General features: G+C 54.6%; 21 protein-coding genes across 21 annotated transcripts in view; 11 read left to right on the top strand and 10 right to left on the bottom strand.

Moving 5' to 3' along the window:
* B0H18DRAFT_1126582 (uncharacterized protein) overlaps positions 1 to 578 on the bottom strand; it is a gene marked incomplete at both ends in the record, with an annotated part of 672 nt that extends 94 nt beyond the window's left edge. Inside the window, 3 exons of the mRNA XM_048035183.1 lie at positions 1 to 335; positions 397 to 482; positions 542 to 578. The exon at positions 1 to 335 is cut by the window's left edge and continues 94 nt beyond it. Of these exons, the coding sequence (XP_047885805.1) occupies positions 1 to 335; positions 397 to 482; positions 542 to 578 (458 nt within the window). The remainder of the gene's footprint in view (positions 336 to 396; positions 483 to 541) is intronic.
* Positions 579 to 3,944: 3,366 nt separating this feature from the next.
* On the top strand, positions 3,945 to 5,006 carry B0H18DRAFT_888831 (uncharacterized protein; the record flags this gene model as incomplete). Its single annotated transcript, XM_048041245.1, has 1 exon — positions 3,945 to 5,006. A coding segment is annotated over one exon (1,062 nt), but the record flags the coding sequence as incomplete, so codon positions are not given.
* A 639-nt stretch (positions 5,007 to 5,645) lies between these two features.
* On the top strand, positions 5,646 to 6,095 carry B0H18DRAFT_888860 (uncharacterized protein; the record flags this gene model as incomplete). The annotated part of the gene is made up of 1 exon (XM_048041247.1): positions 5,646 to 6,095. One exon carries the CDS (start codon positions 5,646 to 5,648, stop codon positions 6,093 to 6,095), a length of 450 nt encoding a protein of 149 aa, XP_047885803.1.
* Positions 6,096 to 6,634: 539 nt separating this feature from the next.
* B0H18DRAFT_1050762 (serine carboxypeptidase S28-domain-containing protein) lies at positions 6,635 to 9,060 on the top strand. The gene is made up of 12 exons (XM_048030945.1): positions 6,635 to 7,200; positions 7,251 to 7,295; positions 7,348 to 7,642; positions 7,701 to 7,757; positions 7,809 to 7,990; positions 8,050 to 8,235; positions 8,292 to 8,313; positions 8,370 to 8,459; positions 8,525 to 8,612; positions 8,699 to 8,771; positions 8,825 to 8,946; positions 8,981 to 9,060. The coding sequence occupies exons 1-12, from the start codon at positions 6,933 to 6,935 to the stop codon at positions 9,041 to 9,043; spliced, it is 1,491 nt and encodes a 496-aa protein (XP_047885802.1). The 5' UTR covers positions 6,635 to 6,932; the 3' UTR covers positions 9,044 to 9,060.
* A 357-nt stretch (positions 9,061 to 9,417) lies between these two features.
* B0H18DRAFT_1126580 (uncharacterized protein) lies at positions 9,418 to 9,916 on the bottom strand (the record flags this gene model as incomplete). Its single annotated transcript, XM_048035182.1, has 5 exons — positions 9,418 to 9,437; positions 9,488 to 9,526; positions 9,579 to 9,620; positions 9,680 to 9,733; positions 9,790 to 9,916. The coding sequence occupies 5 exons, from the start codon at positions 9,914 to 9,916 to the stop codon at positions 9,418 to 9,420; spliced, it is 282 nt and encodes a 93-aa protein (XP_047885801.1).
* A 774-nt stretch (positions 9,917 to 10,690) lies between these two features.
* Positions 10,691 to 12,428, bottom strand: B0H18DRAFT_1126579 (uncharacterized protein; the record flags this gene model as incomplete). The annotated part of the gene is made up of 5 exons (XM_048035181.1): positions 10,691 to 10,706; positions 10,770 to 10,932; positions 10,981 to 11,077; positions 11,122 to 12,126; positions 12,180 to 12,428. 5 exons carry the CDS (start codon positions 12,426 to 12,428, stop codon positions 10,691 to 10,693), a joined length of 1,530 nt encoding a protein of 509 aa, XP_047885800.1.
* Positions 12,429 to 13,821: 1,393 nt separating this feature from the next.
* B0H18DRAFT_1050752 (uncharacterized protein) lies at positions 13,822 to 14,898 on the bottom strand. Its single transcript, XM_048030944.1, has 5 exons — positions 14,371 to 14,898; positions 14,298 to 14,312; positions 14,199 to 14,237; positions 14,076 to 14,141; positions 13,822 to 14,017 (listed from the first exon to the last, which is right to left on the bottom strand). Exons 1-5 carry the CDS (start codon positions 14,474 to 14,476, stop codon positions 14,004 to 14,006), a joined length of 240 nt encoding a protein of 79 aa, XP_047885799.1. The 5' UTR covers positions 14,477 to 14,898; the 3' UTR covers positions 13,822 to 14,003.
* A 3,665-nt stretch (positions 14,899 to 18,563) lies between these two features.
* B0H18DRAFT_1050735 (uncharacterized protein) lies at positions 18,564 to 19,422 on the bottom strand. The gene is made up of 4 exons (XM_048030943.1): positions 19,187 to 19,422; positions 19,090 to 19,118; positions 18,927 to 18,969; positions 18,564 to 18,867 (listed from the first exon to the last, which is right to left on the bottom strand). Exons 1-4 carry the CDS (start codon positions 19,290 to 19,292, stop codon positions 18,830 to 18,832), a joined length of 216 nt encoding a protein of 71 aa, XP_047885798.1. The 5' UTR covers positions 19,293 to 19,422; the 3' UTR covers positions 18,564 to 18,829.
* Positions 19,423 to 20,716: 1,294 nt separating this feature from the next.
* Positions 20,717 to 21,462, bottom strand: B0H18DRAFT_216956 (uncharacterized protein). The gene is made up of 4 exons (XM_048037159.1): positions 21,203 to 21,462; positions 20,949 to 21,039; positions 20,830 to 20,889; positions 20,717 to 20,771 (listed from the first exon to the last, which is right to left on the bottom strand). The coding sequence occupies exons 1-3, from the start codon at positions 21,309 to 21,311 to the stop codon at positions 20,838 to 20,840; spliced, it is 252 nt and encodes an 83-aa protein (XP_047885797.1). The 5' UTR covers positions 21,312 to 21,462; the 3' UTR covers positions 20,717 to 20,771; positions 20,830 to 20,837.
* Positions 21,463 to 23,313: 1,851 nt separating this feature from the next.
* B0H18DRAFT_1126576 (D-isomer specific 2-hydroxyacid dehydrogenase) lies at positions 23,314 to 24,687 on the top strand (the record flags this gene model as incomplete). Its single annotated transcript, XM_048035180.1, has 8 exons — positions 23,314 to 23,343; positions 23,408 to 23,506; positions 23,559 to 23,583; positions 23,634 to 23,678; positions 23,751 to 23,807; positions 23,855 to 23,934; positions 23,986 to 24,500; positions 24,555 to 24,687. The coding sequence occupies 8 exons, from the start codon at positions 23,314 to 23,316 to the stop codon at positions 24,685 to 24,687; spliced, it is 984 nt and encodes a 327-aa protein (XP_047885796.1).
* A 298-nt stretch (positions 24,688 to 24,985) lies between these two features.
* Positions 24,986 to 27,240, bottom strand: B0H18DRAFT_1126575 (uncharacterized protein; the record flags this gene model as incomplete). The annotated part of the gene is made up of 10 exons (XM_048035179.1): positions 24,986 to 25,132; positions 25,211 to 25,687; positions 25,753 to 25,802; positions 25,858 to 26,010; positions 26,063 to 26,268; positions 26,323 to 26,471; positions 26,528 to 26,662; positions 26,850 to 26,911; positions 26,970 to 27,159; positions 27,214 to 27,240. 10 exons carry the CDS (start codon positions 27,238 to 27,240, stop codon positions 24,986 to 24,988), a joined length of 1,596 nt encoding a protein of 531 aa, XP_047885795.1.
* Positions 27,241 to 29,859: 2,619 nt separating this feature from the next.
* On the bottom strand, positions 29,860 to 31,574 carry B0H18DRAFT_216778 (uncharacterized protein). The gene is made up of 7 exons (XM_048037158.1): positions 31,543 to 31,574; positions 31,382 to 31,499; positions 31,233 to 31,324; positions 30,710 to 30,871; positions 30,620 to 30,656; positions 30,003 to 30,569; positions 29,860 to 29,951 (listed from the first exon to the last, which is right to left on the bottom strand). The coding sequence occupies exons 2-6, from the start codon at positions 31,436 to 31,438 to the stop codon at positions 30,144 to 30,146; spliced, it is 774 nt and encodes a 257-aa protein (XP_047885794.1). The 5' UTR covers positions 31,439 to 31,499; positions 31,543 to 31,574; the 3' UTR covers positions 29,860 to 29,951; positions 30,003 to 30,143.
* A 603-nt stretch (positions 31,575 to 32,177) lies between these two features.
* B0H18DRAFT_1088202 (uncharacterized protein) lies at positions 32,178 to 36,363 on the top strand (the record flags this gene model as incomplete). Its single annotated transcript, XM_048032228.1, has 10 exons — positions 32,178 to 32,900; positions 32,949 to 33,479; positions 33,688 to 33,933; positions 33,994 to 34,608; positions 34,677 to 34,968; positions 35,022 to 35,089; positions 35,110 to 35,346; positions 35,379 to 35,451; positions 35,550 to 35,862; positions 35,931 to 36,363. 10 exons carry the CDS (start codon positions 32,178 to 32,180, stop codon positions 36,361 to 36,363), a joined length of 3,531 nt encoding a protein of 1,176 aa, XP_047885793.1.
* Positions 36,364 to 36,602: 239 nt separating this feature from the next.
* On the bottom strand, positions 36,603 to 38,226 carry B0H18DRAFT_1088201 (uncharacterized protein; the record flags this gene model as incomplete). Its single annotated transcript, XM_048032227.1, has 11 exons — positions 36,603 to 36,669; positions 36,705 to 36,805; positions 36,862 to 37,040; positions 37,099 to 37,164; positions 37,226 to 37,252; positions 37,309 to 37,347; positions 37,371 to 37,421; positions 37,481 to 37,509; positions 37,574 to 37,710; positions 37,737 to 37,853; positions 38,182 to 38,226. The coding sequence occupies 11 exons, from the start codon at positions 38,224 to 38,226 to the stop codon at positions 36,603 to 36,605; spliced, it is 858 nt and encodes a 285-aa protein (XP_047885792.1).
* Positions 38,227 to 38,688: 462 nt separating this feature from the next.
* B0H18DRAFT_216502 (uncharacterized protein) lies at positions 38,689 to 39,439 on the top strand. The gene is made up of 2 exons (XM_048037157.1): positions 38,689 to 38,719; positions 38,781 to 39,439. Exon 2 carries the CDS (start codon positions 38,852 to 38,854, stop codon positions 39,299 to 39,301), a length of 450 nt encoding a protein of 149 aa, XP_047885791.1. The 5' UTR covers positions 38,689 to 38,719; positions 38,781 to 38,851; the 3' UTR covers positions 39,302 to 39,439.
* Positions 39,440 to 41,804: 2,365 nt separating this feature from the next.
* B0H18DRAFT_1126572 (uncharacterized protein) lies at positions 41,805 to 42,258 on the top strand (the record flags this gene model as incomplete). Its single annotated transcript, XM_048035178.1, has 5 exons — positions 41,805 to 41,910; positions 41,971 to 41,985; positions 42,053 to 42,079; positions 42,136 to 42,171; positions 42,224 to 42,258. The coding sequence occupies 5 exons, from the start codon at positions 41,805 to 41,807 to the stop codon at positions 42,256 to 42,258; spliced, it is 219 nt and encodes a 72-aa protein (XP_047885790.1).
* A 228-nt stretch (positions 42,259 to 42,486) lies between these two features.
* Positions 42,487 to 43,971, top strand: B0H18DRAFT_1050656 (uncharacterized protein). The gene is made up of 3 exons (XM_048030942.1): positions 42,487 to 43,117; positions 43,172 to 43,836; positions 43,884 to 43,971. The coding sequence occupies exons 1-3, from the start codon at positions 42,806 to 42,808 to the stop codon at positions 43,903 to 43,905; spliced, it is 999 nt and encodes a 332-aa protein (XP_047885789.1). The 5' UTR covers positions 42,487 to 42,805; the 3' UTR covers positions 43,906 to 43,971.
* Positions 43,972 to 50,340: 6,369 nt separating this feature from the next.
* Positions 50,341 to 51,132, top strand: B0H18DRAFT_960611 (uncharacterized protein; the record flags this gene model as incomplete). The annotated part of the gene is made up of 2 exons (XM_048042976.1): positions 50,341 to 50,914; positions 50,972 to 51,132. The coding sequence occupies 2 exons, from the start codon at positions 50,341 to 50,343 to the stop codon at positions 51,130 to 51,132; spliced, it is 735 nt and encodes a 244-aa protein (XP_047885788.1).
* A 5,986-nt stretch (positions 51,133 to 57,118) lies between these two features.
* B0H18DRAFT_857816 (uncharacterized protein) lies at positions 57,119 to 57,730 on the top strand (the record flags this gene model as incomplete). Its single annotated transcript, XM_048039673.1, has 1 exon — positions 57,119 to 57,730. A coding segment is annotated over one exon (612 nt), but the record flags the coding sequence as incomplete, so codon positions are not given.
* Positions 57,731 to 57,751: 21 nt separating this feature from the next.
* Positions 57,752 to 58,204, top strand: B0H18DRAFT_852976 (uncharacterized protein; the record flags this gene model as incomplete). The annotated part of the gene is made up of 2 exons (XM_048039619.1): positions 57,752 to 57,949; positions 58,028 to 58,204. Coding segments are annotated over 2 exons (375 nt in total), but the record flags the coding sequence as incomplete, so codon positions are not given.
* Positions 58,205 to 64,246: 6,042 nt separating this feature from the next.
* B0H18DRAFT_888858 (glycosyl transferase) lies at positions 64,247 to 64,651 on the bottom strand (the record flags this gene model as incomplete). Its single annotated transcript, XM_048041246.1, has 2 exons — positions 64,247 to 64,455; positions 64,504 to 64,651. 2 exons carry the CDS (start codon positions 64,649 to 64,651, stop codon positions 64,247 to 64,249), a joined length of 357 nt encoding a protein of 118 aa, XP_047885785.1.
* Positions 64,652 to 64,766: the final 115 nt, after the last annotated feature.

Below are 64,766 nucleotides of genomic sequence, written 5' to 3'. Positions count from 1 at the left end.
GCGCGCAGCTCGGTGTTGGCACCGCGTAGGACGTCGATCTCCAGTATTGCTCGCCCTGCCTCATCACGAGCCCTTTCCCACTGATCCTCCAGGAAGTCAATACGGTCGAATGCTTGCTCAAGCTCTTCACGCCGGTTGTCCATTTCGTCGTCGTGCACCTCCTGCAGAACTCGCAGCTGCTCCTGAAACCATCCAAACGGGGAGGCGTCGCTACTCGATTCGTCGTCCTTGTCCCGGGCTGTCTGGGTTTCGCTTGATGTGGGTAACAGCGAGGGATCGTTTGCCGCTGCTACGTCTTCAGAGCTCGAAGGTGATAATGGAGGGGATTGGGCGGCCTGGGCAGAGAGAGCAGCAGTCACTCCTCCTGGCAATCTGAGTCAAAGCGGTAGGACTTACGCCAATGTACGCCGCTCTGAGCAGGCCGTCAGGGGATTCCGACCGTTCCTCTCGCATCGGATGAAGCTCGCTGCTTTCCGACCGTCCTTGCAGCCAATGCGTGTAAGCTCGTTGTTCAATTAGCGGATAATCGTAAGTAGCGAACCTGTCTCAGCCTGCGAGGGTAGTGGTGTATTCGACATCGCTGGCGGAGGGGCGAGGTCGACTTGCAATGTCAGTCAAGGCAGCCCTACATCTTTTTGTTATGGCTTGTATTGATCGCACGCTTGAGATGGCCGGCTACAACTGCCCAGAGCCAGATGATCTTGTATCACTTGACAGGAGGCTGTCTGTTGTGATCGGAATGCGATCACCATATCAGGATGATGAGTGTATCGTGACTTCGGAGCCACGTGACAGTAGGCTTAAGTTCGGAGTTGAGCTCATGCCAGATTGGGGAAGAGCGAGTACTGAGCGGGAAAAAAGATGTCAAACCTAACATGAGTCCTCATGTAAACCTATAATGCCAGTGTTTGATCTGACACTGTACTGGGCCGTTTCAAGACGGTTATCGGCTGTGTCAAGACGGCGGGGTCAACGCGGGCTTATCAAGACGGTTGGCCCAGGTCATTTGACTCAAGACGGTTCAATCAAGACGGTTCGGTCAAGACGGTTCGTTCAAGACGGTTCGGTCAAGACGGTTATTGGATGGGCTTATGAGGGATCCAGTCTACGGCCTACGTTTGAGAAGTTCAAAATCTTAGTCAACGGTACACATCCCATCACCTATATTTGCTGCCTCCGCCAGCGGAGTCGTTTTGCTGTGTGTATCCTGGGTTCCATTCTTCAGCAGTAGTAGATGTCGAGGTACGCGGCGGCATTACTGGCAGCGGCGTTTCACGGCAGTTACACACAATTATTGCATCGATTCAATCTATGGTCCAGATTCTTGGCACAGCCATTGGTGCGCCAACAGACTGTCGTAGCTCAGCCGACTGGGTCGGTTGGGTCCAACCTTAGTGGTCGGCTGCAAACCATGTTCTAGCCTGTGGTCGGTTGCTTGTTTGCCATGGATGAGACAACGGTCGGCTTGCATCACAATGTGGTCGGCTGAGGACTTACTCCAGCCGACGGTCGGACAGTGGTTCGCCATGGATGAGACAAGACGGTCGGCTGGACCAAGACGGGCATCGGCCGCATACCATCTCTGGCCGACGGTCGGCGGATGGATTGGTATGGATGAGACGGAATGGTCGGCTGGACTAAGACAGGCATTGGCCGGACACACTCACTGGCCGACGGTCGGTGGATGGATTAGTATGGATGAGACGGAATGGTCGGCTGGGCTAAGACGGGAATCGGCTGCATACCATCTCTGGCCGACGGTCGGTGGATGGATTAGTATGGATGAGACGGAATGGTCGGCTGGACTAAGACAGGCATCGGCCAGACACACTCACTGGCCGACGGTCGGTGGATGGATTAGTATGGATGAGACGGAATGGTCGGCTGGACTAAGACAGGCATCGGCCAGACACAATCACTGGCCGACGGTCGGTGGATGGATTAGTATGGATGAGACGGAATGGTCGGCTGGGCTAAGACGGGAATCGGCTGCATACCATCTCTGGCCGACGGTCGGTGGATGGATTAGTATGGATGAGACGGAATGGTCGGCTGGACTAAGACAGGCATCGGCCGGACACACTCACTGGCCGACGGTCGGTGGATGGATTGGTATGGGTGAGACTAAACGGTCGAGTGCTCTAAGACGGGCATCTGCTGGACTCATTTCACCAGCCGACGGTCGGTGGGCGTATTGGTATGGGTGAGACGGAATGGTCGGGTGAACTAAGACGGTGGTCGGCCGCAAACCATCTCCAGCCCACAGTCGGGTAGTGCATCGTCATGGGGGAGACACAATCGTCGGCTGGACAAGAATGTTTGGCAGTCACTAATTTGATTCATTTCTACTAACGTATGGTCCATTTTTGTATCGAGCTGCGTTGGGTAGTGAACCAATCCGTCTTGAGAGCCAATAGTCCCACGCGCCGCCTTGCCCGCCTTGCCCGCCTTGCCCTCGGCCGACCCGATTGCCTTCCGTGAGACAGTCGCGGTCGGCCGGCGTCGGCCCATCCCATCCTGTTCCACGAGACTGCGCGTCGGCTGTACCATGACCTTCCATGAGACAGCTGAATGGGCTCGACTGGACGGAAAGGGCAACACGCACTGTTTTAGACGCGGTGACGGAGAAACTGAATGACGCACAACAGCAATCCCTAATAGACACGATCTCAGAAGACGAAGTTGAAGAGGCCCTAGAGAAAGCTGGCACTGGCCGAGCTGCAGGTCTCGACGGGATACCGTACGAGTTCTGGAAGGCCCTACATCAAGAGCATACACGTAGACGAAGATTGGACGAAAACGCACCATCCTTTGATGCTCTCCGCATGCTCAGGCAAGCATACGCCGAATTCGAGACACACGGGCCACGCCCAGGCTCAAAGTTCGCGGAGGGATGGATGTGCCCCCTCCACAAGAAAGGAGACAAGAGAGAAATCGCCAATTATAGACCCATAACACTCCTCAACTCCGATTACAAACTATACACCCGAATACTCGCCACCCGCCTCGGCAGAATCGCACAGTCAATTATACATATCGACCAAGCCGGATTTGTACCTGGTAGACACATTGAAGACCAAACTCAGCTCTGCAAATCCACTGTGGAATACGCCGAGGCAATGGAAGAAGACGGGGTCATCATAGCCCTCGATCAGGAGAAGGCATATGACAAGATAGATCACACATACCTCTGGATGATCCTGGAAGTGTGCCGTTTCCCACCCGAGTTCATCAAAAGGATCAAGAACCTATACAAAGGCGCCACGACGGTCGTGATCCTGAACGGGGAAGTCAGTGGTTTCTTCGTGGTAATACGCGGAGTCAGACAGGGCGACCCCCTCTCATGCTTACTATTTGACATCGCCATCGAGCCCCTAGCCTGCATGCTCCGAAAATCAAGCCTTCGAGGTATCTCCATTCCGGGTCTCGCAGATCGTCTGGTGGCTTCTCTGTTCGCCGACGACACATCAACTTTCCTATCCAAGCACGATAAGTGGTCCCAACTCTGGGACGTGCTCCACACATGGTGCGCTGCCTCCAAAGCAAAGTTCAACCATCACAAAACGGAAGTCATCCCTATCGGGAGCGAGGAGTACAGGGAGTCGGTCTGGACCACCCGCCAAATCAACCCTGCAGAAAGCGATGAGCGTATACCCGCTAACATTCACATAGCCAAAGACGGTGAAGCTGTGCGAATCCTAGGCGCATGGATCGGGAACAAGGTCAACGACATCGCCGTATGGACGCCAGTCCTCAACAAGATTAGGCTCTTCCTGGAACGATGGGGCAAATGCCACCCGTCCCTCCAAGGGAAAAGACACATTGTACAGATGGGACCTGGGGGCATGTCCCAATACTTGACGAAAGTCCAAGGCATGCCCCCCTCCGTCGAAACAGAACTCACCAAAATGATTCGCAACTTCATATGGGGAGACTCCAAACCCATGATAAGCCTCGATATCCTACACAAACCACGCATAGAAGGAGGGATCGGCCTTCTCGATATCGCCACAAGGAATGAGGCGATCGAACTCACGTGGATCACAAAATACCTTGACCTGTCGGAGACCAGGCCAAAGTGGGCATATGTCTTGGACGCTATACTGAGCCACCACACTACAAAGGACGCAGGAGCAATTAGGCCAGAGGCCCAGATTAACAGCTTCCTCCAGAGCTGGAAGCCGGCAACATCTGGAAGATCAGGCCTGTCAACGCAGATCAAGTCGGTGCTCAAAACCGCAAAGAAACACGACGTAAGCTTCGCAGCGATCAGGCTGCACAGTGACCTCAAGAAACAACTTCCGGTCTGGTACCACCTCGGCGCAACATCGGCTCTGAGGAGACTGAATAACACAGGGTTAAGCGACTGCCTACGACTAACACACGGGGTAGTACGACTCACAGACGTAATAAGACTACTCGACCACCGAAGGGCACCAAATGACCCCGAGGGGGAACCATGCATGTGCGATGACTGCATGAACGCCAGGATGAATGGATGCAGGGACCCCGATGCCTGCCGGGCCGCGGGACGAAAGCTACTCGACCAAATCCGTCCCAAGTGGCACCCGGACTTCACTGCCCCCTCGGACGGACTGTCCCTGACCCGTCGCCGTAAAGACCAGAACACAGCTGCCCTCCTGGCCGACGATGACGTGGTCTTCGACCCAACAGTCACCTCGAGAGGCCAGGTCTCTGAAGCATTCCGTGCCTTCGTACACCCACAGGTTCACGATGCCCCACCCGCGATCCGCGCCAGACCAGGTCGCCAGATCGTCGAAGAATCAACGACGGTTGTGATCCTCAACACGAAGGAAATCGCATCCAAGTCGCAAAAAGCACGGAAGGTGAATGTAGGCTTCGCCTATTTCGGAGAAAGAGACCGACGAAACGCGCTAGTCGAACAAACAATCATAGAACGATCCCCCGGTGATGCCCTTGGAGGCATAATGGCGGCGCTGTACGCGGCAGAGACCGTGCCCTGGGACGCCCCGATACACCTGGTCGTGTCATCTGGCTTCCTCCGAACAGCCCTACTCGAGAAACTAGGCGTCTGGGAAGATAAGGGATGGATCGACGTCCCGAACGCCACGCACTTACAGGCTCTCGTAAACTGCCTCCGCCGACGATGCGCGGTAACCGCTATACGGGTGGCCGCCCAAGGCAACGAGGATGACAGGAAAAAACTTCGGGAAGCAACGACAGCTGCGAAATACACGAACCAACATGGGCCCAAAAAGAGGGTGATTCCAGCGGTCGCGACGAACTTCCACCTCTCCGGCGTCCGTCTGTCACGACTGACGCAATCGCTGGCGTACAAAGGCATATCTCAGCGAAAAACGCCGCCCCGGAGGTCACGCACTACCAAGATCGTCAACGGAATCATACAGCACTACAAGGAAACGCACCGCCGCACCGTCAACCAAGCTGATGTCTGGAAGTCACAAACACGCCCCGACATCCGGAGGCCGATCACGGACTTCCTGTGGAAAACAACTCACGGCGCCCTGAGGTGTGGCGAGTACTGGATAAACATACCAGGTTATGAAGACCGCGCCCACTGTTCGTGGTGCGGTCAACTTGAATCCATAGAGCACATCCTGTTTGAGTGTGCCGCGACGGGACGAGAGGAAGTGTGGTCCCTAATGAGGACCGTGTGGACCCGGAAAGGGCTGAGATGGCAGCAGCCAAACATACACGAAATCCTGGGCATTGGCTTGCGCGCGTGGACCGAGCCAACGAGTGGGAAGGAAGACATAGGTGTGACGCGCCTGTGGCGCATCCTAGGATCGGAATCTGCCTACATGGTCTGGAAGCTTAGATGCGAAAGGACGATAGGACACAGCGACCAAGACGGCTGGGAACACTCAGCCAGAACCGTCCGAAACAAATGGGTGCACTCTATAAACGCAAGACTAATACTCGACAGAGCGATGACACACAAGCGCTTCGGTCGAAGCGCCCTCAGTCAGGACGTCGCACTAAAAACATGGCGGGGCACCCTCGAGAACGAGGAAGACCTAACAGATGACTGGATTAAAACACGGGTTTTAGTGGGTATTGCACCGGGAATTCCCCAGTGGGATCCCGGATGAATGAGTCCCACACTGGCCCTAACAAGCCGTGCGTAAACCGCATTTTGCCCTGGATTGCATAGCGGGGGAACCCGCTTGCCGGCTGGTTGACCGGGCCGACCCCATTGGTTGGTGCCAGAAACCGTCACAGCCCTCCAAAAAAAAAAAAAAAAAAAAAAAAAAACTTCGCGGCCAGAGGCCTGTACGCACTCTGATGCGACCCAATGGGCGGACATCACTCACCGTGCTTTATGCACGGCCAGTCTCGGGTACGTGGTTAACAAATGCTGATGCTCTTCCGCTGAGTACGCCGGAATGGTAGCAGATAGTAGCCTATGTCGGTCAATCTGGATCATCCAACGCGCACTTCATACTGCGTGGTGTGGTCCCGCCCGCTTACTGCTGTACTACTGATCGTATTTGACCACTGAATGTATGGCAGATCACAGCAGATACTTATAACGCAGGACAATTGTTACTCACAGCCATGCAGGCGCTTAACATTGTTTTTTCTGCCTTGGTCACGCTTGGGAATCCCCGGTACAGCCATTTGCGTTTCCGTACGAAAAATGCGTACTAACTGACGTCTCATGTTGTCAGCCAGCGTCGCCGCCCTCGACCGTCGCTCTGCCAGCCAGCCGCGCCCAGGTGTCTTCGACTGTTCTCAACATCTTCCTGTGCCCTTGATGAGGCTTCCGGACTACGTTGCACGGTCTCACGTAACTCCTCACCGCCCTCTCGCAGTGCGTTCTCCGAAGATTGATGGCAGCCGATTGAATTGTCTGGTTAGCCTTCGCATACATATCAGTGAGCTCATCCGTTCTCTTCCATAGTCACTCTTTCTCCTAGCCTTGGTTCATGACACGATTCATGCGAACGAGCGCTATCCTACTTTTGGCATTGTTGGCGGTGGGTACAGGTGCCCTGTCCCCGAGACATAGACCTCTCGGAAGAAGCTTCGTCAAGAAAAACCAGATACGGCGGGACGCAGCGATTGTGGATCGCAATGGGACCGAATTGCCGCCTCTCAACACATACTACTTTGATCAGTTGATCGACCACACTAATCCCAGCATCGGGACGTTCAAACAGCGATATTGGCACACATGGGAGTTCTATGAAGCTGGTAAGCAGATATCGAAACGTAGTACATCGTCGCTGAGAAAAGAGGCATAGGCGGGCCAATCATTCTGACCACGCCCAGAGAAGGGAACGCAGAGGGTGTGTGTCCTCTACCAATTGAAGGGTCTGTGTTGAATGTATTCCGCCATAGGCTCTGAAGACTCCCTCGTAAACTCCACGATAAACGGGATGATCGCCCAGGAACTGAATGGATCGACGATCGTTCTGGAGCACCGTTATTATGGCTATTCAAACCCATATGATAACCTTTCAGTCGAGAGCCTGCAGTATCACACGATCCAGCAAGCGATTGACGATTTCGAGTACATCGCATACAACGTGAAGCTGCCGATGCCTGGTGGCGACCATGTAACACCGGACGAGGCGCCATGGATTCTCATTGGGGGCAGCTATGCCGGCGCGTTAACCAGCTTCACTAAAGTCAAGTAGGTTACCTTGCGCTCTTCCTATGGTATCTGATGCTAATCGCTCTAATCCCTGTAGCAAACCTGACGTGTTCTACGCTGCATGGTCCTTGTCAGGTGTCGTGGAGAGTATCGCGTACGTCAAACGACTGCATTCTCTTCTCGGTCCTATTGATGAGGATATCAGTGACTATTGGGGCTACTTCAATATCATTCGAAAGCATATGCCACAGAATTGCTCCGCTGATGTACAGGCGGTAATCGGGCACGTCGATTCCGTGTTCACATCTGGGAATAATACTGCCATCAACGAGATCAAGGAACTTTTCAGCATGCATCTTACACACCTCGATGACTTCGCGAGTGCCTGTGCGTATTGCTTCTCTGATGGTTTCGTGATTGCACTGGTGACACGCCTGACGACACAGTGCAACACCCACTCTTCGCATGGCAAGGCCTCCAACCCTCGTCTAACCTGTCGGACCCTCTATTCTTCCATTTTTGTGACGCGTTGGAAGTCAAGGATAATCAGACCGCACCGTCCGAGGGATGGGGTCTTCAGAACGCATTGAATTCATGGGCCGGATTCTGGAAAGAGGTGTGCTATCAACGCTGTGAGTTCATTTGTTCACCCTTGATGAAACATTGTTGAGCAGTGGAGGTCTCGCAGATTGCGATGATCAAGACGCTGAGTCAGTTCAAATTAGATGGTTCATAGTCAGGAACACATTAGCTGACGATCCCGCAGCAGAACGTGTTTTGGGAGATACAATGCAAGCGCAACTTATTACACGGACCTTACTGTCAACAACGCCGATCGTTCATGGTACTGGATCCTGTACGTGGTTGTACAGCCATGGATACTATACATCGACAAGGTCGTGCACTGACATGCCTCGACAGTTGCAACCAAATGGGCTTCTATCAAGACGGAGCGCCTGATGGCGAGCCGACTCTTGTTTCTTGTCTGATCCAGCCAACTTACTGGGAGGTTAGTCACGTAACAACTGTCTTGAAGGATCTAACCAAGAAGCATGCTAATGTTCCCGGAGGCGTTCAACTCCACCAACGCCGAAGGTGAACGAGACGAATGCGGCGTATCATGGATGGTTCATCAAGGCTGATCGCCTGTTCTTCTCGAACGGAGAGAGTGAGTAGAAGCCTGAATAAACATGTCCTATCGCTTATGCAAACACCATTCAGAGGACCCATGGCGCGTTGCGACTGTCTCCGCTGACGGGACAGCCTGTCAAAGCACTGCCATGCAGCCTATCGTCATGGGTGATGGCTACCATTGCTCAGATATGGATGCCGCGAATGGGGAAGTCGATTCGACAATCGCTGCTGTTCAGATCTCAGACTCAGGGCATAGCTGCGATGAAGAGCTGGCTGGAGACATGGGAGCCCCCAACCCGTCGATAAGTACTACGAGACGTACTGGTGATCACTTGGTGATCACCATTTTGGACTTGACATTTGCGATGGTGATGGACCGTTCATTCCCGTCACCGGGACATCTTCTTATTTAAGCTCTCCCTTTGACTATCACTATAGAGCATCAACATAAAAAGTGCTAGCAAACACCCGCCGCCGTGCACCGCACTGGATGCGGTTCACAGTTCACAACATGGAGTTCACACGAAGATTTTGAATTGCCAATGCTAGCAGAACCATTCACCACTACGTATAGCCTACAAGATATGCTCCTTGTCAACGACTCATCGAGTCTACGGCTGCCCATCATCGGACCATGCTCCCCCGATATAGCTTGGATTCTTGTGAACATAGGTCTTCGTTTAAAGGCTTTCGTCGAGTTCTGATGTTTATCGTCAGTGCAAAGAGCTGGATAGTCAAGCAGATACACACCGTTATAGGCCACGATTCCGCCATCGCGCTTTACCACGTCTGTGGCATAGACCGTCAGCCTATAGTATCGAGACCTAGTGCGCGACCATACCATCGGTGACGGTGTAAAGGTCGCTGCCACGCTTATCGAGGTCTACTAGTAGAACGGGTCAGCAAAAGCACGTGTGTTCTGCATGCTCCCGGAATTCTCACTTTTCGTAACCTGAGATGGAGAGTCTACATCATTGCCGGTGCGTTCCACGATGTCTAAGGAAGACTCGTTCAGCGAGACCCGGATCAGCAGAGGCGAGAGGCAACCATACCGTCCGTCACAACGTACACCTTACTGGCGCGTCCAGAGAGCTGACCGTCGATCTCGCCGAGTGGGACCGCACAAGCAGCGTGGAACAGAGCAGCAGCGCTGAGGAAGATGGCAGACGTGACCTTCATCTCGGCGAGCAGAGGTGAGTGGGGTCAGCAGCCCTGCGTGCGACGCAATATATAGCCCTCCATCCAGCGCCATTCTGCGTTGTTCGTCTAGATGATTCGCGGAGACAGTGTCCATCAAATGCGGATGAGTGCTCGGAAGTCATATCGGTCCCACAAGGCCTGTTGAGATGGTGGAACCGTGGTCCGCATAGGCACATCCATCAGAGACAACGGCATGCACGGCGACGTGGTTTTCGGAAGTTTTCTGCAGTCCCTAAGAGTGACCACTGAATCAGCTAGAAACTCGTCGCAATTAGTGGTGAACTAGCAGTGCACGGCTCTGCCTGTAGCAGTACCAAAGCATACCGCTTCAATTAGCGAGTTAGCGAGCCACGAGATTAAGGGAAAAACGCGATTGTGGTGTTGACAGATACATCTACCTAGCCGTCACCGGGCGCTGTCAGCGATCCACGAATCTGACCCATGGGCGACGTACATACGCAGTCATGTTCCAGGGGTGGCCGGAAGCACTCAGTGCGTTTGAAAAACAGTTCACGGGTCTGTCCAGCGGTAAATCATGACAGTCTCGGTCCCACACGATATCATACACGTCGTCATGGACATTGTCATACGCACCATCCAACACGACAGACGACGTACCAGTCTCACTGCGGTTCGAGAGTACGCAAGATAAAGCTGGCTCCGCCGCGACCACGACATGCCTTCGGAAAACCACAATCTATACGCCCGTCTTGCTATTGAAACACAAATATTCCGATGCGACATCGCATGCTTCTACTCAGAGTGAGGGCTAGTGCGAGAGGAGGCACTCAACTCGGAGAGCGACTGGTGACAAGCAGGCCGGCTCACGCACCTTTCTACGTACACGGTGTGACTCGCCACGTACGAGGCGCAGGCCGGCAGGAGCAATTCTGTGGGCTTCCACTCCGGCGAATTCTCTTGTGGGTAGCCGCCTATGAACTTCTCCAGGCGTCGGAATATGATTGCGAGCGACATCGCAACCTCGTTCGGATCCCCTACAGGCACACATCTGCCAAGGGTAAGGCATCTGAGAGCAGACATACGCATCGGCCCGGCGCCGGAGAGCGCCTCGATGATGCGCGCAGCGTCGGCCTGCGAGGTATCGATCCCGATATGGAGTGTGTGCAGCCGGGGGCAATGCTTGCGAAGTGAATGAGCCCGGCGAGAGTGCCGGCGGATGCGACTCGGATGGTCTCTGGTGGACGCTCCTTGTCCTTGCTAGGGAGCAGCTTCAAAGACTCCAAGTACGGCCAGGAGAGCGCCATGTCTCTCAGGTCGTCATCCGTGAGCCGAATCTCATTGAAGGTCTCCACCGAGAGGACCTGCAGTTCATGGAAGGCGTACAGATTTCGGAAATCACTTGCAGTGGCTTCCACTGGTCCAGGGTCTTGATCGAACAGGTCACACCAACAAATGCTGATGTGACAGAGAGACGTATGCGAGCAGTTGTCGCGTATGATTCGGAAGAGGTGTCCCAGGGAGCCGAATTCTCCTGCACGAATTGTGAGGCCCTCTAGCACAGGGAAGGAGAATGCTGCCAGCACTTTGGAGCAGTCCGTTACCTGGGAGCATCGGATGAAGAATAGCTGCAGCGCACGGAACGGCCGGAACTCTGTAGCGACAGGAAATGTCCACGGCGATGCGGGTTCGTCCAGTATTGAGATGTGTAGATCAGTAAGATGAGGCAAAGATTGAAGTTCCATGAAGGCGGCGGCAGGGAGAGGTACGGCGGAAATGAAGGACAGGATATGCAAAGCCTTCAAGCTATCGAAAATACCAGCTCGGATCTCAACAGGGCCGGGCGAGGACCATGATTCCTCCTGTTGAGTTGCGATATTCAGTATTCGAACACTCTGACAGTGTGCGGAGAGGTGATCTAGGAGAGCCGCAGCATTGACGTCAAAGACTTCCCACTCGATCACGAGGTCGAGCAAGGCGGGGCTGAGGAACAGGCGGCGATACGGTACGACGTCGGTATCAGTGATGCTGCTCAAGTATAAATAACGAAGGTTCGGGAATAAAGCCTTCGAAGGGTTGTATTGATCCAAAGTGACTAGCGCCTCGCTTGATAATTTCGGTCTGCCAACCTCGTAGTACAATCTTCGGAAGCCGATACAGAGCTCGCGGATGCGGAGGGCATAGACATCGAATCGGACCCAGTCTTCAGGGCGTAGGGGTCGTTGGAATATCTGAAGATATACACATGAACGTGGTGTTGGCTAAGTGACGTAGCGAGACATACTATGGTTGAACTACCATCGTCATCGTGAGTTGGCTGCATCTCCCACAGATCCGCGGGCATGCACTTCACGATATTTTCAAGGCCTGGTTGATGTTGCCATAGTTTGTCGAGGGCAGGAGAACAGAAGTCACGGCAAGTCCTAGCAAGGGCAGCGAGACTCTTGCTCGACCACGTCTCTTCTGCCACCTGAGCCAGTACCTCTGGGATAGCCAGGAGGCGGCGTACCGCGGGCACAGGAAATGCCTGCATGGATGTCAACTATGGAGCGGCAGAGGCCTGTTAGTGGCATGATATCGTGAAGGCTAGACACAGCTCACCGAGTGTTGGCAGGAAGACTGAGGGGCGTCGACTAGGCCCGCCGCTGATAGAGAAGAAGGTGGGGATGAGTGAAAGACAATGGTCAACGCAGCTCTCGGGGTGGCACAGGCCTTGTCCTTAACGAGCAAACAATAGCGAAGGCACCTCGGTACTGCTATGATCATCCAATCCATCAGTAGGGTCACGCCCCATCCATCGATGTCGAAGACGTTGGAAGAACCTGCCACCCGCGCGAGTCACAAGGGACCTCACCATTCCGTTACGAGTAAGTACTTACCGTGTCTTTATCCCTGCCGAGCTTGCTACAGTCACGAATCATCGCACCCTCCGGCTTCCCCTTCTGTGACGCGTTACACGATATGTCGTTGTCAATGAACTTCCTTGGACGTCGCAGTGTTCGAGTTGCACTGTTGACAGACTGGTACGCGCAATGTCCACGGTAACGATAGCGCGCCACACGAGTGGACTACAGCTAGCCAGTGGGATTACATTTTGCTTCACGCGACAGATGGGTAACGCACGTACCCGAACTCTGGAACCCGTTTCGTCAGCGCATGCGTTTTATCCGAGCCCGTTGGACATGGTGCGGGTCGGACGGATGCTTGCCTAGCTCCCGCAGCTTTTCCTCAAGCCAGCCACGTATGACTTGAGGGAATTCATGCAGCATTCAGAACATGCCATTAACTGCTCCGAGGGGCCTATGTCCATCGATACAACAGGTCGTGAGATGTCGAATGGGGCGGCGTCGGAGCAAGGGTAAGTGGTCGTTCAGCGCTACAGTCCAAGGTCTCCCGAGTCAGAGGCTAAGAAGGTCGACGAGTCTACAGCAGCGGTAGACTGCTTTGCTACCCCCAGATACATGCTAACTGCGCACGGCCTCGCAGAGACTGAGAGGAGGAGCGGCGGAGGCGAACGTACGGCAAACGTCCTTAGCGCAAGTACCGGGCCGTACGTGTGACCGTGACGGACTGGTACATGTCAAGGCCGAAGCATGCCCGATACTGGCGGTGCCACCTGGTATGCCAATATACTTACCCTCACTGGGAAGCTGAGACCTCAAACAGACGCCATAAGAGCGGATACGCGTACTCAGCCAGCGAGCCCGGACAGTTTTCCGGGGAGAAACACGACTATTCAGCGCGAGCAGAGTGGTTTGCCACTGGAGTAGGGTCCGCCAACGGGATACTGACAAGAAGCAGTGACAATTGGCCGCACTCGGAGGACTGAGGTAATTGGTACACCGTCTGAGTCGCGGATTCTCTGCGGTTTCCACTTGAAGACCGATCACCGGGTTGACAAACTTCGATATTCAAGTAATGTCAATGACCACATTCTTATAAAGATAGTACGGTTACAGTGCATGCAACCTCGGCAGGGAAGCGATAGACCATGTTTTTCCCAAGAAGTATCTAGCTTCGCGTGACGAAGCCATAGGAGCCACCGGCACGCTTTCCACACGTAACTTGAAGGTGGTAGAAATCGGGAACGTGCCCACCGGACAACTCATCAGGCCGTGACGTCTGCACAAAGCCGCGAGTCAGCACAGCAGACGTAGTCAGCGAGCGGACTATATCTGACCTTCGACGCCGTGGCCACCGTCAACACGAGGTTCTGATCGGTGAGCCAATCCGCGCGCCGTAATCTCTGCACAGAAAACGTCAGTCAGTAATGGACGTCATCGGTGGGTAGACGATGTCTGACCGTCGTTAGAGGTCCAGGAAGAACCAACGATACCGGGTGCTAGGAACAAGGCATCACATGTCAGACATAATGCACAGTAAAATGTTCAAGAATACACACCGCGCTTGTGAAGGTCTAATACACAAGACAGTGGTTCAGTACGAACAGACGACTCGAGCAGACATTATCTGACCTTCGCGGGGAGGGAAGTAAATCGTGTTAGTGGGGCGCACTGGCACAGCAGTGGCGACCTCGAATAGGACACAGGCCAGAACAACGAAAGGAGTAATGAGCTTCATGCTGTAGAGGAGATGCGAGGAGAAGAATGAAAGGAATGCGATGGTCGAGCAGCACCCTCAGCTCAGCTTTTATCCCATACATGCAAGCGCCCACGGTGTACCTTCTCCGACGAGTTTACCTATTCTTTCAACAACTCCACGTCGCCCGAGATCAGTGCTGTGTCTCCGAGTTGAGACATAAAGATCATGGATTCTAGCGTTGGCCGTTCGGTAAAGTATAACCTGTTGCGAAAACAATTCAGGACGAGTCTGTAATCTTACCAACGTGTGCATAAGTGAGGCTGCCCGCATTCTTCATCGTCGTACAAAAATGCCAGCTTGGATAGGAGGCCGTATCTGTGAAACACGCATTGTTCACGGATATGGTATATTGAAGCGTTGACTACACAACGTTCTTCTGATCTGCAGCCCATATGACCATCTCAGATCTGTCAATCGCGACTGTATCTATACATCAAGCGGTCGACACATAGCTATGCGCACCTTGATTGGTCTAGCCATGGGCGGGCCCACGAAGGAGTTCCTCGCAAGGCGCTATTGCACGTCGCGGGGATGCAAGCGCATGGTGCAGTGGAAACGAAGCTTCCGCACAGCGCATCGGGTGGTGGCGCATGATGGTCTCTGAGCACAGGTCTACACGCGATGTCTAAACAACTCGTGAAATGTACTCTATGAGAGCGGGCGTGTAACTTACGATACAACGTCTTATCCGTTCACCCATCTGGTGAACCGCACTCGGTTCTCAGGCTGACGGTACTTGTCGCCTGCGAGGCTACGTAGTAGTCAAAAGAAGAGTCCGCTTCTCGCGGGTAGGCAGGACGCATCGAATTCGTGATTGCTCTGCTGGAGCTTAGTTGATTTTTACAGTGACATTTCTCGACTCGGAGAAGCCTGAACGTCGCGGATCAGATGACAATCACAGCCCACGGATTTCGCTGGCAGACTCGGACGCGACGCATCACTGTTGATCGGCCGAGGCAGCTTGCCAGAGAACATGGATTCTTGGCCTCCAGATCGATGGATGCTTACTGGGCGGCATCGCAGACTGCCTGCATGTGCACCCTATCAAGCAATGTATGCGTCAAAGAACGCGAGGGCAGCCTGCCATTACAAAGCGAAAACCCAATGGACAATTGTTGGATAGGCAATACTCATCAACGAAACCAGAAGGCACTCACCTTGCTGTATGGTTACAAATAGATATTTTCGACGCGGGGTTGTCGTCGGTCGAGCCATCAACCATGGCAGGCACTAGTACCGAGCCGACTCTGAGCGATTGATATGATCACGCGCCCTCTGCGGCAACATGACAGGGCGCATCAGGATTTAATATTCGGTACGCATCTCAGCCTTGCGCCGGTCTCAGGATGGCCTGTACATGTAGTTTAGCAATCATTACGAAGAGTCGCATGAACGGTCTCACTATGGTTTCACTGGGCAGCATCTTCCGGCAGCATGGTCCCCAGAAACTGCATGTGCGGGGATACCCGTGACAGACGAGATGAGGTGGCTTTTGGGTGTAGGATAGACGGTTGAGGCCAGGAGCACATCAGAGAAGCGGCGACCAGTCCGAGACTCGAGGGGCGGACTGTGCGGGTCGAGGAGTCGAGGACACGCGTGACAGCAGGAAGCTTGATACGATCACGCGACTTTAGCCATGCGTGACAGGACGCGTTGATCCTTACCAAATCCTCATCCATCCTCAGGTTGTTGCGTGTCGATCTCTCTCAACCTACACGGATCATTACATTTATGAATCAAAGACGTACTCCTCAGAAGTTGAATGCTACATGTCAAGTAATACCAATGGACCTTCAGAGCTTCCGTCTCAGGTCTACAGCTTCTAGTCAATCGGCGCATGCGGTGCATCACGACATCTGGACCAAACCAGCAGTGCAGATGTTCGTGCGCAGACTCCCAGCGCGACTCGTCCTTTCATAGCTGCTACTTACAAGTACGGTCCGCCAACGGAGACTGAAGCAGGACAGCTCAGCCTGATGCGGGACCTGAGGGCTGGGGTCATTGGCGTACCATCAACTTCGCAGTCCATGTTATGTGGATATCCACGTTCCGATTGATCTGATATGGATACAGTGCACGCTGCCACAGCAAGGAAACAATGGACCATGTTCTACAAAAGCTCTAGCTTTCTCTGACACCGATGCCGTAAGAACCACCGACACGCTATTCAAGGCAAGGGCGTAAACTTTAGGATTATGCCCAATGGTCAACTCGTCAGCACTTGGACCGCGAGCCGTCACGTCTACACAAAGCCGTGAGTCAGAGCAGCAGACGTAGTCAGGACTGACCTTCGACGCCCGGTCACCGGAAACGGCATAAGATCTGCACAGGGAACGTCAGCCAGTAACGAACGTATAGGTGGGTAGACCATGTCTAACCGTCGCCGACCGTGACCCAGTCGGGTGCTAGGCAACACGAAGAACAGGTCATCAAACGTCAGACATGATGCATGGTAAATGTCAAGAGTATATACCGCGCTTGGTTAGGTCTACTACACAAGACAGTAATCAGTACAACAAACTAATCGAGCAGACGAAGTTATCTACCGTCGGAGGGATCAGCGTAAAGCGCGTCCGAAGGGGTGCTGGCGCAGCAACGGCGACCTCGAACAGGCGCAGGCCAAGAAAACGAATGCGGAGGTGAGCTTCATGCTGACGAACGATGCGACGCAAAACCCTAGAGAAGTGCGATGGTCGAGTGGCATTCTCAGCTCTGCTTTTATCCCACACACATAACCGCCCACGGCGTACCTTCTCCGACGCGTACACTTGTTACCTCAGCGACTTCACGTCGCCCGAGATCAGTGCTGTCTCCGCTGTGAGACCTAAACATCATAAATACTGGCTTTCCTTGTTCAGTACCGAAGATCCTATTGCAGGAACGATTCAGGACGAATCTGCAATCTTGTCGATGTGTGCCTATATGTCCATCTCAAGTCTGTCAATTGCGGCTGTATCTATGCATCAAGCAGGCAACACATACCTATGTGCACCTTGATTAAGATTGGTCTAGTCGCGGGCGCAAGTTCACGAGCCCACGGAGGAGTTCCTCGCAAGGCATTGTGTAACATCGCGGGGTAAAAGCGACGTTCAGCGCATGGTGGAAATGAAAATTCCGCACAACGCGGCACATGATGGTCTCCGGGGACAGGTGAAGGATGTCTACACACGATGCCCCCAAAACTCGTAGGACGTACTCCTTGAGAGCAGGCCTAGGCGCGTATACTACGTGTCATGTCTGTTCACTCCATCTACTGAAGCACAAGGGGGTCAGCACTCGGATCTCAGGCTGAGACATTTGGGACGCACCTCATCCTTGCGCCGGTCTCAGGACGGTCTATACGCGTACTACTGTAAGTACTAAGTAGTGATCGTTACGCCTCAGAATCGCATGAGCGGTCTCACTATGGTCTCACTGGCCCGGAGGCAGCGCCATCCCGTGGCACGATCCTTGGGAACATGCGGGAGGACCCGCTGGCTGGCGTGATGGGATATTAGTCTGTAGGTGTCGGATGGTGGAGGCCACACTGGAGCACATCAGAGAAGCGGTCCTTGAAGTCTCCACGGACTCGGGCCACGCGTGACAGGGCTTAACACGATCACGCGACTTTAGCCATGCGTGACAAGACGCGCGTTCATTCGAGTAAATAAGTTAGCTGGTTTCGTAACAAATCCTGAGATCCTCACCGGCGCAGGTTATTGCGTGCCGATGTCTCTCACAGAAAAACGATGCGGATTGCAGTTATGGAATGAAAGATGTAATCCACCGGGATTGAAGCGTGCTTGCCACACACGTAAGACCTTGAGAACTTCAGTTTGTGCAAGTACAGCTTCCGGTACCTCGACACCCTGACTGGCATGCCAGTGCATCTCGACGTACATAACAATACCAGTGCACACTGTAGACATTCATATGCAGAGCCTCAACGCGATTCGTTCTTTCATAGTAGCTGTTGCAGCCGATCACTGGCAGGAAGACTCGTTAGACTTAGTACATATCATACATGCGGTCTTGGCATGTGCTGCAGATCTCGCCCAACTTGACTGGACACGCCGTCTTGCGATGATCGGGTTTCAAGGGATTGAATCTGCGGGTTGCAAGACAGCTGAAGTGATTCACCGAGTATCTAACGCTGACAGGAAGATGGAGATAGCCCCAAGAGGCGGTCACTAGAATTACAGGGATCGGATGCCTACGTGGTCACGTCAACTGTGGTTAACAGTACTAGGTCTTACTCATCATCTGCACGCAGTGAGTACGGTTGCATAAAGGGCATCCATATGACAACATTCAACCTTCACGAAAGGCGACTTGAATGGCGACACCGCGCGTCTAGATCACATCGTTTGCAGCATCTTTCGCGTTGGTTGCTAGTGGAAACGAGTCAGCAAATAGAATAAACACCCTCGATGAGCCTACGCTGCCTAACCTTCTTCATCGCTATCCAACCAGTAGATGGGGCCGCCGCGTTTCTCGACGGTGCCAATGCCAGTCAGTCAGTCCGTCGTTGCGAGGACAGAGGCTAGTTGAGTGGATTTCAAGAGGATAATACCGATGAATTCGACGCCTATACGAAAAGCATCAGTAGGTACAAGGTAGTCGGTGAGATGAATCATACCGTCTGTGTCGGTGGCAATGCAAGAGCACGTCAATACTGATGTCCCACCGACCCAGTACCAAATCACGCACCGTGCCGCACGTTCACAATCTCATTCTCAGCCTGAATCGCTGGCATAGCGGAGGCAACCTCGAGCAGGAGGCAGGCAAGAAGAGTGACTGTAGAGGTGAGCTTCATAGTGCTGAGAAGTTAAGACGCGACTTTGCAGAAGGTTGCGATGTTCAGGGAGATTTTTCAGGCCTGCTTTTATCCCATACACACAGCCGCCGACGACGTGTGTCGTCCGACGCGCATAGCTTATTCAGTGAACACGAGGCCGGAGACTAGTGCAATGATTCAAAAATGACGCACGAGATATTCGTCGGTCCTTCTGTGCATTTGGTCTATTCGGTTCAATGGCATGTCGCTGCGTCCAGTCAGGCTCTCGGAGGGTACGCGCTTTCCCAGTAGCCTACTACGGAACAGATGTGTGCACATGGTCCGCCACTCGTGGAGAACGCGGCCGAGTAACCTGACACAATGATAATAGAGGCTCCACTGAGGTGTCCAATCCACGCCGCGGCATCGTTCCATACCAGATCTGTCGAGGAAAATTCCATTAGTGCATGGTGTTTGAAACGGAGAGTACAAAACTGGGCACGCAAGGACAGGTGGTCTGCGATTGCCGCGCTTACATTCTACAAGATTTGATAGAAATCAATCTCAGACTGGTCGCATGTCATGCGAGGTGGCCCGTGAGCGGAGCTCCAAGTCCGTAAAACCACTGCCAATAGTGTCGGCGAGTTGCCACCTCAGGCTCAAGTCGCTCGTAATATGGACCTAATATTTACCGAGCTCTCATGGACCTTCAGGCTGGCCTCTTCGCAGTTGAGGTTTGACTTCATGCCTACACTGAATCCTTACGAAGGCACAGGGTATTGTCAGTAATAAAGCCTCCAGGCAGACATGGATAAAGAAGAACCTTAATGGACTCGTGGAAGCGATCCACGACCTCGACTTACGATCGATCGCACCCCATTCCTGTTTGGAAATGCTTCACGCTTCAAGACGTGTTACGTGGTCTTTTGCTCCGAGTCGATTACCACTGGAGCTAGGAGACCAGCTGGCTGAAGCATCATCTAGAGGTTGGTGCCAGGATGCCTGCCTCCATTTTCGAGGATGAACGCACTGCACAGTGAACATCCCATTGCCGTCGATTCGTGATCGCACCAAGTACTGACTCGTCTAATGAAGGCATATGAATTGTTGTGAAGCTTTAGGATTTCGGTCCAACCATCGGACATTCCATCGATCGCAGCATGTATTGAGAGCTGGACAGCACCACGTTCCAATGATCCAATGACGAACGACGCCATTCCTATGTCTCACGCGTTCAGCCATGCTTCAAATGCGCATCAAATCGGGACGTACATTCGTCAGATTCACCGTCTGTCAAACAGAATAAGCACTCTTCATGTAGAATCGGGGAGTGGACAATCTCTGACCTTCGGATTCAACCCAAGAGGAGCTATAGGTGTCACCCTGGCTGCGCCTTCGAGCTGAGAATCTACAGCCGGATCATTCGCGCCGGGTGCTAAACATAATAGTCAGGTCGCATATTTCGCCAGGGTATTATGCGCAATAGCTGAAGAGAATACGCACCGCGTTTATCGAGATCTACCGATATGCGATGGATCTCAGCAAGAGAAATATTCATTAGCAGCGGACCCCTCACCATCAGATTCAAGGTAGGGGGAAGCATAGGCGGCGCCTAAAAACCCGCGTTTCTCGAGATCTACCATCGTGATGGGCCATCAGCAGGAAGAAAATATCATTTGTAGCTGACACCCTCACCGTCGATTCAAGGTAGGGTAAAGCATAGGCGGTGCCCAAAAAACCGCGTTTCTCGGGGCGGACTCTGCGCCCACACCATCCCCGCCAAATGCTAAGCATCGATAATTAAAACATTAGTTATACAATGTTGCACAATAGCTCATAAGGCTGATGAGAGAACACACCCCGTATTTCATGTCTACAGAAATTGAGCAGTCAGGCCGTCCGTTGATAATTTGACTGTAATGCCCCCAGACGATGAGATGTGTGCGCACCACTACTGGTCTCAAAGCGTTTCTCGGCCTGAGCCTGAAGGGCCGGAGCTGCGGTGGCGACTTCGAGGAGGATACAGGCGACGAGCACGAATGCAGAGGCGAGCTTCATGTTGGGGAAAGGTCGCAATGTTGAGGGGTGCGATGTCTGAGTAGCACTCTGAAGTCAGCTTTTATCCTATGCAAACAACCGCCAGAGGTGTATCTTGTCCGGCAGGCCGACCGTTACTTGAACGGCACGAGCATCTAGCCCAATAGTTTGTTCGTGGTGAGGTCGTAAGTGACCGACGAGCCCGTTCGTTCTTGTTGCGGTCACTTCGGGCTACCTACTGAACGCGCGCCGGAAACTGATAGTATCGGTGGTGAGACGATGTCTATACAATATTGAAGCAGGATGAACCGGAGCTCTGGCTTACATGGGCTTGTTTGGGGCACGGGCGCAGCTACATATGTTGCCACATGATTTCAGGGACCTTCATAGCCGCCGAAGTCAGTCGTATCGTTCTGTACATGGCCCGGCTGTGTCATGGTAATTCATAGTGTCGAGCCACTTCAATGCCGACTTCATGGTCATGCGCTAACCTAATCGCCCATGTTAGTAAGTACATGTGGAGTCTGTTGGCGGCTGTCAGTTTATTAGTGGCATGCCAATTTCAACGTCGTCGTACTCACCGGAGATTGTCGGCGGGCCAAGAACTCGGAGTCTCCTAGACATGACCATCCAAACAGCCATAATGACGTTGCATGCTAAAATTTGCCTGACAAGCGTACCGCTCCTGTCGTCGCAGGCCACACATGATGATGCATGGTGTTCGTACGACGCACTATGGTGAGCACGAAGCCCTGCAATACTCAGAATAATTCGCAGTGACAAGATGCGAACACACAAGCGGGCGAACAAGCCGACTACGGGCCACCCCATCGGAGAGCAAGACACTGCATATCCTAGTAGAGCCAATTATAAGCACCAGACCGGTCCTTTATGACACCAAAGTGGCATCGCTGAGAACCTTGAGCGGTGGGTCGTCAGTTCGTCGACGCAATATCGCCACTGGTAGATAACGGGGACGCGTACCTCTCGGAGTTCTAGCACTCGGTCTCTTGATCTGGATATCCAGACTTTGTTGTGGGTCAGAACCGATACTACGTCGAAGCTTCATCTTACTCAGCTGAGTTGTGGCCTTGGAGCACGCTGATTCGGAAGTGAACCCGGCTGGTCTCCCGCGGGCAGAGCAAACAACTCCTTCGGCCTCCGCGCGCTCCGGATATTCCTGTCTGACGATCTAGCCCACGCGTGTCTAGGCCAAATTCAGGCAGTACGTTCCGCTCATGTCGCGTTTCGGAGGGCCTGATGGCAATTCGGCGAGTACTTGGATGTAGCCGGCTCGGTTGCAAGTTGCCACTGGCGGCCACCTAGTACTGATACTATTGCGCCAGGCCGGTGGTTGTCTGAGCGATCAAAGCCGCCGATCGCGAGCAACCGCAGCCACGACCGTCCTCAAAGAGTCAGAGGTGACTGTGGTCTGCACACCGGGGACTGAGCGCAGCCGCATGCCTTGCAGGAATACAATCAATCAATTACCCAGAGATGTCGACTAGAAGACCGTCCTCTCCCCCACTCAAAGAGGTTTTCTTTAGGGTCTGCCTAGGGGAGACTAGATGTCGACGAATGTCATACCCACGGTACTGTAGTCTCCCCAGGCAGACGTAGACCATTTCCTCAACCTTCGTGCCTCAGGATATCGTTGTTTCGGTACTCGCCAATGTCCAGTTCGTTGAGAATCACCTGGGCAGACCTGGGCACAATATGATAGAATATGACGGTGAGGTTGAACGATGGACAGCACTGGCACGCGTCGAGACCGTGACGGTGAGCAGCGACGGAGAGCCGGGCCTCCGCTACGGGCGTCGGCGTTCTCGCGGGGACTGTCGGCGTGCCCGATTCGACGTGAGATGTGACCAGTGTCTACCGCACTCGCCGCAGGTTAAATAAAACCTTCATGTCCTCGTCTGCTCGGTCGTTGGCTCACCGCATAACTTCAATCACTGCGCACCTGCAACCCGGGATGGCGCGTCCGAAAGTTGTGGTTACGAGAAGCTTGGGCGCCGAGGCCATGCGCCTCCTCGATCGTCCGGATCTCGATGTAAGTCGCTCATGCCTGATTTGTCAATTCACGAAGATCAACTTGTCGCACTCATTCTACACAGGTTGTCGCATGGCACTCAGAAACACAGCCGTGCGATAGAAAGTGGTTGTTCGATAACATTCCCGGAGCAACAGGCATACTGCTCCTGTTCTCAGAGAAGGTCAGACATCAGACGATCAGGATAGCTGACAAGCGTCAACCGTGTTAAACAGGTTGACAATGAGTTCCTTGACGCCGGTATGCTTAATGGTTCGTGACTACCCTCAGCAAACTGATCCTGCTTGCAGCCGGGCCAAGCCTAAAGGTCATCTCCACAATGTCCGTTGGATATGGTCAGTATCATCATGGGACAATGACGGCCATACTGACTGGCTGCCTGCGACACAGAACATGTGGCCGTGGAGTCGCTCTCTCAGCGCGGAATCAAGCTTGGTTTACACCGGATGTCCTCACAGAAGCAGGTAATGGTTTAGTTACCATTCACGAACGTACCCTCACTATGCAATAGTCGCCGATATCACAGTTATGCTTGCCTTGATGGCAGGCCGTAACATCAAGGAGACCTCAGAGATTGTTCAGAAGGGACAGGTCTGTCTATGCTTTTCATTCACCCTATCCCGCTCACCGAGCGTCGTGCAGTGGTCCGCTTACCCATGGGCCCCCTACTTATGGGCTGGCTCCCAACTAAGCGCGAGCTGGGTCCACCCCGCGCGCACAGCAGGTTTCCTCGGCTTCGGTCGCATCGCGCAATCCACCCTCGCGCGTCTCCTCCCCTTCGGCTACACCCGTGCGCTCTACACCGGGAACCCCACCTCGCAGCCCAACCCTGCGCGCGACGCAGAGCTGCTCGCGAAGTACGCCCCGCATGGCCTCGCGGAATTCCGGCGGGTCGATCTGGCTGAACTCGCACGAGAGAGCGACGTTGTATTCGTGCTCGCGCCTGGCGGGCCGAGTACGTATCACGTCGTGAACGAAGCGTTTTTGAAAGGCATGAAGAAGACGGCGGTGCTGGTGAACACCAGCCGCGGAGTGCTCGTTGACTCTGAAGCTTTGGCAAAGGCGTGTAGGGAAGGATGGATCTGGGGTGCAGGCGTAGATGTTGTTGAGGGTGAGCCCAACGTCCCCGCGGATCATCCGCTCCTAAGGGAGCCGAGGTTAGTATCGTGTCTGCATCCACCTGTTCGCACCTGACCCCCCTTCACTATTAGGTGCGTTGTCTTGCCTCACATAGGAAGCGCTACGAACGAGACGAGGTTGGGGATGGCCACGATGGCGATCAACAATGTCATTGGCGGCGCGCTTGGAGGAAATATGCCCGCTGAGCTCAACATGTCTCGGTAGACTTAACGAATGTTTGATACGTCGTAACAGCGGCAATTTCCGTGCTCGGGCTGCAAGACATCAGTATGCTGTATGACATCATCGGTACGGAACAAGCCGTGCTGGAAACACACACCTCCAGATCAGGCGCGACCTTCAAGCTCCCAATTATGTTCTGAGTCACTGACATACCATAGCGCATACATTCTTGAGTTACACGTATATACAAAGCACATAAGAGTCCTGTTTCGAAGGCACGACGCTCCTCTCCGAGATTACTTAGCTATCGTACAAGTCGTGCCTCTCCGCGATGGCCCATTCACCAGCGCTCAGCCGGGGTGTGGCCGGGCTTGCCACTGAGAACACCATGGTGGTAAGTCACGTCGCCCAGCCTCGGGACCTCGTATGGCGAGTCCTGGTAGACGTGGCGCGAGAACGGAGCCACCTTGAGCGACGGCAGATCGCGCTCGATGTCGCAGGAGTGCCATCCGGCTACACAGAAACATCATCAGAACATTCTGGCGACGAGCAAGCACGACTCTACCTTCCTGCCCTGGACCTTGAGGCTGAGCTCCTTCGTCAAGTAGGGCTTCACGACGTCCGGCGAGAGCGTGTGCAGCTTCTGCAGTAGAACCTCGTTCAGGTGCACGAAGCCCTCCAGCTCGATGTCCAGGTTGTTCCGGCAGTTCTCGCACCGGTGCGCGGAGGCACTCGTGAACGCGGACACGGAGCCGACGTACGTCTCGCCCAGGAAGACCTGGACGGAGTAGCTCTTCCCGAGCTCGAACTTCTTGAAGCGGATGTGCACGGTCCACTCGTGCGTCGTGCTGTTGTACTCGACGGACGTGGAGCCGCCGGAGCTCGTCCCAGTCGGGGGCTTCTCGGGACCGCCAGGCTGGACGGGGCCGGGGCCACCAGCAGGGATCTCGGGGCCACCAGGCTGGACGGTAAGCGGTGTCGGCCTGACAGGTCCGTAGAGCTTCCCGACGCGCTCGAAGTGGCCGTGCGGATCTCCGCGGGGCTTTTGCCCTTCAGACCGTCAAAATCGGGGTAGGAATAGTGCAGAGCGCCGGCCCAGTCGCGAACTTGGGTCGAATTCCAGAACGACGACTCAGTGAGCCAGAACGGAGTCAGATCTGTAGAGATGGCGCATGAGCATTGGTCTGCAGAAGAGACCGTAGTATGACTGACCGGACTGAACATTGACAGGGCCGTTATCCTTGATGGTGTAGGTTCCGCCGGGCTGGTCTCCCGGGGTGACCCAGACATCGTAGTTGATGGCCTGCCAGAGCGACAGCAGCCTATCGACGTTGGCGTGGTGCAAGAAGAATGCAGCATCGAAGCCTATGGTTGTTATTCAGCGGCCGGCGGTTCCTCACTAAACATGAATGCGTACCAGCGACAGGGACATCGGACATGTGCCCCTCGTATTGCTCGTTTCCACCAATCAACAGATGCATGTTGTCGTGAATGGTCTCGAGACTGTTGGCGATAGGCGGGTTCTGCTTCGTTGTGTGGTTGCTGAAGTAGTTCCACGTAACGAGCCGCGTGAGCATCTGGTATGTCTGCGTGCGGACCTGGCTATTGTTCTGGCCATACGTGCTGCAAGCAAAGGGTTATCACTGGGACTACAAAAAAAGAAGGGTCCTTTCATACCTCTCGAAGAGGTCCATCTGGCTCTTCGCATCCGGCTGGTCGCTAGTGGGGTACCTGAGAGTGGTCTGCCAACCGTTGTACGGAGCATCGAAGGTCGTGTACGGGAACTTCGAAAGGAAGGTGAAAGAGTGCACGGGGTTCTTGACGGTCTTCTCTCCGTGAGGAGTGATGATGGTGATAGTCGTGGTCCGCATCTCCACGGCACAGCGGGCTCTCCCGCAGGGACGGGGCGCGCCCAGTCCCAGAAGGGCACACGGAAGTTCTGCGCAGCCTTGACCCATCCGAGCTTGTCTGTCGTGTACTCGTGGGCAATCTTCAGGGCGGCAGCGTGGAGGCTTTGCTGTTCGAGAGCGAAGGCATTAGCATATGCAGTTACGATCAAACCGACCTGCTCTTACCTCAAACAGTGCGACGTACGGCCGGTGCCAGGTCGGGAACAGTACCGACCATGGGTGCAGTACCCACCAAAGGTATCACCACCGGGCGGGTCGGGGAGCCCGAGTCGCCCCACCGCACGTAAGGCATACCGTGATACCGCCAATGGCAGGCCACGAGAAGTCCCTGTCGAAGGGCTCCTTGAAGATGACCTCTGCAGAAACGATGTTCATGAATATCAGTCCGACGGCTTCGAAGAAGGGATGACTGACCGAGAGCTTGGACATAGAGCGAAAACTGCTGCTTGTCCTTGACGAAGTCGCGGAACTCGACGCGGTTGGGTGCCAACGCTCCTGCGATAGGCTCGCCGCCAGTGGCTCCGGTGATGATGGGACGGAAGTCGCTCGCGCTCATGTTCGATGTGTAAGGGATGTCTGGGTTGTAATCGTAGGATGTCGGATGCTGAAAGGAGTGGACAGAGCTCACCTTTTATACGAGGCATATTCGCGGCCTCACCAGCGCATCGCCAACCTGTGAAGTCATGACGTTCTAGTGGGATGTCAGAAGACCCCAGCGCTGTGAGCGGTTCCACCGTGCGTCGGATCACGAACCACGTTTAGTTTTAGTGCACAGTGACAGCGCGATGAGCGGCCATCCTATTCCAATAACTGGGATGAACCTATTTGGACCAAGGACACAGAAGAAACGTAATTGTACGAGGACGTATTTTCTCTTTGCAGTGCTATATGTCACAGAGGTCGATTATCGACCTCAGTGATGCAGGATCGACCAGATTCAATGCACTTTGGTGTGTTTCTCGTCCCCGGAATACTCGTATGGGCTGTGTGCGTTGACAGCCGTGTTTGACAGTGGCGGCCGAGTGACAGCGCTCCATTTGGGCGCACAGTCCAGACGCAGGCGGCCAGCGGATGGGAGTCAAAAGCCGACGTATATATGAAATATCCCTCAAAGAAGGGACGCTGACGGCAAAGGCACCGATGCTCTCCACTTCAACCAATGCACACCGATGAGAGAACCGGAGAACTCACCTCTAACATCTGAGTCTACCACAGGTGGTTGATCACAACGTAATTGGCCTTGGCACAAGCTTGACGCTGTGGTCGCATATAACACCACGCAGCGCCTGGGTACGACTGTATAAGATTCTTGAGTATTTACAATAGGACTGATCAACGCGCTCGTGACAATGCGACGTCCGAGTCGGCTGCTGTGCTGCACCACTGTGACCCACGTCCACCACGTTCGCTGCGTCCAGACGTTTCAAGAAGTTGACAACCGCCTTCTTGGGCCCGCGCCGGCCAAGGCATTCCGTAGCATACTCCAGAGGAAGCGTCGGCTGCTGTGGTGCTGCACCTTTGAAGCCCAACCGCACTTCACACAAGCGCCGTCGGTCCTGCGATGTATCGCGTAGTCGGAGCGCTCGACTGTGCACGCCAGAATAGGCTAGCAAGGCCGCCGACGTACTGTCGAACCTTGTTTAAGGTGGATATGTGATGACTGAATGATGCATAGCAATGATCCCTGCGCCTGCTGCGCGGTCACCGTAGCAGATAGGCCTAGGACGCTTGCTATTCCGCCAGCTACATTCCTGATCCATGCAAGAGCTCCGAGAAATGATATTCGACCTGTCAATGCAAAACAGTGCCCAGAGACCAACCGCTCACATTGCACTCAACAGTACCGCATGACCGCGCGATTTGTGCGCAGGGAGCTAATCCACGGCGGCGTAAGGAATCCCTCGGTGACTGCGTCCGGTGAATCGTCTTGCTTGATACATCAGTCGTGATCTTCCTGTCACCGATAGCTAACGCACTGACCTACACGGATGCGATGTCATGACCACCACACCAGGTTCACTGGCAGCTCATCGCTATATGTAGGGCATGCACTATACAGCGTTGTGCAATCTTTGTATCACTGACCACTACAGAGCGAGTATGGGGAGTTAGCCATTGCAGCGAAAACCTGGTCGTGCTAACTTCTTACCATCCCCGGCCCGGATGCGGGCGTGGCGCTCGCATAGAGGAATATCCGAATATCAGAGTTCGTCGTGGCATCCTGCTGGCAGAACTGAGCGTGGCATGATTCAGCATGGGTCTCAGTGCCGGTGGAGATGGTGGCATGCGACGAAGCTGAGGGTTGTGAATAAGGTTGCGAACTTGCAGACAGTTAGGCGCCACCCATTCAAATTGGCACTTCAGTCGCGACCACGTGACATAACCGCGTCAATTCGTAGTCGGACGTGACGCGTGACGGACGGCGCGGCCGCCTTCGTCATGTAACTTATCTCTCCCAAACTCTCACCTTAACCACCACCATCGCCCACTGGACAGTCATTCTTCTTCAGTTATCCGCCACACCCGGATCTTCGCTCTCCCTCACAAAACCATTGGCAGTCACGCCCCACGGGATCTGATGTACACAGTCCTAAGCGCCGTCCTCAGACTTTGACAAATATGTGAATCCTTGTTAAGTTACGTCTGGCTTGGCGCATACACTGCATATGCGCTTTCTTGTTAGGTATACGTGTTGGCTTGTTAATCATATGCGCCCATCTAATGCATGTTCCGTCCCCCGGGCCAGACAAAAGAAAAGGGCACACTGAGATTGCCGGCTCAGACGGAGTACTCACATCCTCACATGGTGGCGGGTACGTCGATCAACGAGAACAGCTTCCAGTACTAATGTACCTCGCATCGTCATTTCCTCGTCGCATGCACTGCTCTGCTCCATGTCTGATGTTCGGACTCGAGCACTATCCCAGAGCGCAGAGAGCGTCAACTTGCATCAAAGAGCCACTTCCCAGTTCATCGCTCGACATCTCGACACGGCCCTGTTCTGGCCGCGTCAAATCCACCCGGTGCTTCTGTAATCGAATGTGCGCAAGGCCCCTTGCCCAGCGTAGGTGACCTGACGAGTTTGATGCAGAACCACAATTCGCTTCGGACCTATTATCCAAGAATGCATACCTCACAAGAACCCTACGTGCCATTTTTGCGCCGTACCCTCTGTGTCAGATGCTTGTGTGCGGCATCGAGATAGAGCAAGCATACAACTGGCCGTCGTTTCAAATGAATTGGAGAGGTCCTCAATCGGGACAAGGGTCCCTGAGTGCGTTCATATAAGTTCAAGACATACCAAAAACTCTCTTAAAATTTAACCGTGTGTTCATCGCGCCATGACAGTGCCAGCACCACATCCGGTTCCTGGGTTGATACCCAGAAAGTCCACCACTGCTCAGATCCTCAGCATCCCGTGTGTCAATGATTGTCAATTATGCTCACGTCCCATTTGTTATGTCAAACTTTGTGCTTCCAACGCGGGACGTAGCCGCGCACAACAGATACTTCTCGGATGTAGGGATGTTCTTCAATTCTATTGTGGACCGATCCGAGGACCAAAGTCAACCATGGTAGGACTTGCGTTCATCTCACGCTGTATGGTGAGTACGATATACGTATACTAGTGAGCGCAACGTATGTGTCAAATAAGCACCTTTGACGGTAGACGCAATCTTGTCCATCATGCTGTACTCCAAAGGCACTACTGTATGCTTTTGACGACGGGTCTACGATGTATGGAGGAGTGCGCGCCGATCGGTGTCTTGACGGTGACACTCGGCGACCGCGCTCACTAAATAAAACACCCATTGACAATACATCCAGTATCATCAGCCTACAGATGGAGTACGTGCCTGCAATGATACTTGCGTGCTGCATAACATAAGTACATTCATTCGCGGAAACCCTGGACATGAACAGGCTGGCGCGATGTACCCCGTTGATTACCTTGGCCTTTTCGGTCCTCTGTGCCTGGTCCGTTGGATGAGAAGGTCCTGCCCTGAGCTTAATCTTGACGCTAAAACTGAGCTCAGAACTCGGAACGGTGGAAAACCAGTTACCGATGTGCCCGATGAGTACGAGGATCTTGCAACCTCTCTGAATTGCGCTGCTGATTCAATTGAGCGTCCCAGTTATACGTGAATACATACATAGAATGGCGGAGCTTACGACACGCGCCAGTCCACGTAACCGTCGCCCGTTGTGCGGAGAGGATCTTCAAATTCGAGGCCTGGACGGCGAACGACATGCATTCCCGCGAAGTAAGGCGACAACGTGAGAAGTGCGGCCGGTGTAGCACCACTGTAGGGCATCTCACCCCGCGAGAGACGTTAGCATAGCTTTGCACCCAATGACGGCCTGAGAAGCCAGGAACATGCATGTGCGCATCGGAGGAGATGCGGACAACAGCAGGCCACAGTACGCGTGCTAGGAACGAGGAAGTCGAGAAGAGCTTGTGAAGTGCTGGGCTAGGCATCTCTCCGAGGTGATTGACGGAGAGTTCTTAAGTCCTCACAGGCGCTTCCACCGCCGGGACGCTGGTATGAAGTCGGACGGACCGTCCAAAATTCATGCGCGGACCCACGAGGTCGGGGTCTCCGCTGGAGCTTCCGCCGGTCGGTTGTGCAAGGTGTCTCCGAGGATGAGTTGACAAGCAAAGAAGGGGATCCTCACCTCCACGGCATCTGCGAACTTGCGATAGGAAGGCAGCAACGCCGCAGCCTACTGAGAAACTCGCCTCTGGGTGAGTACGTTGACTTACAAAGCTAGCGTGATGAACACTTAGTGGCATAGATAAGTAGTAGGAGATAGAGTGCACTGACTGATTGCCACCGTCTGGCGGCTGGCAGATTGGTCGGAGACTGAGCGAACATAGCCATGCATCCTTGCAACGGGCCTCTCGGCGACTGTATCGCGTGCCTATAGATATCTGCAACACGCCTACCAGACATTTCAGAGTAATGATCCGATGTGTGTAACTTACAGTATGAGAACTTCAGAGAAGGATAGGAGACACGCTCCATCACCGGCTGTCCTGCGTTGTCCGGATCCCGATGTGGTAGGCACAGAATGGATACAATAGGCGTCGTCATATGCTGGCAAGAAGACCTCAAGCAATATACGGCCGCAGTGCGTCAACAATAACAACAGATACCAGCACGCAGGTGCTCCGCGCAAGATGATTCTTCAAGATGGGGGAACAAGGCAGGATGGACACGAGAATACCCAAATCAGGCAGTAGAGCGGGGATTGATGACATAATATGATGGCGGCTCTGATGGGCGCTTAGGTGTCGTCCCACCGGAGAATAAAATATGACATTTATCGGCTGCAAGACGACGACGACCTCCATCCTCCCTCCTCTCCGACCTTTCCCTCCTCCTTACCCCGTCAACCGTTCGCTCTCCATTCCCTCCTCGGGGCTGCAGCGAGCACGAGTCCTGGTTGCTGGTGAGTACCATTCCAGCAGCGCCTCACGCGCGCGTGTCTCAGGCCTCTCGTACGATTGGAGTCGGCTAATTCACGAACCTATTTATCTCCATCTTCCCAGAACCTCGGAGTCGCCCCGCGAGCCCACATTTAACGTCCTCCGGCACGTCGCTCAACCGACCTGCAGTCATGCGCGCCCTCACCAGGCCCTTCGCGACGCACAACGTCTATTTCCCCATAGAGTCCATCGTCTTCGTCTTCGTTCTTGCCACCCTCGCCTACTTCCACATCCTCTCCGGCATCAAGCACTCGTCCTTCTTCGCGCCCACCTACCCTACCAATGTCAGGCCCGCCCATGCCCGGCTGAGCGGTGACGAATGGCTCGGAGTTACGCAACGGGACTGGCTCGACGCGGCCAAGCATCCGAAGGATGCCGTCAAGGCCTTGGAGTTGCAGCAGATTGTCTTCAGGCTGGACGACAAGGAGAGGACGGTGAGAGGTTTGCGTCCATGGTCAGACTCACCTTCTGATATGCATTGCGTAGGCGTTTCCAACGTCGACCCGACGGTACTCTCGGAGATCGTTGAGCACTTGCCCTCTCAGCTCACCGGCCTCAACGGGGACTCGTACTCGTCTGTTTGCTACTACCCTGGCTTGAATGTGACTGCTACCCCGTGCTTCGTGACCCGCTCTGCGGACTCCTCGGCTTCAGTCTTGACGTTGTCCTTCGTCCCTGGCGCCAGAGAAGACTGGCTCGCGTCTCTTCACCAAGTCAAGTCGGTCACGGTTGACAATGTCGAATACGACCTCGTCGGCGCGAAGCGCGAAGAAACCATTGGCGAGATGAAGAGCAGCAAGTGGGTCGCCTACGCTGTCCATGCTACGATTCTGCGCTTCTGGGAGCTCACGAAGGTACGGCGCGTCTATCTTCTGCTGCAATCATCCTGACAGATGTCATAGAAAGCGGACTCACTCGATATCATCGTCGTCCTCCTCGGCTACGTGCTCATGCACGCGACGTTCATACGGCTATGGCTGTCGTCGCGCGCACTGGGTTCCAACTTCTGGCTGAGCACAGGCATATTTTCCTCGAGCCTGATCTCCTTCCTCTTCACGCTCCCGCTTTGTCGCTATCTGAATATCCCGCTCGACCCTATCGCACTGACGGAGGCTCTCCCGTTCCTCGTATGCACCGTGGGTTTCGATAAGCCCTTGCGCCTCGCAAAAGCCGTGCTGGCCCAGCCACAGGCTCTCAAACCACAGGAAGACGGGCGGATGATACCTGCAGGCGAGGTCGTTCTCGAGGCGCTTGACCGGGTCGGCAACCTCATTCTCCGAGACTATGCGCTCGAAATTGCGGTGCTCCTCGTCGGTGTGAACAGTGGCGTCGGTGGCCTGAAGGAGTTCTGCTCAGTCGCGGCGGTCGCGCTGGGGATGGATTGCTTGATGCTTTGCACGATCTATACAGCGGTGTTGACACTCATGGTAGAGGTGAGTGTGCTGCTCCTGCTCTTTTGCTTCGCTGGGTTTCGCTCCAGAGAGCACCCGCTGGTCATGGGTCTTGTCACGCGTGTCATGTCGCCCGCGTGACATCCCTCGGCTGTTCCCGGTGGCGGATGCGCCGCCTCTGGCTTGTGAATCCCACAATTGTCTCTCCAGCTCTATGGCAGTATGACTGACCCGCTATGCTTGCACATAGGTTCGCCGTGTGAAGAAAGTGCGCCAAATGAACCGCTCTCGCTCGAATTCTCTCGGGCAGACCAGTGGTGGAATTCGCCCTGCACTATCCAAACGTCCTACCGCGAATGCGCCGACACCGAAGACGACTGGTGAGAGGTTGTCCGCTGCTGTGCTAGGGGTAAAGGGCTCTTTGCTCCCAGAGACTCCTGGGGGCAAGGTCCACCCTGCGGATGAGAATCCGATGTATAGGCTGAAGCTACTCCTGGTAAGTGGTTATTGTTTTAGTTGCTTCGGGTCGGCAGGGTCTCACTGATTACTATGATAGATCGCTTCGTTCTTGACTCTGCACATCCTCAACTTCATCACTCCCCTGACCTCTGCTAGCGCGAGCACCCGCCACCACAAGCACTCCGTGCGCACAGCGGCTGACGCGCTCCCACCTGCTCCCCTTGTCGACATCACCAGCCCTGCGATCTCGAGCATTCTCAAGAGTCTTGCTTTGGCTGAGAAGGCGGGTCTCGAATCCAGCGAGACTGACTCGGAGTCGGAGCTCCTTGTCAAAGTCGCTGCTCCTGCCTACCTTCGTATTTTGCCCGCTGCCAGACACTCCGGTTCAAAGGCAGAGGCTATCGAGAACTTCATGTCGAGCTGGTCTGACCTTGTCGGCGACCCGGTGCTCTCCAAGTGGATCGTCGTTCTGCTTGGGTTGAGCGTTGCTCTGAACGGATACCTACTCCGTGGCATTGCGGCTGGATCTGGGTTGGCTGCGATGAAGGCTGTGCGTGACAAGGGCGTGCGCTTCCGTTCGCGGGTGCGCTCTAGGGTACGGCCTGAGAGGGAGGAGCCTGAAGAGACCGAGCCCGCCCCCGAGCCTGTGGCTATCCATGCGCCTGTTGCACCTGTGACATTTGTGGCAGCCGCTACGGTCCCACCTGCGCATGTTGAGCGGCCAAAGCATGCGCTGCCGTCGTACACCCGTCGCTCAACCTCGATCGTATTGACATGAAGCTTCGCGAGGCCGCCATCCGTGCTCCCCTCACTCCTGCTGAGACGTCTTCGCCGACCAGCGATCCCGAGAGCTCACCGTTCCGGAAGGAGTCTAGCCGTGTGTCCACGCGCACGCTCGAGGAATGCATCGAGATCTTCGAGAATGGACCAAAGCCGGTATCCGTGGCGCTCTCGCTCTTGAACGACGAGGAGGTCATCTTGCTCGCGCAGAACGGAAAGATTGCGCCGTATGCATTGGAGAAAGTGCTTGGTGACTTGGAGCGGGCTGTTCATGTCCGTCGCGCTCTCATTTGTGAGTCAACCTGCTATTTGATGCTGATGGCCTGTGACTGACATCCACCTCAGCGCGCGCCTCGAAGACGAAGACGCTCGAGTACTCCGATGTACCTATGTCCCACTTCGACTACTCGCGTGTCATGGGGCATGCTGCGAGAACGTCATCGGATACATGCCCATCCCGCTCGGTGTCGCCGGTCCTCTCAAGATCGACGGCGAGCTGTTCCCGATCCCTATGGCCACCGCGGAAGGTACCCTCGTCGCGTCCACCTCACGTGGCTGCAAGGCCCTGAATGCTGGTGGAGGCGTCACCACTGTGCTCACGTACGACGCCATGACCCGCGGCCCTGCCATTGACTTCCCTCAATACAGTCGCAGCCAGGCACGTGCCTGGGTTGAGTCGCAGGAAGGTTAGCCATCGTCAAGGAGGCATTCGAGTCGACGTCCCGCTTCGCGAAGCTGCAGAACATTAATGTGCGATGGCAGGACGACATTGTTCGTTCGGTTCGCGACGCGTACGGGCGATGCGATGGGCATGAACATGATCTCGAAGGCGACCGAAAAGGCGCTGGACACGATGGCCAAGGAGTTCCCGAGATGGTCGTCCTTGCACTCTCGGCAACTACTGCACGGATAAGAAGCCGGCCGCGATCAACTGGATTGAGGGTCGTGGCAAGAGTATCGTCGCTGAGGCGGTTATCCCTGGCAAGGTCGTCAAGTCTGTGTTGAAGACGACAGTCGACGCGTTATGCAACCTGAACACGAAGAAGAACCTGTTGGAAGTGCTATGGCAGCTTCCATTGGTGGGTTCAACGCGCATGCAGCGAACATCCTCACGCGATCTTCTTGGCGACTGGTCAGGACCAGCGCAGAACGTCGAGAGCTCACAGTGCATGACACTTATGGAGGCGTGAGTTTGCATTGAACACTAATATTTGCGTTTCCTGATGTCTTTGTTAAGGACTAACGGCGGCGAAGACTTGCTGTCACGGTCACTATGCCTTGCATTGAGGTCGGCACTGTTGGTGGCGGCACTGTCTTGCCCCCAACAAGCTGTACTGAAATGCTCGGCGTCAAGGGCGCGCACCCGACAAACCCTGGTCAGAACGCGCAACAACTTGCCCGCATCATCGCGTCTGCAGTCATGGCTGGCGAGCTGTCACTTATCAGCGCCCTCGCCGCCGGTCACCTCGTCCGCGCGCACATGGCACACAACCGGTCGCAGGCGAACACACAGGCAAACACGCCAGCAGTGTCGCGACCCGAAACCCCCGCCATCCTCTCCCCTAATACCTCCACTTTCTGGAACAACGTCTCGAAAGGCGTGATGACCCCAATGACGTCCGGTGCGCACACCCCTGCGCCTGTACAGGCGAGCGGGTATAGCATCGACGCGAAGACAGCCGCATAGTCCCACGTCGTCGTCCTGTCGTTGCATGTCTTCGTTCTTGAGTTACTCTTATAGCCTTATCAATCTTACCTGACCCTACTGCGTTCGCGGCTGCTGATGGCCGGTTCAGCGTGTACTTACCATGCATCTAGCGACATAGACGGACGGACGGCTGCGGAGTTGTAGTAGTAACTTATCACGATCTTCCCAATACATTAGCATATATACCGACGTCAGAGTGGGTATCACAGGAACCCAGATCAATCCATGAGACTGCCGCCGTTGACCAAGATCGTCTGTCCTGAGGAAGGTTCATAACCAGTAAGTCTCCCGTCCAAAGTGGTAGGGCGTCCATCGCTGACGGACCTGTTACGAAGTGCGATTCGGGGCTGGCCAGGTAGGATACCATACTTGCCACCGTCTCGGGCCCGGATTCAGGACAATCTGGTGGTAGTCCGAAGAGCTGTAGGAAGCGGACGATGAATCACGTAGTACGAAGATTCAGCCATCCATGCGCACCTTCTTGACCGTTGAGCCAGGCTTGCCTCCATTCTTCTCATCGTCCGGATGGTAGGCTGGGGCCGAGCCGACGTCAGAACGACCACAGTCGTTCATATGGACGGACGCACCTAGATCTGTTATGATGAACCCTGGCGCATATGCGTTCACCGTGATTTTGTGCGGAGCTAGCTCGAGGGCTACGTAGTGCTGTGTCTGCATCAAGGTAATCGTGAGAGCCGTAGGTCTGGTGCTTACCGACGGTTTGAGTCAGACCACGGACGGCGAACTTCGTCGCACTGTATGCAGCTAGGCTGGTAGTACCTGTCCAGGAAAACCGAGATGTTAGCAGGTCAGTCCGAGTCAGATATATCACACTTTTTACCGATCCTTCCAGCCTGGGAGCTCGCACCTGTGAACCGACTCGTTTAGCTATCGCACTGTACCCACGACATTGCGCCATCTAACCAATTATCCTGCCACCGCGACCTTGCTTGACCATTTGTACTGCGGCATATCTGTAACACAACATGACGCCCGGAGGTTGATGGATACGACGCGCTCCCACTCTTCGGTAGTTGCTGTGGGCGTGATTATCAGCGTGTGGGACACTCGGCGCATGCATAAATGGATGTCGCACTGTCGAGAAAGGCTTGTGCAGCGCGATTCCTGCGTTAGCTATCATCTGGCGTAGAAAGCGTCTCAATGGATCGGAGTGGCTCTGTGTACGGACACATGACCGCGTACCACGTCTATGCCTCCGAGCTCTTCGACCACTTTCGCGGTCATCGCCTTGACGTCGTCTTCATTGGACACATCGCCTGGTAAAGCTAGAGATCGCCCGCCTTTCGCTCGGATTAGCGACACGACCTCTTGCAGCTTGCTTGCCTTGACACGATGTCGTTCACCGCAACGTCCAGTCCGTCGTCCGCTAGCCTGAGCGCGATGCTCAAGCCAATCCCTTGCGCTGCTCCAGTGACGATTGCAACACGGGTGGAAGGGCGGCCATGATGCTAGATCGTAGTAGGTGAGGTCGCAGGTACATATGAACTCCCGACCTTTCCCAAGGCAATGGCCCAGTCGAGACATCAGGCAGATGACCCGCTCTCAGTGAGCATGGGATCCCCAACCTGAGAAAAGACGTCCGATAGTAATCATATGCAAGTTATCGCGAATAGATGCGCTCGGCGAGATCTGTAGTACAGTCACTACAAAGGCCGTATACGAGGCTCTCTGAGCTGCAAGGGACTGTAAGTGACAGCTTTGAAAAGGGAAATCGCGCTGGGAGTTTGTGTACTACGAATTTCTGCACCGCTGGTTTGGCCAGACGTCGTGACGCACCGCATGCGTCGAGATACCGGAAGCTGTAAGGCCTGAGACAGACATCGCGGAATTTGCGCAACGGCGTTATTGCCTGATACATCTGGTCCATCGTGAGAAAGATGGTGGCTTATTGTACCTCAGAAACCTGCATTGTAAGTCCGCTATCGGTCTGGCGGAGGGCTGCCCGTCTTCATATCGACCTGTTATGTGCTGATCTCCAGAGAACAGCGTTCTCGTCGCCTGCTCCTCTAACGTCCATCTGTTTGACCCTGGCGATGTCCACATATTCTTGTTATCATTTCGACAAGCTGTGGGCTGTGGCCCGCTAGGTAAGTCCAACTGTGTGCGGAAATCCGTCAGACTGATAAGTGTTCGACCCGCCTACAACATGCGCGCACGTCATGGGCGGGTAGTACAAGGTATATAACAGAAGCTCGTCGTGCCGAAGTGCTGACTGCCATGGTGGCGCCTTCGTCTTCGTCGATGTTCTCGCGGAGTATCGGTCACGGTGGTCTACCGCCGGGTAATCGACTCAAGTTGGGAAATACTACTATAAGTATGTGCGCCCCATCATGTCCTCCACACATTGTTGACAGTAGCTTCTCGCCTTCACTCAGTGAACGAAGATTCCTTGAAGGTATGTGGATATTCAGTATGGATTGATTGCGTATGACTCGGACAGGGACACATGTCACCGGCCGCAGGCCTCCCTCGACTCAATCAGCAGCTGCAATTGCGCTGCAAGCCGGCAAAGAGTAGCAACTCGCTGCTCACTTCTTTTGGATCCTTGTCAAGCGAGCTCTCGGATATGTCAGAGGCTGGCCGGCTACTCTGCGTGCTGCAGAGCGAGTCTCGGACAGCTCGGGCGATCTACGGACTGATTCAGGTAACCATGCATGGGTTGCTTCGCGATATCAATCCGTCGTTATTTGCGGTCGTCTTGGCAGTGACAATCGTGATCTCGGAGTCTCAACCATCTGAGGTGAGCCTTTTGAACGTGGCTGCCTATTGCTTGCTCTTGACTTGCTCCCCTCATCATGGCAACGCCCAAAACATCTGTCCTTGCTCGTGGATGTTTCGCATAGTGGACCCGGTAAGCGTGTCATTCATCAGGTATTATGATGGCCTCACATCATAGTGGGTGGATGTGTGGACGAACGTTGGAACGAGCGCGAGCAGGCGGGCGGGTGGACTAACGAGCAACACGAGGGTCGTCGTTGGGCGCGTTGTTGGCGGGCTTTCAATTGCGCCTCGCGTTTGGGCGAGGGATCTCCGGGGCAGTACTCGCTAGGATGGTGCTCGTCCAGCGGGTGCTCGTCGATCTCGTGCTCGTCGAGCTCGTGGTCGGCGGGCTCTGGCTTGTCGGGGTCATCTTCGTGGGAATCGACGAGACGTGGGCGACTTACCTGCTATAATGGCCCGCGGCGGGCTTGGGCTTGTCGAGCAAGTGGTCGGCAGGCTCGTGCTCGTTGAGCGGGTGGCCGTGGGTCGTCGGGCTCATGGTCGGCGGGCTTTGACTTGCCGGGGTTGTCCTCGCGGGGAGCTGATGCTAGACGGATCTTCGGAAAGCGTGCCACAAAGCAGGTCGCGAACGAAGCTCAGATCGCTGCGGGCAGTTGCGCAGGTCCGGTCACGGTGGCGAACACTCTGTAGATGTCGAATGCAACGTACTTAGTTAGATTAAGGATCGAGAGGGCGACTATCAATATATATACTTGAAACTTGTACCCAGCGAGATCTTAGAGGTTCGCGCATGGCTACGTGCCAGTACGAGCAACAACCGCCTTGAGGGTATAGTGCGCAACCGGCCAATACAACATGAACTATCGGTCTCATACAAGCATCAGGGCTTCGTGAACAGACCAGAGTGTTGAAGTACGTTCTACTTATGGTGAGCCCGCATTAGTCTGGCATATAGCAGCCAGTCACTTGAAGCCCTAGTGGTTTATGACCACTTACTATCACCCTGTTGAGTACAGACAGCCTGATACGTCTATGAACAAGTTCTGCTAGGCAAAAGAAACCTAGTTCAAATTTGCGGGCAGCCTGTTACTTCTGTTATATGTGATCATCCATTGTTTTGCCGTACCAGACCGTTGCCAGTCTGTTCCCAATTTCGCGATGGAAGCTCTCAAGGCATCCGCGCTAACTAGTATGTGGCAAGCTGCCAAGCACGAGTTCAATCCCTGAAGAGTACCTGTTTGACTCACAACTGTAATCCGTGTATACGTAGGCAGTCCTTCAAATTTGAGAGAGATCGACGCGCAATAACCTGATGAGGAGGAAGTAAGGATCCAAATCCAGCGCGTCCTGTCACGCATGGCTAAAGTCGCGTGATCGTGTCAAGCTCCCTGTCACGCGTGTCCGCGGCCGCCCTCCGGTGGACCAGCCTCTGATGTCCTCTATGTAATCGTGGCCGTCTATCCGACACCCACAGGCCACTTCATCTTGTTTGTCACACCAGCCAGTGGATCGCCCTGCATGCACAATTTCCACGGATCATGGGACTTGGTACCGCCCAGTCAGACCATAGTGAGACCGTTCATGCAACTAGATCTGAGGTTTAAATAATATCACTACAGTACATGTCCAGGCCGTTCTGAGACCGGCGCAAGGATGTGATGCGTATTGAATTCTGATGCGCCCTGTCATGTCGGCACTAGTGCCGGCCATGGTTGAGCGATGGACCGACGACTACCCCCATCGTCAATCACTGTCAGTGATCAGCAAGGCGAGTAACGTCTAGTTTCGTTGATGAGCCTTACTTATTCAACAATTGACGGTTGTGTAGATTTCCGTAATGGCAGGCTGGGGTCTCGTTCTTCGATGCATACTAACACTGCTTGATAGGATGGCCATGCAGACAGTCTGCGATACCACCGAGTAAATATGGATACATCCTGAGTCGGGTCACTGTCTGTTGAAAAGGTAATGCCAGCCGCCAGCACTGCATGAGCCGTCAGCTGATGCTAAGCCCCGCATCGGCAGCAGACGGTACTTAGCAGTGTTTGGTTAGGCCAAAATCCCATGTTCTCAAGCTCCCCCGGCCGATCAACAGGGATGTGTTACGTCCGTCCGAGGGCTGTTATTGACATTTATTCGCCGTGCTCAGACTCCTCCTACATAGTCAAAATGTCAATGCTCCAGCAGAGCAATCACAAACCCAATGAGTCGTGCCTAGTCGAGAAGGCGGGACCCTTCTTTCGGCTACTACGTAGCCTCGCAGGCGACACCGTCAGCCTGAGAACCGAGTGCTGATCTAGGGCCTCGGCGCGGTCAAGTAGATGCGAGTGAACAGAGATGGCACGTCTCGTACATGCCCGCTCTCGAGCGTACGTTCCACAAATTGTTAGGGCATCGTGTGTAGACATGCTCACCTGTGCTGAGAAACCATCAATTCGTTCCTGTGATAGGGCTTCCGTGACCGTACAGCGAACGGCAAAACCAGTGTCGGGGAGCTTTATGTCTCACTGCGGATAGACAGCACTGAGCTCGGGCGACGCGAAGTTGTTGAAAACATGGGTAAACTCGTCGGAGAAGGTACGCCGTGGGCGCTTGCGTGTATGGGATAAAAGCAGAGCTGAGAATGCTACTCGACCATCGCACTCCTGTTGTTCCTCAACTTGCATCTTCGCATCAGTATGAAGTTCACCGCTCCTTTCGTTGTTCTAGCCTGTGTCCTATTCGAGGTCGCCACTGCTGCGCCAGCACGCCCCAGTGACACAATTCACTTCCCTCGCCATGAAGGTCAGTAATTTAATGTCTGCTTGAGTCGTCTTGCTGTACTAATCTACTGTCTTGCCATAGACCTTGAAAAGCGCGGTACATACTCTTGAACATTCTACCATGCATCATGTCTGACGTTTGACCTGGTCTTCGTGTTGCCTAGCACCTTCCTGGACCACGGTCGGCGACGGTCAGACATCGTCTACCCACCCAGATGTTCGTTACTGATTGACGTTCTCTGTGCAGACCTGACTGCCGTTCCCGGTGACGGCGGCATCGAAGGTCAGATATAGTCCACTCGCTGACTGCGTCTGCTGCGCTGATGTAAGGGTAGCGCCGCAGGCGCCGGCTACATCTCACAAGCGCTGAGGTACGATCGCTCAAGCGCTCGTCCGCTGTACGAATAAACATTTTATTTTCCTTTCATTCCGCTTTCCACTCACTTTTACTTACTCATCCACGACCCGGTCTAGACTCATTCCGTATCCGTTCGTGGCTGTCCTCGGAGTGGCAGCAGTGGCAGCCCGAGTGGCGGCCTGTGCCACAGCTTGCCACTCATCCTTTGTACTATGACTCACTTCGCTTACATCACTCACGTTCTCGCTCGATTCGGTCTTTATTCACTCATGTATAAATACTGTACCTACGCCGGGCAGAAGCCCAAGCAACGAGACGAGTATTTGCCCACTCATCCGCTATCCGCCCGCTCTCGCCTGCTTCTAGTGTTTTCCGACTTCACCGACGCTCGCCACCGCTTTACCCGCTAACGCTCGCGTCACCGAACCCGGATTTCCCACATTTTTTTGAGTGTTATTTCTTTCTCGTTTCAACATATAAACCCTCCGCGACGGACTGATCACCCGCTCGCGCCCGAAAATTCTTTTCTTTAGGTACCTACTAACATCTAGATAACGACATGTCAGCTCACTCTAACAGTGATGAAGAAATCGGCACCGAGCCGCGAGGACGAACGCTCGCGGACGAGGTACGTACGGCGGGAGGCGACCTCGACGCAGAGAGGTACGCACCCGGCGTGTTTGAAGGGACGGGCCTGTTGAGCGAGTACCAACTTCCGCCACCGGAACCCGACGCCCGCGATCAACAGGGACCCCCTCTATTCGCTGCGACTGACATTGCCCTCGCCGTCAAGTGGGGCATCACGGACTACGACGTACTCGCCAAGTACGCCACCGGGTCTCGCAGGGTCACGCGTAGTGCCAAGAACGCGCTGCGAAGAAACCTTGAGTCAGCCGCACAAACTCAAGAAGTTCGAGGTACGAACTTGAGCCCTGTCGCCGAAAGACGCGATGCAAGGGATGATAGCGCGCCGTCGATCCCACTGCGAAGTGGTGATCCGGCTGGCGCACCGTCGATCCCGATGCAAAGCGGTGATCCGGTTTACAGTAACGCACCGTTGATCCAGCCACGAAGTGGTGATCCGGTCGCTCAGAGCGCGCCGCGACGCAATGCGACGCCGGAAAGCGAGGTGCCTAGCACCGAGAGCTCGCTGACCCGATCAACGGATCGGGAGTCCAGCCCCGCTGTGTCCTCTCCAGCCGACATGGGGAGCGACTCGAACCACAGCTGGCAAATGGTACCTGTTCGAAAGTCAGAAGCTTCGTCGACTACGAACAGTGAAACAAGGGTAACTAAACGTTACTTCTTCCCGGATTGGTTCGATCTGAGTGAATCAGATGATCCTTATGGATCTATTCCAGAGGAATGGGGAACTTCCGATGGAGAAGTAAAGGAGGAGGAACAAAGCTCACCTACTCTACCCACGATAACTCCTGTAGATTACTCTGAGTTCGATGAATTAATCAGTATTATGTCGGACTCGGAGGGCGCATCTTATGAGTACTCAGCCGCCGAAGACTCCGATGAGGAGTATAATCAACTTCAGATCGCGATTGCACGATCACTCAGTGACGACACGCGAAAGACTACCTACGAAAGGTTGGGTGAGTCTAGCAGAAGTCAGAACGGAGACGTACCTGTGAATGCAGTAATTGTTGAGGTCGAGGCAGAACCGGCTAAAACAAAGAAATATACTGCAAAGGAGAAAGGAAAAGGTGTTGACCGAGACGAGGAACAGAAGGAATTCTTGCGTACCTTTGTCCGCGGTCAAAGTGCACCCCCGAGACGCACACCAGAACCTAAGAAGGATAAACGTCAGCCGTCTGAAGGAGCGCAAGATGCCTCGAACCGACGAAGCGAGAATCATACCTCGGAGCGACAAGGACAGCCCAAGAAGGCTGCAAAGAGTACGCGCTTCAAACGCGAAGATTCGCAGGTCCCGGGAGGTGGCTTCTTCAGTTCAAAGGTGTTTGGTTCCGACTCAGATGACGACGGCGATGGCCCTCCTAGTCCCCCACTTCAGACAATGGCTCGAATGGAGGAGACAACTCACCTAGTAGCTCGGACTCATCATCTGACAACGAGTCAGATGGAGGCTCGAGCAGCTCAGATGGCAGTAGAGGTCGCCATCGGAGCCCAAGTGAACGGTCACATCGTCGACGAACGCGTGCTGACAAGAGGCGGCTACACCGCGCAATTTCCGGCATTAAGCTGAAGACGCCGTTCGTATGGGATGGTAAACCGGACCTGGACCTGTTTGATCACTGGGTATATGAGGTTGAGACATGGCGCAAGTTGCATGAACTCGATGATCGACTTACCTTGAAGATCGTCGTCAACTTCATGTCGGACAAACCCAGCCGATTCTACATGCAGCATGTAGCAATGCATCAACGTGAATGGACACTACGTACCTTGTATGAAGCGCTCTTCGAGTATTGTTTCCCGAGTGACTTCAAGCGAAAGCTTCGTGAGAAGTTGATGTCTGCGAAACAGGCGCATGGTCAAAAGGTCCGAGACTTTGTACGAGAAATTGAGAAGCTCGCCTCACGGTTCCCGGATGTCACCGCACGTCAATTGGTACAGATCTTTTGGTCTGGTATTCACCAGTACCTGAGACTGTACTTGATCGAGAGAGGTCTTGATCCAGAGGTCACGATGATCGACCGGCTCGTGAAGCATGCGAAGCGCAGAGAAGACGCATACTTCGCGAAGCTAAGAGAAGACCGTGAGTTTACAGGACGTGTTCCTGGACGTACCTGGGGTCGGTTCCAGAACCGAGTTGATGGCCCGCAGCCCTACACACCGAACAATGCTTCAACTCCGAAGAAGGCTGGTGTTGAAGCAAAGAACATCAACGTAGGGAAGTCACAGCACAAGGGTCACTCACAGGGTACAGGCCCGAAGCCTCACTCGCATCCACATTCACATGGCAGTGAGAAGCGGTCGAAACTCAGTAAGGAAGAGCGTGATCGCCTTCGCGCCGAAGGACGATGCTTTGAGTGCAAAGACACTGGTCACGAAGCTCGCAATTGCCCTCGTCGAAAGAAGGCGAAAGCGCCGTTCGTACAGGCTAGCTCGGCGAGATTTGCGGACATTGATCAGCTAGCGCGAGCAGCTAGTGAGGCCCAGATTTCTGTCAATGCAGTTAACATTCCAGTCGTCGAGTCTAGCGAACCCACGGAGGCATGGCCACATGCTCACCAGGAAGATACTGTGCAGTACATAGTAGCACTCTTCCAGTCTCGAGTAGATCCTCGTGATGCCGAACGAATGGGTATGGCTCCTGAAGAGCGTTTTTCAGCCATAGCACTGGGGGATCGCTATGAACTCACCGACTGGCTGCAACCGGACTGGCCGATCATCGTACATGAAGAGGACTTACGGGATCCAAATGTTAATGTGCCAGAATTGGTTCAGCGTGCAGTACGCGAACGCAATGCACAGTCTGAGGAGAGGACATCAGCATACCCGGACGCCTTTTCAGAAGACGAGATACCTACGGCTTGCCGATGGCTTGACGCACGTATTTGCGCAGCACTTCCAGAGGACCTGGGGATCGATCCGGAGGGCGTGTCCGTCGTCTGGGATGAGATGGCGCAGGCCTATGTCGTATACCTCCGGAACATTGACCTACGGTTTTGCGTGACACACGAGGACATAACGCGTGCGGATTTTGACGCACAGCGTATCCTGTTTGATGTGCTGTGCGACCGAGCACAGAGTGCGGACCCAGAGGTCGATCTGGAGGGCGTCTTGGACGAGCCGACTACAGACGCAGCAGCACGCCGACGTCGCAGGTTACTGCAGTCGCCGCCCGGCGTGTTTTGCGGTGCTGTGGCAAAGATGAACTGCGCTTCAGTTAAGACTGGTTCGGCAAAGCGAGATCAAGGACGTACCTTCGGAAAAGACACAGTACATGCTGTCGAGCATACCTCCATGCGTCCCAAGGACTTCGCGCGCCGTATCCCGAAGCCACTGATCGTAGAAGTCATGATCCAAGGAAAGCCGGTGCGAGCATTGCTCGATACAGGTTGCATGGCAGACTTCCTGTCGACAACGCTCGTCGACCAGCTCGGCTTGAAGAAGGATTTGCTCGCAAAGCCGTTACCTGTTCAACTCGCAGTACATGGATCACGCTCAAAGATCAACTACAGTACTACAGTTGATATAGCTTACCAGGACATCCGCTGCTCGCGACGTTTTGACATCGTCAACCTCGATAATTACGACGCGATCCTCGGCACGCCATTCATCTTCCAGCATAAGATTGCTATTAGTCTCAACCCGACTCGGATTGCAGTCGGCTCACCTGTTCCTCAACCTATCATTGGTGAAGAGGCTACCGAGGTACGTTCTGCGGCTGCTGATGTACTTGAAGCTTCGCTTGACGAGTTGCGCGCCCAGTTACAGCATGAAGCGGAGGACCTGTGTCAAGATCCTACTCGCGCGGCCCTACCTCCTTTCCGGGATATCAATCACACGATACCATTGATGGACGAAGGTAAGATCTACAAATGGCGACCTTCTAAGTGTCCTGAAGCGCTGAAGCCTATCTGGCAGGCAAAGAAGCAAGCTTACCTCAATAGTGGACGATGGCGCTTCGCCTCCGGAAGGAATGCTTCCCCGATGCTTATCCTGTCCAAGCCGGGGAAGGATGGTCAGCAGGGCATACGAACTGTTGTAGATAAGCGCGAGGATAACGCAAATACAGTGAAGATGGCTTCACCTTTACCTGACATCGACACGATTCTTCGGAACGTTGTACGGCACACCTACTGGACAATGCTTGATGGTAAGGATGCGTACGAGCAGATCAGAGTTGACAAATCACACGTACCGCGCACTCTTTTCACGACACCTGATGGCACGATGGAGAGTCTAGTGATGCAGCAAGGCGACTGCAATGGTGGTGCGACGTACCAGATGGTAATGAACCACATTTTCGCGCCATATATTGGTGTCTTCATGGATGTCTATCTGGACGACATTGTCATCTACTCAGATACAGTCGAAGATCACATGAAACACGTACGCACTGTATTTTCAGTCCTGCGACGCGAGAAGTTCTATCTAAATCCTTCAAAGATGCGCTTCTTCGCGGCAGACTTGAAGATTCTTGGCCATGTGATCGACCGGAAAGGTATTGCAATGGATCCGCACAAAGTCGACTCAGTAGCGAACTGGAAGGTTCCTACGAACAAGTCGCTCTTAAGTAGTTTCCTAGGAGCTGTGGGGTTCCTCGCACCTGACTGTCCTGGAATCCGGATCCCAATGGGTGTACTTGCGCCGCTTGCCGGGGCTACTACCCCCTGGCGCTGGACACATACGCACCAGCGAGCCTTTGAACAGGTCAAGGATATTGTTAGCAAGATGCGTGATAATCGAAGAGTTGCATTGGATTACTCACCAAATGCACCTTCGATCAACCTCGTTACGGACGCTTCGTTGACTGGGGCTAGTGGATACATTAGTCAGGGAGATGACCTAAAGACAGCTAAGGTCGTCACCTTCTGGTCTGGCAAGTTCAACTCGGCGCAACAGAATTACCCTGTGCACGAACAGGAGCTGCTCGCAATAGTTGAGTCCCTGAAACGTTTTCGTGGCCTGTTACATGGTGCGAAGTTCCGGATCTGTACGGATCACAAGGCTCTGGAATATATAATGGGTCAGAAACATCTATCACCGCGTCAACATCGCTGGATGGACGTGCTGAATGAGTTCAACTTCACGATTCATTATATACCTGGCGAGACAAACATACTCGCTGACGCCCTGTCACGTATCTACAGCGATGAGCCATTAGGCATACAGCGCGCATCGAGTGAATACGTGAGCCAGGAGCTTCGAGATCACGAAGATCAAAGTTCGACTCACCTCTCAACGCTGCAGAACGCTGCAGTAAGCGTCCTGCGTCCGGTATACACTGGTGCTGCAGCAGTTATCGACTTCGAGCCGAGGCGATCCTCGCGTCTGGCAGGAAAGCCGCGCACACGTTGGAACTTTGATTCACATGAACGTGTTAGTGAAGCTGCGAAGAGCGCTGTATCGGGAGACTCACAAGTTCACGATGCTCGGCATTCCGAATCTGGTCAACCAGACTATGAATCCGAGGATGAGCCATCGCCTGTTGAAACAGATGAGGTCAGTGAACCTGTAGAAAACCAGGCTGAAGATGTGGCACACGGAATAACATACCCAATGGACACTATTCCAACCAGCGTCCTCATCTCGAGTGATCTTGGTATGCCGATGCCCGAGACACTTGAAGGGCGCTATGCTGAAGATAAATTCTTCCGAGAAATCCTACTCAAACCAAGTGAGTACAAGGACTTCGCAGTAAAAGATGGTTTGATTTACCTTCGACGAGGAGGCGTTGACATCTTGTGTATTCCGGATATCTTGGTCGGAACACGACGTGTTCGCGAGGTGATTATCAAGCATGCCCATTCGGTGCTAGCTCACCTTGGCGCACGCAAGACGCTCCTGTATCTGCGCGAGGAGGTCTGGTGGAAGACTATGGTCGACGACGTGACCTCGTACTGTCGAACATGCGGTGTCTGCGCGACAAGCAAATCAGTCAATCAGCAGCCAATGGGATTGCTGCGTACCTTGCCAGTGCCCACCCGACCTTGGCAATCGATTGGGATAGACTTTGTCGGCCCGCTCCCGGAGTCGACGACATTGTCAGGCTCCTTTGACATGATATGCGTCGTAATCGATCACCTTACCTCGATGGTACACCTGATACCTACACGGCAGACCTACGGCGCGATTCAAATCGCAGAGGTTGTCTTCGAACATGTATACAAACTGCATGGTCTACCAGAACGAATCATCAGCGACCGGGACACTCTATTTACGAGTACGTTTTGGACTCACCTTCATCGCCTCATGAACACAGAGTTGCGCCTATCGTCGGCTTATCACCCACAGACCGACGGCGCCACAGAACGTGCAAACCGCACCATGACGCAGATGCTGAGGCAGTGTGTCAGTCCCGATCAGAAAGATTGGGCTTCTCGCCTACCTGCAGTCGAACTAGCAATGAATACGGCGCGTTCGGACACGACCGGATTCTCGCCGTTCTACTTGAATTACGGCCAGATGCCGCGGACACTGGTTTGGGATTATCAGTCGACCTACCCAGGTGTTCAGCGTTTTGCACAGCGAATGCGCGAAGCGATCATGGCGGCGCACGACGCGATCATTGCAGCGCGAGTGCAGCAGACGCGGCATGCGAACAAGCATCGCCGACCTGCACCGTTTAAAACAGGCGACTTGGTATACCTGTCAACTAAGAACCTAAGACTGCCAACGGGACGCGCGCGAAAGCTCGTACCTAAGTTCCTTGGCCCGTTCCGCATCGCGCGTGTTGTGGAGCCAGGGGCAACCTACAAGCTGGAACTGTCGCCGGAATTAAAAGCGCGAGGCATCGCGGACGCGTTCCATGCCTCGCTGCTGCGCCCGCATATTCCGAACGATGACCGACGCTTCCCGGGGAGACAATTCCACCAGTTGCCGGGCTTCAGCGAGCAGCCACGCGAATGGGTCGTCGACCGAATTGTGTCGCACAGTGGCCGAGGTTCGAATGCTGAGTTCCTGGTCAGATGGTCCACTGGTGACGAAACTTGGGTACCGTACCATGACGTCCGTCACCTGCAGGCTCTGACCGAATATTGCGAAGCCCTAGGCATTGTGAGCATTAGCCAGCTCGTTGACCCGCCGCCGGCACCTGTGAAACAGACTAGCGCAGATGCTATCGAAATGAAATGCTGCCGACTTACCAGCCAAAGTCAGGCTAGGGTGCCACTGCCAGTGGCAGAGCCACGAGACAAGCCACTGGAGACATCGCGTTGCACAGCCTGTGGACCGTGCCGTAGAAGGTACATGGAAGCTGTTAAAGGGGAGGATGAGACCTGGCGAAAAGCCATTGCAGCGCGTTCACTTACCTCGCATTACAAACCTCACTCGCGATCCTCTAAACCGACCGCTCCATCGCACTGTACACCGTGTTCTGCTCAGCGTACGTCGCACTCGATGTCACACTGCAATGCGAGCTTACCTTCCATGTTACCACGCAGCTCAGTCACCATGACCGCATCTGTGAACCCCCGCCAGTACACCGCTGATGATCGTATCCGTTGGGACCGTTACGCCGAACAGTTCCGCGCGTTCCTTAACGGCACGGCGCCTTTCCCTGGTGACCCTCCCGAGGGATACCGCGAGGTATACCGCGTGTCGCAACGTTTCGCGCCGCTTCCGGAGGAATACTCCTCGCGCGTCTTGGAGGCTCGAAACGCCAGCCGTGCCACGACTCGACCGTCGACGGGAGGAGTCCAAGGCAGCGGAGGTGCTGTAGTACCCACGCCCGCAACCGGTGTCACGATGACCGGTGACGCTTTTGCAACGTTCTTGGACCACAGCACGGCCATGCAGCAGCAGTTCTTGGGCTACCTGAAGGACGCGCGCGCTGGTCATGGCCCTCGTCCGGTTCCGCCTCGCTACGGCCGTGGTCGTTCGCGCGGTGCCCCTCGTGGTGGTCTTGGTGGACGCATCGGTCAGCCGGGTCGTGGGCCCTACGGTGGTGGACGTCCCGAGAACGCTAGGACGCGTCGTCGCCAGCGCCGTCAGGGGCGTGCGCAGCATCCTGAGGGTACCGAAGAGGGTGCGTCCGTCAGCATTGAGCATGGCATATACGGGGTACTCACCTCGCTATTCCCAGGCATAGCCTCGCAGGCGTCAGGTAGTGGTTCGACTTCGAACTCCCAGGCTGCCAGCCAGGGAAACAATAGCTACGAAAACGAAGACGTACCTGCTGACCACGACGACATCGACCTCTCGATGACCGACGACTTCGACGACGAGGACGCGTCGCGCTTTTGAATGTACCCGGCGCCCCCAAAGACTTGTCATGGACAAGTCTTGGAGGGCGAATGTAAGGGTAGCGCCGCAGGCGCCGGCTACATCTCACAAGCGCTGAGGTACGATCGCTCAAGCGCTCGTCCGCTGTACGAATAAACATTTTATTTTCCTTTCATTCCGCTTTCCACTCACTTTTACTTACTCATCCACGACCCGGTCTAGACTCATTCCGTATCCGTTCGTGGCTGTCCTCGGAGTGGCAGCAGTGGCAGCCCGAGTGGCGGCCTGTGCCACAGCTTGCCACTCATCCTTTGTACTATGACTCACTTCGCTTACATCACTCACGTTCTCGCTCGATTCGGTCTTTATTCACTCATGTATAAATACTGTACCTACGCCGGGCAGAAGCCCAAGCAACGAGACGAGTATTTGCCCACTCATCCGCTATCCGCCCGCTCTCGCCTGCTTCTAGTGTTTTCCGACTTCACCGACGCTCGCCACCGCTTTACCCGCTAACGCTCGCGTCACCGAACCCGGATTTCCCACAGCTGACCTGCGCTGACTCACCGCTATGTGCAGACGTGACGGCTCGCGGTCCAGACACTGATGAGGTATTCAGTGGCCACAGCGTCGAAGGTCGGTTATAGTCCACCCGCTGACTACATCTGCTGCGCTGATTCACGGCTTTGTGCAGACGTGACGGCTCGCAGTTAAGATGTTATTGGGTTGTCCGAGGGGCGTGTTCCCGATTTTTACAACCTTACGCTTGAAGACCGTGCCGGTGATTCCTATGGTGTCGGTGTCAGAGGGAACTAGGCACTCTCTGGAACAACCATGGTCTATCGTTTCCCTGCCGTGGTTGCATACACTGTAACCGTGGTATATTTATAGGAAAGTGGATATTCACATAACTTGGATTGCGAAGCTTGTCAAGTTTGGAACGTGTACACCCGGTGATCGGTCTTTGAACGACAGTTACAGGCCACCAGCCCCTTGCGTACGTCTCTTCGGATCATAAGATTAATGATGTGTTATGACCCGCGACTGGAAGCCACAACCGATTAAAAAAATTTCAGTATCTGTCAAGTATCTGTACGTCTTCGTTGCATTGGAGGACCGAGTCTCGGTGAAGACGTCCAATGAAATTCAGCTTATGGACGACGACCTGAGAGACAGGCCACATTTGAATTCCTTGATACTGCATCCGCCGGAGCCCGCATCGCACCCGCCGGCACTCTCGCTGGCCTCATTCACTTCAAGTTCGCACAGCATTGTCTTGAGCTGCACGCATTCCACGTCGAGATTGATATACTTATTGATAGCTTGCAGGCCGACGCCACGCGCATCATCAGGGCGCTCTCCGACGCCGCCGCGCCTATCTAGGCCCAAATGTCGATCGCCGAGCAGCTCACAAGTGGATGTCCATCTCCTGCCCTCCGCTAAATCGCTGCGCCAGCTTCACAAACTTCGAAGCGGCATCGGGCTCAGAAACGCGACACCATCACCAGTTCGACTTGAAGTTCAATGGTGGCCGCCCGTATCCCTCGACACTACTGTAGTACTAAGCTGCTGATGCTACTAGCATATGCTGCATCCTGTTGACGGGCCCGCTGCGCTCCTTATAAGTAAGCGGACATTGATATTGATTATTGAAAGCCAGGCTTTCTGTGACCGGGTACTACTGTATTGGGCCAGGATCTCGGACACCCTAGCGGTCTGTGAGCTCCCCTGAGTCCAAACACAAGGAAAACGCTCCATTCGATGTACCAGTGTATGCTAGAATATCACAGGTATGTGTTCCAGAAGTCGAAATAATTTTAGATACATTGAGACAGGCGTAGTGAATATTTCGGCGAGACAGGTGCATAAAGACGGCCGGACGACCTAGTCGGACACGCGTGGGAACTACAACAACATTAGCGCCCTAGTAAGCGCCAGCGACGAGCAAACAGGGTATGAGGGGCGCGACGAGAGCAGTACAACGAGAGGGAATAAAATATGGATGAAAATGACTGAGGAAGGTCTCACTGTGCCTTCCGACGAGGATTGCGACGTAGAGCGCGTGCTTCTGCAGGTGTAGCGGTCGCAGGAGCACCAACTTGTCCAGTGAGAGCGAGCCCTTCCGAGTCCTCGACCTCTGGACCGACTCGAGCTGCAGCGACACCAACAACGGCGCGATCCTCACCAGGGTTGGGGGCCGACCCAGAAGAAGTCGGGGCAGCTGACGTGGGTGCCAGGTCCCCAGTAGAGACGGTAGTTGTGTCAGAGGTAGCAGTCGGGTTTGCACTGCCAGCCTGAGTGCGGCGAAGAGGACGGGGGCGAACACCATGTCGTCGGCGAGGGGCTGGGGGACTAGCAGGCATGCTGGCGTCGTCGCATCAGGAAAATCTGGATTTGCAAATGAGAACTCATAATGCATAATGAGGCATAATTGTGCAAAATGTGAGCTAATTAGCTGAATTAGAGATTAGAGAACTTTACGTTGCCCCCTTCCTAATTAGATCTAAATGACACTCATGGAGAACGGATTCTCACTACTTCATGGAGGATGTGGTCTCGGTGAGGCTATGTTATCTCACAAATCTGCATGCTATTTCATACTATACACACAATACTTCCCGCCAATTGTGTTGTAGCGGCTGTAGTGACATCACATCACCATCACGGAATCCGCGTCGGGTACACATGCTCATTACATCCGGTTATAAGCGCATGTAAACACTGAAAGCCCTATAAACACCGCAATTCGTTATAGCGCTAGAACTTTTACACATACTGTAGATTTAATTACAAAGCGGCGCGGGTTGTGACATGTGACAGCCGCAGAACATTACGGCGGCGCGGCGGGAGTCATAGTGACGTGTGACGGACCCCATCTGGGCGGCACGGTGCAGTCTTCGTGTGACAGCCCGGAGTGGTTGGAGCTAAGAATGCTGCGGTAAGTGCATGGCTGTGACAGGCGGCATAAGACGGCAGCACTCTTTTGGCAGCTCATCTACTGTAGTCGTTCTAGCAGCAGTTCATATACCGCTTCGAGCCAGCGCTCAGCTGCTTGTCTTACGATGAATGTTGCCACGCAAAATTGATGTTCAGTTCAACATCACTTCAGTCACTACCACTATGACAGACGACTCTGTATTCGAAGTCTCAGACTGGTCTGTCCACCAATATGGTTCTCACTCTATGCTTCTTGGTCGTTGTACAATACCTGCACATATTCGTGCAAATATCCTTCCAGATCGAACATCATCCGTTACGAGTCTCCTCGCATTCTCAAACCTGCCAGGAGGAGGTACACAGGTTGACCAGAACCTGGGCCACAAAGCTTCGGCCTGGATCTCATCAAGCGAGCCAGAATCCGATAACATTGTTGCTAAGTACTTGTCACAGTCTCTGTTGCCCGCGCCCGGGCTGTCAAAGAACTTCTACATGTTGTGCAGGGACACACGGACATAACAGCGAAGTCGATCATACCATTGCATCTACCACGGGACCACCATACACACAGGCTACCCTTGTGGACGCTCGAGTACTGGCTGGATGCACACCGGGCGCGCGAGAGTCGTGCGAAGTGGCGGAGGTCTGTCGCATGGATGGAGGGAAAGGCACGAGGGTCTAGTGCGGCGAGTCAAATGGAAGCGAGGGTTCTCGATGTGCTCTCACAGACCCAGTGGCTTGACGACCTCGAAGGACCTGGTCTAGAGCACCGAAGAGTCGAGTCAATATGCATATACCTGTCAGATGGTTGGCTCACCGGTAGAGACATTGCCGACCAGATTGCCATCATCAGCTTCGATATACGATCCTCGAACGTACGCTATGACCTACCACATATCCTCGTGGACCTCGAATTCACCAACGCACTCCTGGATGCTTGGATCAACACGGACAGGTACGACACCGACCGCCGGTACACATTTGTACGAGCTGTGGAACACAACCTCGCACACGCAGTCAAGAAGTCTGTTGGAGGGGTGATGCATGTTAACGGAGATCACTTCGTCTTCTACGTCTTGGATGTAGTGTCACGCACCATTGGCTACGCTGACCCAAGGGGTAGACCGATGAACGCTCACACTAGGGCGGCTTTCACTTGGTGGATGGAGCGAGTGTGCACCGCTCGTGCGAGTAACTTGGATACAGCCGATTTGAACACGGGTACGCACACACCGCTTGGGATCACCGAGCGCACTCTCGCGATTAGCCCCCAGCAGCCTGGCGACAACTCATCATGTGGCATCTTGTCTCTCAACGGCCTCGCACATCATTACTCACCTGACCACATACACCTCCTCCAGTCGCCATGTAGGCAAGCCGTCATTGCCACTGAGAGGATGCGATTGGCGCTTTCCGTGCTGAATCTGCACTCCGAAAACGTGAGCAACAATCAAATTCGCCTTGTAGAAATGTTCATGATACCGTTTACAGCGTGAGTCAGACTCGGGGCCAAGTCCTACCACCGGTGAAGCCATCCCACCATCGGGCAGTGGCATCGAATCAGAGCCTGAGTGTGGCTTCGATAGCGTCATGCCCCCTCGCTTCCGGAAGGCGTTTGGCATGCGCTTGTCCCAAACTTTGTCACGAAGAAGCCCTAGCCCTGGCCTTGGCTCGGAGGAGATCCCCTCGCACTATGCAAATGACATCATTAGCTACGCCGGTTCTCCAACTGGCAGCATGGACATCGAAAATATCTGGCATACGGACAGCAATGTTCCGCCGATGCTATCCGAGTCAGAGCTTGGCGAGCCTAGCATGGATCTCATCAATACCGAGACCGACTTTGAGTCGAACCGGGAGAGCTCACCTGGGTATGACACTCGCTCGGTGGTAACATCCGAGCATGACCGTGTTCTGCCATCATGGTCTGGGAGTGCCTCTGAGTCCGAGTCTGGCGACTCGAGTGACGACGAAGATTATGAAGACTGCGACAATGTCAATGAGCATGCCGCCAGCGCTGAAAGGCCACTGGGAGAGATACAAGACGAGCCCGTGCATGTGCCATCGAAGAGGAGCTTCATTAACCAATACTTCGCCAAGACGACAACCGCAGATTGGCTGGCCAAGGAGAAGGAGCGGAGTGTGGCAGATGCGGAGCGCGTGTCGGAACTCCGAAAACATGCAGAGCATCTTGCCTTGCAGAAAAAACAGAAGGTGACGGCATCCGCAGCAGACCGCCAGCGCAAGTCGCGCCGGCGGAAGCGTGACGCAGAGATCATGAGTGGGAAGCGGGATGCGGACGGAAACTTGATGAAGGCAAAGGTATGGCAGCCTTGTCACAGTATTTCATATGGCTGCGCAACAACACCGTTAACATGGCTTTCACTGAATAGAAACTTCGCACGTACGATGAGTCAGACTGCGATTCTGAAGCACTCGACCTTGCCGAAAGTTCACGGCCGCATCGTGACTTCAAGCGAGTCCAGAAACTAAAGAAGAAATCGAGTCGAAAGGGCCGCCCAGTCACTAAGCCCTCACAGCCCGCGAAGACGATCAACTGGAAAGCCCCGCACATCTGGTCACAAATTGATGATGCTGCCCGAGTGGTCGGGTATCCCTACAGCCCGAAGGTCATTGTCACTCGATTGAGACAATTGAATCCGAAGACCTTTGCAAATTTACGGACACAGCGCGTAAGCGACTGGCGGGATGTTGACCGATCGGATGGGAAGATCTGGAAGGATTCTGTGCTGCAGAGCGTCAAGAAAGGTTACCGTCAGAATGGACATCAAGGGCGATCGGGAATTCTCGTGAGTTGTCTGCATTCTTGCTCAAGTCGTCTGTGACAAAGATTTTGTATCAGGACGAATACCCTGATCTGGTCCTGATCATCGTCGATCAGCTGAAACAGCTGCGAGACACAAGCATCGCACTGGATCTTACAACGATACGAGGCATTATGATCGCCATCATTACACATCACGCACCGGCAGTCTTTGAGCGTACCACGCAGAAAGGGAGAACCTTCGAATGCAACGAGCACTTCGTGTGGCGCTTCCTGAAGCGCAATCTTGACTGGACGATACGGCGCGGGACACGAGCTGGACAGAAGTACCCTCCGGAGCACGAGGAGGTGTGCCGGAAGTTCATTCTGAGAGTCGCTAGTGTCGTTCGTGATGAGGATGTCCCAGCGTCCTGCATCGTGAACTGCGATCAGACAGGGAAGACGTACGCATCGGGGAACAAGGTCACCTATGCTCCTGTTGGCTCCAAACAGGTCGCCATAGTCGGCGCAGAAGAGAAGCGTGCCTTCACAATCGTAGTTGGCGTCTCGGCAAGTGGCAAGGCCTTGCCTTTTCAAGCAGTGTATCAAGGCTCGTCGAAGGTGTCGTTGCCGCAAGGTACTCCAGGTTGCAACGAGGCGAAGGAACTAGGTATCCGCTTTGAAAACTCCAAAACGAAGACTTACTGGTCGACCTTGGACACAATGTGTACGTATGTCAGGGATGTTCTTGTTCCCTATCTTGAGGAGCAACGAGCCCTTCTTGGACGTCCAGATCAACAGTGCATCTGGATCATAGATGTCTGGTCAGTCCACAGATCGAAGGCATTCCGGGGATGGATGAAGCGGTACTATGTCTGGATCATAGTCATCTTCATACCCGGAGGCTGCACGGGTCTCGTCCAGCCATGCGACGTTGGCATTCAGCGACTGCTCAAGCTCGCTATCAATCGCTCGGCTCACGCTGACACCGTCTTTGAGACGTTGGACGAGCTGAAGAGAGGACTCACGGCGTATGAAGTTCTCCTCAAGAAAGACATCAAGACGTTGCGAAATAGGTCGGCCCAGTGGTTGGTCAACGGTTTCAAGGCGATCAACAAGGAGGAGATTGTGAAAAATGTGAGTGTCCGTTCAGACTGTCGGCGGTAGCGGGGATCTGCACGTTATCGACGCATGCTCATCACGTAATCAATACAGGCTTTCCGCTTTTGTGCCGTCGGTGACCTCAACCTCTCGTATGAGAGTCTTACCAGTCTCGAGACGAAGCGGGCTCTGCTCGATCTACGTCAGTCAGACCCGGAATTCTATGCCGAAATCACATCTGGGCGCGCTGACGAGCCGCTTGCAACCTCCGACTCTGACGACTTTCCCGAAGACCATGACATGGACTCAACAGTTTTCGAGGACGACTCTGCTCTTCGCCTCGATGAGCTTTCTGCGGAGATAGCACAGAACTCAGCTACGAGTTCTCCAGCCTCGGGAACAACGGCGAGCGCATCTGATGATGAGTCAACCGGATACGTGGCAGGCTATGATGATCTGCAACCCGATATCGAGCCGCAGGACGAGATACTTGCGCAGGGCGAGTCGGGCCCTATCATGGGAAAGCGGCGGCGAACTGCCAACAAACGGTACAACAGCGCAAACTGGGTACACTTTGATGATGATGTGCCTGACGATGTCATGGGTTGATATGTTCGGACATTGATCTTATAAGTGTGTAGATGCATCTATTGAGGGCTCTGATCGGCGGCGCATGCATCATGGTGCATGTATCAGTGTCTACATACGTTGTTCTTGGTTGTACAGCGCCGCAGGCGGCGAAAAAAAGCAGGTTTCTTGGTTATATGTCACAACCGGCGTACACATTCGTGACCTGTGACAGTGCAACTTTGCCGGCGTGGCGAAGGGTTCTGTGACGTGTGACCGCCGCTTTGTAATTAAATCTACAGTACTGTAGATTTAAATACAAAGCGGCGGTCACGCGTCACAGGCCCTGTCGCCACGCCGGCGACGCTGCGTTGTCACTGGTCACAGTCGAGCCCGCCGGATGTGACAAACCTCCGACATCACGAATTTTCGCCGCCTGCGGCGCCGGTAGACCAAAATCCCGCCGCCCCGCCGCCCAAGAGGCTTGTGTCACAGGTCACCGACGCTCGCGCCGCGCCGCCTGAGTGTCGCGGGGCCGTCACACGTCACACCCCGCGCCGCTTTGAATTTAAATCTACAGTACTCATTAGATGTTTGATGTCGACCCCTTGTATACCCTGCAATATTCCCATCCGACGCAAGCTCACAGTCGCCGTCTCCCAGAAACCCCGTGAGCGCCCGTAAGGAGCATGAGAGGATCGTCGAGAAATCGCAAATATAATAATGTAGTGACACTGTAATGCTAAACTACCATGACTACATACACCACACCCACCGCCTTTGCGGCGAGGCTCAAGTCCTGGGAAGCCCAGGCTTCACGCGAAACCTGGGCTCTGGGATGACCTGACAGCCTGCGGACTCGGATGAGATCTGGGGCGTGCATTGTCTGTGTCCTGTCATCGTGCTTGGTGCATGTGTGCACGGCGGCATCGTTCCCTCGACCTCCGAGACGACCTGCCGACACATATGATGACCGAGCGCGGCGATCTCGGGGCTTCGCAAAGACGCGCGTTCCGCGGGCCATGGTGAGATGCGTGGACCAGCATGCCTCGAGACTCAGAGTCGCCGGACTGTGCTCGGCATCGAGCACACCGAATCAACTCCTGCGAAGGTATGCGTATGTGCATACCCCCGCCGATGCTGAGCCAAGTGCACAGATACCGCGCCCGAGTTGCGCTTCGCGCAGCGTTTGCGCATTACCTCACCTACGGTCATTGGCGACTTGATCTGCGGGCCGTGCGTGGATCAAAAAGGTCGGGGGTGTGCGAGTGGTACACTCAACGTGTATGCAGTGGAGCTGACGTGGGCCGTAGTCTCCTGCGAGGACAGCCCTGCATAGCAAGACACACTGATCAGCACCTCTGTGCGACCCGGGTTACGAGAGCTAGCAGACGCACTGTGTGACCGCCGCAGGCGGTAGTGTGATGTTGTGGTCGTCGCGAATGCCACACGCCAAGACGGGCGACCAATGGGGTAGGTTTTGGACGCAGAGACTACATCTATGTCGCCTCCCGGACACGATACAGGCATGTCAGTTAGCCTCGAGGCGGGGTCTCTGCATCTGTGCTTTCACTCACATCCACATCCATCGCATTGTCGGTTGACAGCAGTTCAGGCCCGAGCTCGGACGAGGGTGTACGTGCGCACTGCAAGCTGGAATGGTCGCCGTTGAGGCTCTGAACACAATAGAGAGCGACGAATGACGCACCCCTCATTTACACCTGTTCGATGCCGCAGCGGCTCTCCTTGTCGACCTCGCTCCTCGCCGGTCTCATTCACACCCCGGGTTCTTCGCTTCTCGAAGCGCGCGATGCTCCCCAGCCCGTCAGAGTCGAATGCACGAGCATCCCGAGCGTCGCCGCCGCCCGCGGCGACCCCCCCCCCAAACAGTGTGTCCACGCGCAGGCAACCCCGACTCCCAAGCCGACGCAGTGCGCACACACGCGTTCTTTGAAGCACCGCCGCACTGCGCCTGGGATGTAGCCTGCGGGTGGTTTGATTGTGAGGCAGAGCCACGACAGCAGTGATCTGCCAACCAAAACACTCCTCCGAGCATGATGTGCCGGCACATCATGCTCGAAGGAGAACCGGCAGGCATTGCACAACTGCACGCAGAAAGCCCTTCCCCGGGCCGAGGACTGCCAGTGGGAGAGATGACTTGAGGCCTGTGAGTGTGACGATTGAAGTGACCAAGTAACCGCTCCCGAGGCATACACTGGCAACTTGAAGTTGGAAACGTACGCAGTTTAGGGCAGACCACGGTTGACTTTGAGTGGCGACATGCGATACGAGGTGCCAGTGAAATTTGATGAACGGCATGGATGCGTCTTGTATGCGGATCGTAGAGCCTCAGAAGATTATTATGCTCAGGCAAAATCTTGCGACGTGTTTACGAGCGCCCGATCAGCGGCTTGTAGGCTGGCGCAAGAAATTACTGAATCATAACAACTAAAACTCATTATCGACGCTGAAATTGCTTATCGTCCTGAAGGGGATTCCCTGATGACACCATGTAGGATCATACTAATGAATTGGGTGCCAATATAGTGATAGTAAGTAGGTTCAGTATGAAACGAGCGTAGGTATATGCATGCCCAGCCCCGCCGCCGGCGCTGCCAGTGGTAGGATTCTACCCGCGGGTGTGCTGATGTGTACCCATACCCGCCCCGGGTACAGATTCGTCGCAGGCCGTGAATTGCCGGGGGCTTACCCGTACCCATACCCGTGCAGCGGGTACGGGTCATGTGTAGGTTGACAGGTCTGCGGGTCCATGTACGGGTGGGCAAGCAGAAGAAGTGGACAGAAGGGCGCAGAGGCTCGCGTAGGCTGGCGCGGGCAAGCGGGCAGCACCCGTTGTACCGACTCCTCGCCGTGCTCCCTACCACCTTCCTCGGCGTACCCAGCATCGACTCGCGCGTCCCAGCCTTTCGCTCATCCATCTTCCCGTCTTCCCGCCCTGCGTCCCGTCTGTATGCTCCGCCCACGAACCCTCCCGTTTGCTTGTTGGTTTGTCTGCACCCACCTTTCGCTCGCCGCTCATCGGCCATGCCTGCGCGCTGGGCATTCGCCCTGCGCGCTCGTGGTCGATATGCGTGCGGTACTGACTCGCCTGCGCGTACGTCCGTCAGCGGTGTTCTGCGTGCCATTGTCGTGTGCGTCGTTGCCTGGTTGTGTGACCGCCCGCCCGCATGTGTACGCGTTCATCGGCCGCGACTGCGCAGGGCACCCGCCCTCCTTTGTTCCTGCTTGCTCACTTCCCTACCCAATGTCCTATCCGCCCGTGAGCTCTCCAGTCCACCTGCTACTCGTTGGCTTTCTCGCCCGTCCGTTCGGTCGCTCGTCCGCTCGTCCGTGCACTTGCCATCCCACTTGCCCGTCCGCTGTCCCGTTCGCCTGCCTGCGCGCTCGTGTTCCCACTGGCCCGCCCGCCTGCATGTGCGCTCGCCGGCCACGTTTGCATGCTGGGCATTCGCCCAGCACGCTCGTGGTTGACGTGCTTGTGCTGTTGGTCCGCGTCAGTCGCCGCCCGTTGTTGCTGACACTCGTCCGCCCGCCGACTCACTCACCCGCTCGCCGTCTCGCTCGCTTAAGCTTGCCGTCCCACTCGCTTGCTGCTCTGCTCGCACGCCCGCCCGTCCACCCGTCCGCCCGATGGCTCCTGACCGTTTGTCGGCCTTGTATGTGTGCTGGGTGTTTGCCCAGCGCACGATATACGCGTGGTCGACGGTCCTGCCCGCTCGCCTGCCCGTGCTCCCGCCTCTCACATGCGGGCCCGTCCGACTGTCCGTCCACGCCCGCAGCCCACTTACCTGTCCCCCGGCTTGCCCGCCCGCCTATTCGCATTCCGCGAGTTCGTCGGTCGTGCTGGGCAACTGCCCAGTACGCTCGTGGTCAGTGTGTGCTGCCGTTGGTCTGCCCGCTGCTTGTTCGTCGTCCGTCCCTACACGCAGGGCATTGGCCCTGCGTGCTCATGGTCGTTGTACACGTCGCGCGGCACGTCGACACGTCCTGCGCCTGCCGTTAGTGAGCCCGCGTGCATATGCTTGCACTCACCTGCAGATCCTCATCCTCGCCCTCGTCGCGCCCTCGCCCTTGTCGCGCCCTCGCCCTTGTCGCGCCCTCGCCTCGCTCTCGCCCATCCTCGCAAGCCAGCCATCCGTCCCCGCACTCTGCTCGTCCATGCCGGCCGTCCGGTCGTCACTGCGCCCAGGCCCGCGGTGTGTTCGTCGGCTGCGGTGTGCGGTATCGTCATTGATCAGTGATCATGCCTGCCAGCACGATTACGATGCACGCACCATTTTGTGCTCCCAGGCCTGAGGAGGTCGCCCTCATGCACCAGAGCCCGAGCGGATGAGAGCGGGCAACCGAGTGGGCGAGCGAGCAGGGGCGTGAGGGCAACGGCAAGCAGGCAGAAACGGGCGAACGGGCGAAAGCGGCAGGGAGGGCGAACGAGCATGAAGGCGAGACAGCAGGTGAGAGCAGGCCAGCAAACACGCTAGTTAGGACAGGTCATGAACGGGCAGGAGGGAGTGGGCAAGCGGATGTGCGAGAGGGCAGGTGAGCTCAAAGTCCCAAGCGCCGGTTCCGGAGTTTCCCGCGCATACGTGGCTCGCGCTAGCGCCAGATGCGCAACTCTGGCGCGTGCTCTACTTAACTACTTACTACCAGCCACGACGCCTGCCCGACCTCACCTCAAGGCTCGATCTACATACTGCGAGCTCGATTGCATCTTTTCAAAAACGCGTGTCTCCGGGGCACGCAACTCGGCTCGTGCGATGCGCATCTAAAGGCTCGAAGGCTCGAGTCGGCTTCGGTGAGTACCATCACCGCACGCTCCCCCTTAACGTCCTCTTACTCGCCACGCGTTCCCTCGTCCACGCGTCCTTCGTCCAAACAACTTCTCTCTCTCCCACTTCCTCGCGACCCGCCTTCTTCCGACACGTCTGCGTCCACGCTCGCGCCCCTGTCGTCATCCCCATGTCTCATTCACTGGATGATCACCATGGCTCTCCACACGAGTGGCCTGCAAGACGAATCCCGGCTCCTGGGCGGTGCGGAACTGCCGCGCGCCCGATAACGGCCACACAGTAGCCAACTCGGAACTGGAGACCGACACGCCTCCAAGTCTCGCTTTGCTCGACGAGTCAACTCCGCCACGCATCCTTCCTCCCACATGCCCGTCTGTTCAGTATGCTCGTGGGGGGCAGGAGTCTTCGTTCAACGCGTCTGCTGCACCGCTACACACTCCCCAGTCCAAGCTGTCACTCCTTTTCGCACCCGACGAGCGCGGGATGGAAGGGACAGCAAGACAAAGGATGATGAGGTATGGCCATCGAATGGCGAGGATGAGGAGAGAGAAGACCGTAGCAAGGGTGAGTACAACAGCTCGTAAGTCAGACTCTGCTCGTCTGGTCATTCACGGCCAATCAATGGTCTGCTCACATCAGGAAAAACACATTTTACTTGGCCGGCTTGACCAAGGCAAATGGGATATTGGTGTTGCTTGGGTGACTTGACCAGGTCGCCCAGCTAATCTGTATGACTTGAGTCACTTATAAGCCTTTCAAGACGTTTTCTTATTCCATCTTACTTCTTCAAGCATGTCTGGTGTCCTTCGCTGTTCTCACCAAGCCACTACAGGTAGCCCAAGTAAGGCTAAATCCTTCTACATCTTGAGCATCTTGGGATTGAGCTCAGTAAATATTGATATATTTCATAGTCTATCTAAGTTGTACGTTGTACATGGCAGACTCATACTAATCCTACTCAAAAATGAGAATGCGTTGAAATGATCATACCTTGTAAGAACAGAGGCAAGTATGCGATCAGGAACACCAGGAAGATACAGATGATACACCTATTAATCCACTGGAACACCGGGCTGCGGTTGTAGCAGCCCGCCACGCCGATGAACGCGCCGGACGATGTGTATTTGCAAAGCGTCAGTTGACCCTTGAGCGTTCCGAGGTAGACCACTATGAAGAGTCAGCTATGTGTTGCAGTGAACAACGGGGCCTGCTTACTCGTCGTGATGAAGATCTGCACGGACAACATAACCAGCATGTTATGGATATGGAAACCGGGATGACCGTAGTAGAACATCAGGAAACGGTCGATGGGCAGCTGCGTTCCGAGGTAGTAGTACTCTGGGCTGAGCATCTGCTCGCCCATACCCATGCCGCTCTTTGTCTGGAAGTTGAGGATGGTGCCGAAACCGAGATCACGTCCTTTGCCACACTGGTAGTACTCGGCGTGCTTGATGCGACCACCACGACCGAACGCGTTC

Source organism: Fomitopsis serialis (genome assembly GCF_022376445.1).
Source record: "Fomitopsis serialis strain Sig1Antser10 chromosome Unknown B0H18scaffold_205, whole genome shotgun sequence".
Taxonomy (NCBI): Eukaryota; Fungi; Basidiomycota; class Agaricomycetes; order Polyporales; family Fomitopsidaceae; genus Fomitopsis; species Fomitopsis serialis.
Note: the sequence above shows the minus strand (reverse complement) of the source record. Positions and strands in the feature narration are given on the sequence as shown.

Bases quoted from the DNA above. Each gene is read 5' to 3' on its own strand.
- B0H18DRAFT_216502 (XM_048037157.1), top strand. From the start codon at position 38,852: ATGTCACCGGCCGCAGGCCTCCCTCGACTCAATCAGCAGCTGCAATTG.
- B0H18DRAFT_216778 (XM_048037158.1), bottom strand. From the start codon at position 31,438: ATGGCTATGTTCGCTCAGTCTCCGACCAATCTGCCAGCCGCCAGACGG. The intron at 30,657-30,709 runs GTATGTATTCAC...AGCGCAATTCAG, and splicing joins CGTAAGCTCCGCCATTCTAT to AGAGGTTGCAAGATCCTCGT. The intron at 30,570-30,619 runs GTAACTGGTTTT...TTTAGCGTCAAG, and splicing joins CGTACTCATCGGGCACATCG to ATTAAGCTCAGGGCAGGACC.
- B0H18DRAFT_216956 (XM_048037159.1), bottom strand. From the start codon at position 21,311: ATGAAGCTCGCCTCTGCATTCGTGCTCGTCGCCTGTATCCTCCTCGAA. The intron at 21,040-21,202 runs GTGCGCACACAT...ATCGATGCTTAG, and splicing joins ACGCTTTGAGACCAGTAGTG to CATTTGGCGGGGATGGTGTG. The intron at 20,890-20,948 runs GTGAGGGTGTCA...TCACGATGGTAG, and splicing joins TACCCTACCTTGAATCGACG to ATCTCGAGAAACGCGGGTTT.
- B0H18DRAFT_1050656 (XM_048030942.1), top strand. From the start codon at position 42,806: ATGTCAGCTCACTCTAACAGTGATGAAGAAATCGGCACCGAGCCGCGA. The intron at 43,118-43,171 runs CTGCGAAGAAAC...CGAGGTACGAAC, and splicing joins CGCGTAGTGCCAAGAACGCG to TTGAGCCCTGTCGCCGAAAG. The intron at 43,837-43,883 runs CTACGAAAGGTT...ACGGAGACGTAC, and splicing joins GACGACACGCGAAAGACTAC to CTGTGAATGCAGTAATTGTT.
- B0H18DRAFT_1050752 (XM_048030944.1), bottom strand. From the start codon at position 14,476: ATGAAGCTCATTACTCCTTTCGTTGTTCTGGCCTGTGTCCTATTCGAG. The intron at 14,142-14,198 runs GTCAGACATCGT...TTTTCTGTGCAG, and splicing joins TTCCTGGACCTCTAACGACG to AGATTACGGCGCGCGGATTG.
- B0H18DRAFT_1050735 (XM_048030943.1), bottom strand. From the start codon at position 19,292: ATGAAGCTCACCTCTACAGTCACTCTTCTTGCCTGCCTCCTGCTCGAG. The intron at 19,119-19,186 runs GTGCGTGATTTG...CCACCGACACAG, and splicing joins GATTGTGAACGTGCGGCACG to ACGGTATGATTCATCTCACC. The intron at 18,970-19,089 runs GTACCTACTGAT...GGCACCGTCGAG, and splicing joins TTCATCTCACCGACTACCTT to AAACGCGGCGGCCCCATCTA.
- B0H18DRAFT_1050762 (XM_048030945.1), top strand. From the start codon at position 6,933: ATGACACGATTCATGCGAACGAGCGCTATCCTACTTTTGGCATTGTTG. The intron at 7,643-7,700 runs GTAGGTTACCTT...TAATCCCTGTAG, and splicing joins ACCAGCTTCACTAAAGTCAA to CAAACCTGACGTGTTCTACG. The intron at 8,613-8,698 runs GTTAGTCACGTA...CCAACGCCGAAG, and splicing joins TCCAGCCAACTTACTGGGAG to GTGAACGAGACGAATGCGGC.